Here is a 72089-nt window from a genome sequence, read left to right as displayed (position 1 = left end):
CAGGATGTCTAGATTTCTAACTTGGACAACTAAGAAGATAAGTATGATTGGAATTAATTGAGATGAGAAACAAAGAATGAATGACATGAAAAGAATTAGGAGACAGATATCATGGCACATGACCAGACTAGATCAATGAAATCTAGCATTTGAATTTTGAATGAAGGCATAAAAGAAAAAACTTATAATTAAATAGAATGCATACATGTATTTCCATGATGATTTGTTTTGAAATTATTGATTAATTCTTGCTTGTGAGCTCCCTGGAGATTCTCTGAGACCTGCCTCATGTTTCAGCCTGTTTCTCAGACCTACTATTTGATTCTATGTCAGTCAATAATTTCACAGTAACTTATCTTTTTTCCTTGGTCTGTCAACATCCATTCTTATTGCTTTAAATTAAAGAGCATGATAATAATAATATTGTTAATACTAATAATAGTCTACCTTAGTTCGATAATACAAAGGACATTTTGTGACATCTCATAAGGGGTACTTTCAAATGCATTTTGAATTCGTGAAATTCATGCATTTCCAGATTAGAGAAATAGCAAAAGAAACACATATATTTGGGGCACTTACATTTCAGGAAAGAAATTTCCTACTATTCAATTAAGTTCAACAAGCTCCTGCTGGGTGCCTGTTGTGTTCTTAGGCATCAAACTGTGTGGACACCAGCCTTGTGTTAAGGGTCTGGATTTGAAATACTCCAGAGGCCAATAACAACTTGCATAAAAATTCAGTTTCAAAGGAGGAAAACAGTTCAACAAGGAAGAATATGTGACATGTAAATATGAATAACAGAATGAATAACCAAGTTAAGGGAAGAGAAGTTACAGTTCAGTTCAGTTCAGTTCAGTCGCTCAGTCATGCCCGAACTTTGCAACTCCATGAACCACAGCACGCCAGGCCTCCCTGTCCATTACCAACTCCCGGAGTCCACACAAACCCATGTCCATTGAGTCGGTGATGCCAATCAACCATCTCATCCTCTGTCAGCCCCTTCTCCTCCTGCCCCCAATCCCTCCCAGCATCAGAGTCTTTTCCAGTGAGTCAACTCTTCGCATGAGATGGCCAAAGGATTAGAGTTTCAGGCTCAACATCAGTCCTTCCACTGAACACCCAGGACTGACTTCCTTTAGGATGGACTGGTTGGATCTCCTTGCAGTTCAAGGGACTCTCAAGAGTCTTCTCCAATACCACAGTTCAAAAGCATCAATTCTTCAGCTCTCAGCTTTCTTTATAGTCCAATTCTCACATCCATACATGACCACGGGAAAAACAATAGCCTTGACGAGATGGACCTGTCTTGACAAAGTAATATATCTGCTTTTCAATATGCTGTCCAGGTTGGTCATAACTTTCCATCCAAGAAGTAAGCATCTTTTAATTTCATGGCTGCAATCACCATCTGTAGTGATTTTGGAGCCCAGAAAAATAAAGTCAACCCCTATTTCCACTGTTTCCCCATCTATTTGCCAGGTAGCACAAAGAAATAGAGGAAAACAACAGAATGGGAAAGACTAGAGATCTCTTCAAGAAAATTAGAGATACCAAGGGAACATTTCATGCAAAGATGGGCTCAATAAAGGACAGAAATGGTAGGGACCTAACAGAAGCAGAAGGTATTAAGAAGAAGTGGCAAGAATACACAGAAGAACTGTATGAAAAAGATCTTTACGACCAAGATAATCATGATGGTGTGATCACTCACATAGAGTCAGACATCCTGGAATGTGAAGTCAAGTGGGCCTTAGAAAGAATCACTACGAACAAAGCCAGTGGAGGTAATGGAATTCCAGTTGAGCCGTTTCAAATCCTGAAAGATGATGCTGTGAAAGTGCTGCACTCAATATGCCAGCAAATTTGCAAAACTCAGCAGTGGCCACAGGACTGGAAAAGGTCAGTTTTCATTCCAATCCCAAAGAAAGGCAATGCCAAAGAATGCTCAAACTACCACACAATTGCACTCATCTCACACGCTAGTAAAGTAATGCTCAAAATTCTGCAAGCCAGGCTTCAGCAATACGTGAACTGTGAACTTCCAGATGTTCAAGCTGGTTTTAGAAAAGGCAGAGGAACCAGAGATCAAATTGCCAACATTTGCTAGATCATCAAAAAAGCAAGAGTTCCAGCAAAACATCTATTTCTGCTTTATTGACTATGTCAAAGCCTTCGACTGTGTGGATCACAATAAACTGTGAAAAATTCTGAAAGAGATGGGAATACCAGACCACCTGACCTGCCTCTTGAGAAAGCTATATGCAGGTCAGGAAGCAACAGTTAGAACTGGACATGGAACAGACTGGTTCCAAATAGGAAAAGGAGTACGTCAAGGCTGTATATTGTCACCCTGCTTATTTAACTTATATGCAGAGTACATCATGAGAAATGCTGGGCTAGAAGAATCACAAGCTGGAATCAAGATTGCCAGGAGAAATATCAAGAACCTCAGATATGCAGATGACACCACCCTTGTGGCAGAAAGTGAAGAGGAACTGAAAAGCCTCTTGAGGAAAGTGAAAGAGGAGAGTGAAAAAGTTTGCTTAAAGCTCAACATTCAGAAAACGAAGATCATGGCATCTGGTCCCATCACTTCATGGCAAATAGATGGGGAAACAGTGGAAACTGTGTCAGACTTTATTTTCTGGGGCTCCAAAATCACTGCAGATGGTGATTGCAGCCATGAAATTAAAAGACGCTTACTCCTTGGAAGGAAAGTTATGCCAACCTAGACAGCATATTAAAAAGCAGAGATATTACTTTGCCAACAAAGGTCTGTCTAGTCAAGGGTATGGTTTTTCCAGTAGTCATGTATGGATGTGAGAGTTGGACTGTGAAGAAGGCTGAGCACTGAAGAATTGATGCTTTTGAACTGTGGTGTTGGAGAAGACTTTTGAGAGTCCCTTGGACACCAGTGAGATCCAACCAGTCCATTCTGAAGGAGATCAGCCCTGGTGTTCTTTGGAAGGACTGATGCTAAAGCTGAAACTCCAATACTTTGGCCACCTCATGCAAAGAGTTGACTCATTGGAAAAGACTCTGATGCTGGGAGGGATTGGGGCCAAGAGGAGAAGGGGAGGACAGAGGATGAGATGGCTGGATGGCATCACCGACTTGATGGACGTGAGTTTGGGTGAACTCCGGGAGTTGGTGATGGACAGGGAGACCTGGCATGCTGCATCATGGGGTCGCAAAGAGTCAGACACGACTGAGAGACTGAACTGAACTGAACCGAACTAGAACAGAGACACCAGTATAGCCTAACACATTTTAGTGATATTTAAGAACCAGTCAGTCCTAAAGCAAATCAACCCTGAATATTCACTGGAAGGACTGATGCTGAAGCTGAAGCTTCAATACTTTGACCACCTGATGTGGAGAGCCAACTCTTTGGAAAAGACCCTAAAGCTGGTGAGGGAGTCAGTTCTTAGGTGGGTTGATGAGAAGGTGGCGGTGGCAGTGGTGGTGGAGGAGCAGGAGGAAGGGAAAGAGGTCTGGGGCTCTGAGAAAGAGAAAAAGACAAATTTTTTTATTTCTACATTCCTTCACCTAAGTCACATAAAATTTTTTTTCTTTAAGCGCAGAGTTAATGATTACACAACAAAACAACTCTCCTTGGTGAAGGACAGGTTTTTCCTTAAACTCTGTACCAAAACCCTGTCATCTTAAAATGAAAGTTGTGGGAGTGGGTCTAATAAGACCTTTACAACCTTGAGACAGTCTTGATTTACTGTAATAACCAACTGAAAAAGTATATAGTTCCCTTGCTAAGACCAGTGAGGGGGGCATTCTCCATCCCCCTTCTGATGTCTATGTTCTTTTTCACGGTAATAAAGCTTCTGCCACACAAGAGCTCTGAGTGGTCCCTGATCTCGAAGCTGTCACTGGGAAGATTGAGGGCAAGTGCAGGAGGTTACAGAGGATGAGATGCTTGGATGGCATCACTGACTCAATGGACATGAGTTTGAGCAAACTCAGGGAGATAGTGAAGGACAAGGAAGCTCTGGCACGCTGCAGTTCATGGGGTTGCAAATAGTCAGACACAACTTAGCAACTGAACAACAAGAACATCAAAGCAAAGGGATTATTTAATACCTAGTGTCACCTATGGCACTCCCTGATTGGGATATTTTCTCATTGGTACCATAGTGAAAAGGTATTTTTTGCTGACTCCAAAGATGAAATCATCATCTCTAGAAGGATAAGAAGAAGGGCCTGAAACTAAGAGAAGAATATATTGTTTGGAGTCACTGTGGAGGTGCTTAGAATATACCACAGAGTATATCCTATGATGAGTCATCCAAAGTTCTCCTTCAGAGTTTCTTATTTCTTATCCCCAAAGTTCTTGTGAAGGTTGTCACCTGACAGCTGAAAGCTAACAATTTCCTTGGAAATTTTCTGTGACTAAAGAAATCTGCCTCTCTCATGTCATTGCCACTTTCTGGGGCAGCCTTCATACAATGACTGGTTCATACAGGAACTGAACGTCCAGCCCCCTGTCCACAATACAGGTCAGCTATACAGGTATTCTGGATGCAGACATCTCTGTGGGTTTGAATGCTGCTGCTGCTAAGTTGCTTCAGTCATGTCCAACTCTGTGTGACCCCATAGATGGCAGCTCACCAGGCTCCCCTGTCCCTGGGGTTCTCCAGGCAAGAACACTGGAGTGGGTTGCCATTTCCTTCTCCAATGCATGAAAGTGAAAAGTGAAAGTGAAATCGCTCAGTCATGTCTGACTCTTAGCCACCCCATAGACTGCAGCCAACCAGGCTCCTCCGTCCATGGGATTTTCCAAGCAGAGTACTGGAGTGGGGTGCCATTGCCTTCTCTGTGGGTTTGAATGACGCTTTCAGTGTTCACAGTTCAAATTCTCCCTCTGCCCAATCCTTCTGTCTTCCTTTCCTGTACATACAGTTGATTTCAAGAGTACTCCCTAAATGGACCTCATGCACACCATCTCAGAATCTGCTTCCTAGAGAATCCAACCTGCCAGAGATGGGATGCTTCTCCAAATCGGGATGCTTCCACACTTTTCCAAGGTGGTCATTACTATCTTACTAGATGATCAGTACAAACAATACATTACAGAAAAACCATCACCCACTTATCCTCTGTGCTTACCACGGAACACAACTACTTAGTTTAAGTATTGACTAAGCTGATAATTCATCTCTGTTGTTTTAAGCACTGCATTCCCTAAACAAGGGAAGCAGTGGAGAACAAGGGCTAGTTATACACAGTTTGTGATGCATCAGAAGTGATTACAATTCTGATACAACCAAATGCCCTCCAAATGAACTGGAGGCAGCAAGCTGAGAGTTTTAGAAAGCTGTTGCTCTCAGAGATTCTCTCAGCTGTTTCTTCAGTAAATCTGTCAAAGGTATTAAACTGCCTACAAGTTTGAAACCTTCAAGCAGGTACTGACAGGAACTGGTGAGTTAGAAACACAGTTACCAGGGGAACGCCATCTGCTGCCACTTTCCTCACTGCTAATACTTACACAAGAAAGATGAAGGAATCTGGTTTATGAGCCAAGATCTTGATGGTTTACAGTGCACATTGCACATAATTACAGAGCACCTACAGGGTAACAAAAATCTGTGTTTTTCAACTGCTTGAAGTTCAAGAAGTCTGATGGAAAAAAAAAAAAAACCATATTGTCAAATTGCTCAGGTCCTTCTTCAACTTGATAAAAGGACGCAGTCAATGTGGTCTTAATAGATTACTAAAAAGGTGACTAGAGACCTAATAAGATGGGTGGTAAAAAAGAAAACGAAGACACAGTAGTAAAATTATATATTAGCAAGAAGCCTAGCTCTATATCAAAGAGACAACAATGGCACTTAAATGATACAGTGGTTTATTTTACTCTCACATAACTGTCTGACAAGGCTAGGCTATCAGGGTCTTCCTACTCGCTTTGGTCATTCATGGACTTAGGATTCTTCTTTTTATGCTTTGGCACTTTTCCATCACTTATATACATTCTTAATAGTTATCTCACCTAAGCTTTTGTTTCCTGATTTTAAAATTGAGACAAAGATGCCTCATTAGGATATCATGAAAATTAGCATGAAAATTATCAATGAAAATTAGCAGAAATAGTCTAAACAAAGTCTGTAGCACAGAAAAGACACACGGGTTAATAAATATTCATTTTATTCACACTGAGATAATTATTTAAACCCTATTTCAAATGCAAACTATTTTACAAAACCTTCTCAGACTTAACTTGGCCGTTGTTTTTGGTGACCTTTTGATTTCCTATAATATTTGGCACAGAAACTTAACTGCATGTTATTGTTTGTATGGTTGTATACAGCTGTGATCTGGAAGGCAGAGTGGATGCTTCAGGAGTCTGCGCATCCTAGTCAAATCCATAGTGCAAACATACAAAATATTTACCATAAATAAGTCAAATAGGCGAGCTAAAGATGATTCAGTCTGAATAATTCCTAGATTGGTGAGAAATACATCAAAATGCAAAACTCATCTTTATACAAAAAGCAAAGCATTTATTATTTTCACTTGGAAAATCTATTACAGCCACTTGCAATTAAATGGCTAGAAGGCAAAAAAAAAAAAAAAAAGGCTAACACCAAAGTCTACAAAGGTTTGCAAAACCTTGCTTGTTGGCAGTATACAAATAGCAAAATATTTGCTTCTGAAGTGATGGGGTGAGAAATTTGTTTAATGGCAACACTTATTCCCTTGAGTGCAAATGGGTCTCACCAGGAGGCAACCTGTACTTTTAGAGATTGGACCTCTGTCACCTTAGATGCTCTGCCAACCCCTGTTTGAGAGCCACTCAGGGCAGGAAACCTTTACAAACCAAAAGTGTCATATATTTTTGGTTTTCTTTATTGCACATTTATCACAGTACCTGCAAGAGCCACAAGTGGTGAAACTTGTACATTTCCAAGATCTTTGGTTGTTTCCATGTCTTCTTGGAAGAATTTCTATTACCTTTCTGATCAGCAGGTGAGTTCCCTGGCCTGTAATCATTGCTGTCAGAGCCCCATCAAGTGAGAAAAGTTCCCTTTGCTTATTCACAAGGAAATTCCACCCAATAGCAATGTATTGCTAAAGTTATTTGTTTATAGTGACATTACAGCTTTTCTCAAAGTGTATTGCACTTTGGGTTTTACAAAGACATATTTTCTTTAACTATTTTAAGTAAAAACAAGAAAATATGTTATTTATTAGCATGACTTATTTTGTCATCCTGGTGTTGTTCATATGGATCTTTTGTTATTTTAAGGAATAAAGAATTTTCTTGAGTGTCTTTCTTCCAAGACATTTCATTATGGGCAAATAAATGAAAACTAAGGTGAGCTGGCAAGAAATAGGCAACATTGGTGCGGCTGTTCTTCTTTTTAGTCACAAATATTTCTATTTATTGTCTAAGGTTTAATGTTTTTTAATTAGTTCTAAGGATACAAAAAACAACATAAGAGCTCTTCCTGTTACACAATATATCATTTCTCAGTAATCTTGCTTAATGTTCCCAAATATTTTTATATCACTTCTAATAAGTGCAGGGAAATAAACTTTCCTTTGGTCCTAAAGGAATTGAAATAAATAATCTTTTGAGAATTTAAAATCTGTTTTCAAAGAACAAATGACAAAAATGAGATGATCATTTATCTGGCTTCAGAAAAACAAAATATCACCCAGTGGAATATATCATCCTTTACTAATGATACAATCTCCTAGATAATCTATGGAGATCTAGTATTCTGACATAAAGAAGGAAATGTTAATTTGGATTCTTATTAATGAAACATATTTAATAAAATTAAATCCTATTTATTAGATCAATAGATACTTACTGAGCATAGTCAAGGAAGCCAGAAAAAAAAATCTGTCTAGAAAGACAGACTCCACTCTTAGCAATATTATCAGTCATTTGATTAATGTATTTTTTAAATCTAAAAAACGGGACTACGTTATGGTGCTTGGGACACAATAAAGCACATAAAATGCAGAGCTTCTGTGACTTCTCCATGTGGAATCAGGGCAAATCACCTTTCTGACGTATGGGTGTATTCATCAAACAGCAGTCTTCAATGAGTTTTGAGGTCCAGAGTTTGGAATTTCACAGCTTAGAGGTGACTAACTAACTCACCGTCCACATGATTGAACTCAGTCTCTACCATCTATCCCTGGAGGTTAGGTTTAGCTCAGAATCCCATCCCCACAACCACACAGTTGATGTTTCTGGTGAACAGACTCCTACTGGAAGTTGTCTAGGGGCCCGTCATAAGTCACCACATTAGCAAAAACTCTGCTATTATCCCAGGGGCTCATGAATAATGAAGACAATAATTCACTTAAATTTCAGGGGTTTTAGAATTTTCCTCCCAGAAGCCAAGGAAAAAGGCCAGTCAAATTCTGTATCATACAGACAGTAACAGTGTCTATGTATTTTCCAATGTCCAAAATTTTGTTTTATTTTTCGTCTCATTTTTTTGTTCCTATCCTAGGGAATTTTTGCCTTTAAAAAAGAATCATTTTACTGTATTGTCAGGTGGTTTTGTGGAGAAAATAAAATTAGATTCATGGGTTTATCTTACCATATTAAACTTTCAATAAGACTTCTTTCCTTCCAGATATTTATTATAAATTTTGAATCAAAGAGAAAGCTGAACAACAGAGGAAGTTGAGGTTTTGTCTTGCATTTTATTAAAAAAAAAAAAAAAAGAGGAGTAACAAAAAGCTCTCTTTCTGCTCTTACCACAGGAAATGAATAGAAAGAGAATCTAGACCTTGAATCCAAGAGTGGAGGAAAAGATTTTGAGATGAAGACCATAGTGGAATACACGTGACTCCTCACTGAACCTCTCTGTGGGTATATGTAGACATACCCACAAGTCTCAGAGGCTCCAGCTCTCTATAGCAAGGCTTATATCCCGTAGGAGCAAGATTTAATATAACAGCTTTAGCAAATACAAGAAAAACTGAGAGTATAAACATAAGAAAACTTTTTGAATTTTGCAATAGATTTTGAGTCCATAGGGAAGAAATTTACTTACAGAGTTCACTAGATATGCAAGTTGCCCATTAACTAAGCTAGTGGATGTAAATCTATTAATAAACCCTTCCTAATGAAGCAGGATGCAAAACTCTAGAAGAGGACAGGGAGGAAAACTGAGAGATTTTAAATATTTGGAATGGAAAATTAAGAAAGAAAATAGGGAAGATTGGGGAACTGATTTTTACCAATATGCATTTTAGAATTTCTCCTAATGAAAGGGGATGCCAGAGGTCACCCTCCAAAGGAAGAGCCTAACTGCTGAAGCAGGTTCTGGGATAAATCTGTTTTATTGTTATGTAAATGTTACTCATCCCAATGAGCTTTTACCCAATAGATTATTTTAATGTTTTGAAATAGCTTTTAATTACCTAAGCAACACATGATCTCTTTAAAGAACAATCTTTAAATACGGAAAGAAAATCAACAATACTCATTAACACCTATCAGTTCAGTTCAGTTCAGTCGCTCAGTCCTGTCCGACTCTTTGCAACCCCATGAGTCGCAGCACACCAGGCCTCCCTGTCCATCACCAACTCCCGGAGTTTACCCAAACTCACGTCCATCGAGTCGGTGATGCCATCCAGCCATCTCATCCTCTGTTGGCCCCTTCTCTTCTTGCCCCCAATCCCACCCAGCATCAGAATCTTTTCCAATGAGTCAACTCTTCCTATAGAAGATCTCTATTAATGCACTGCTGCAGATCCACTCCTAGACATGTACTCATACACATTCACATACAAGATCACATACCCATGTACACCCAGCCATACTCAATGACATACATGGTCACATATCACACATGTATATGTTAAAATACATATTCCTGTATACATATTTGTACACATGTACACATGCCTTGTATGAGACCCTCCTGTGTGTGACTACTAACTCTGAGAAAGACTGAAAGTCAATATCAGGGGAAGCTGAAGTTCCAAAATTTCTACCAGTATCTGCCTTCTACATTCAATCTGATTTTTTCCTCACTAGCAGAAAGTCCCTTTGTTCTGGAAGATACATTTATGTGAGCTCTTTTATAATGCAAATATAAAGAAAGGGCTCTTCATTCCCAGTGAAGACTTGAAAGCAATAAAACTATCAGAGTCTGTATTCTTCAGACTGAAACACTGAATTCTGTTTATCAATTTAAATTGAATATATCTTTCAGCTGACTTATATCTTGGAAGATTACACTTCCTTTAGAGACTTTTATTTCCTCAACTTGAATTTCGATGGTTCTCTGCTTCCTGGTGACTCAGCTGGTAAAGAATCTGCCTGCAATGAAGGAGACCTGGCTTCAGTCTCTGGGTCAGGAAGATCCCCTGAAGAAGGAAATAGCAATCCACTCTAGTATTCTTGCCTAGAGAATGCCATGGACATGGGAGCCTGGCAGAGGACAGCCCATGGGGTAGCAAAGAGTTGGACATGACCGAGCAACTAACACTTTCACTTTTTTCTGCTTATTACTAATAGTAATACTTCCCTGGTGGCTCAGCTGGTAAAGAATCTGTCTGCAGTGTGGGAGGCCTGAGTTTGATCTCTGGGTTGGGAAGATCCCCTGGAGAAGCGAATGGCTACCCACTCCAGTACTGTGGCCTGGATAATTCCATTGCCTGTATAGTCGTCCATGGGGTGGCAAAGAGTCAGACATGACCGGGTGACTTTCACACACAATAATAGTAATAGTTATTATTACCTTCTGTTTTTAGGAGTTATATTCTTTGTTCTTAGAGTAGATAGTTATAAAACACGCTAGCTAGAGGATTTAAGGGAAGTGCCATATATAGATCCAACCTATTGTTTTCTCTTTGAATTGAGTTTCTGTGTTGGAATTTATCTACCTTGTGGCTAGCACAGAAGGAGAAAAGTTGAGGCTCATCTACTCAGTGAGGATACCTCTTTCCACTACATAGTTAGTAGAACCAAATCATAGCCAAAGACAAAGCAATTTAGGGAAAACTCCTTTAAAATACCATTTCTTTTAGACTAAAGTCTTCTCCTAGCTTACGTATTCTCCATTCCAATTATCTTGATGACAATTTATAAGGAAGTGAGGAATCAATGTACTGCAGTAAGTACTGTTCAATAGCTTGATATCTTCAATATATATTTCCTCATATACTATCTGATCAATTCTGTCTTTCCAAGAGACAAGTAGCCTTTTCGATACAAGTTTCTAGGATGATAAAGTTAATATAAGCAAAAACAACAACAGTATAATGAGTTGTTACCTGGTTAGAACTATGAAAGCACTAAATATGATGCCAAGCACATGGTAGATATTTGATATGCTGACTGATTATACATTGGCATTCTCTGCCTTCATTCTGGGAAAGAATATAGTGACTGACAAAAGGATGCAGACTCTTAAATATAAAAGTTGTGATAAGGAGTTGACATGTCCTGAATGTAAATCTTAGTTCTTAACTATGATTGATGATGGTTTGCGCCAACCTGAGGAACTGAACTGGATTTGAAATAACTAAACCGATACTTTAGAGACACACATATAGAAAGAGAGAGAGAAGGGGAGAAAGAGAATGAACACTTTTTAAAAAGGTAGTTACTTAATTGCTTGAGGGCTTAAATATATAATAATGATTTTCCATCAGCAAAAGAAAATGTAGTGAAAATATTATATATCTGGTGTTTCTAAATGTTTGTGCTATAAAATAAAAACATTAATTGGAAGTCCCTTGGACTGCAAGGAGATCCAACCAGTCCATCCTAAAGGAAATCAGTCCTGGATGTTCACTGGAAGGATTGATGTTGAAGCTGAAAATCCAATACTTTGGCCACCTGATGCGAAGAGCTGACTCATTTGAAAATACCCTGATGCTGGGAAAGATTGAAGGGAGGAGGAGAAGGGGATGACAGAGGATGAGATGGTTGGATGGCATCACTGACTCTATGGACATGAGTTTGAGCAAGCTCAAGGGTGTTGTCATCTGTATATCGGAGGCTATTGATATTTCTCCTGGAAATCTTAATTCCAACTTGTGCTTCATCCAGCCTGGCAGTTCACATCATATGCTCTGCATATAAGTTAAACAAGCAGGGTGACAGTATACAGCCTTGATGTACTCCTTTCCCTATTTGGAACCAATCTGTTGTTCTATGTCCAGTTCTAACAGTTACTTCTTGACCTGCATACAGATTTCTCAGGAGGCAGGTAAGGTGGTCTTGAAGAATTCCCATCTCTTGAAGAATTTTTCAGTTTGTTGTGATCCACACAGTCAAAGGCTTTGGCATAGTCAATAAAGCAGAAGTAGATGGTTTTCTGGAACTCTCTTGCTTTGTCGATGATCCAGTGGATGTTGGCAATTTGATCTCTGGTTGCTTTGCCTTTTCTAAATCCAGCTTGAACATCTGGAAATTCATGGTTCAGACACTGTTGAAGCCTGGCTTGGAGAATTTTAAGCATTACTTGCTAGCATGTGAGAAGAGTGCAATTGTGCAGTAATTTGAACATTCTTTGGCATTGCCTTTCTTTGGGATTGGAATGAAAACTGATCTTTTCCAGTCCTGTGGCCACTGCTGAGTTTTCCAAATTTGCTGGCATATTGAGTGTATCACTTTCACAGCATCATCTTCCAGGATTTGAAATGCTCAAATGGAATTCTATCACCTCCACTAGCTTTGTTGTAGTGATGCTTCCTATGGCCCACTTGACTTCACGTTCCAGATGTCTGGCTCTAGGTGAGTGATCACATCATTGTGGTTATCTGGGTCATGAAGATCTTTTTTGTATAGTTCTTCTGTGTATTCTTGCCACCTTTGCTTAATATCTTCTGCTTCTGTTAGGTCCATACCATTTCTGTTCTTATTGTACCCATCTTTGCATGAAATGTTCCATTGGTATCACTAATTTTCTTGAAGAGATCTCTAGCCTTTTCCATTCTATTGTTTTCCTCTATTTCTTCACATTGATCACTGAGGAAGTCTTTTTTTCTCTCTGTGCTATTCTTTGGAACTCTGCATTCAAATCGGTGTATCTTTCCTTTTCTCCTTTGCCTTTCACTTATCTTCCATTCTCAGCTATTGGTAAGGCCTCCTCAGACAACAATTTTGCCTTTTTACATTTCTTTTTCTTGTCAATGGTTTTGATGATTTCTCTTGTACAATGTCACAAACCTCTGTCTATAGTTCTTCAGGCACTCTGTCTATGTTTACCTTAATAAGTTGTCAGGTACTCAATTGCATTCATGCATTGACCCTATCATTTAATCTTGATCAAGAAAAGAAAGAAAAGGCTTTGTGAAAGATAAATAAGCATTTACAAAGCAGGGAAAGGAAGGTACAAAAGAAACAAATTAGATGAAGAGGACCCAATCAGTTGTGGGAAAATTAAAAGTTGTATTTTATGTACCTTTGTAATTGTAATGTGAATTTAAAATCTTAGATGGGTGTCATAAAATCAGTGCAACATGTTTTGGATTCCCAATATAAGCAAACCTATAGCCAACATCAAAATCTAGAAAACTGGCATGGAATAAGAAGTAAGCAATGCATGTACGCATTCCATTTTCAGAACTCCCCAATGAGGTCAATAATTTCCACAAAGGGAATGTGTTTCACTATGCCACATCCACTGGAGTTATATTGACGGTCCTGCTGCTGCAGCTAAGTCACCCAAGTTGTGTCTGACTCTGTGTGACCCCATAGACGGCAGCCCTCCAGGCTCCTCCTTACCTGGGATTCTCCAGGCAAGAACACTGGAGTGAGTTGCCATTTCCTTCTCCAATGCATGAAAGTGAAAAGTGAAAGTGAAGTCATTCAGTCGTGTCTGACTCTTTGCAACCCCATGGTCTGTAGCCTACCAGGCTCCCCCATCCATGGGATTTTCCGGGCAAGAATACTGGAGCAGGTTGCCATTTCCTTCTCCAACTGACATCTCTGATGACTCATTACTTCTCTGACTTCTTCAATTCCATTCATACTTCTAGATTCAACAATAAGAAGCTCACAGGTAGTGAGACTTCCCTAGCAGTCTAGATTAGGACTCCACCCTTCCATGGCAGAGGGCACAGGTTTGATCCCTGATTGAGGAACTAAGATTCCACATGCTACACAACACAGCCAAAAAACAATCTCATACGTAGCTTTGTCTTTGGCAGGTTGTTTGCAAAAATGATTGCAATGCTCCCCTACCTATATCTACTTGCTTGGAAGACCCTCTATTGTATTGACACTGGGATTTTCATGTGACTTTGTTTTGCCAATAGGATATTAACAAACATGTCCGAAGTCACAGTTTGAAAAAGATTACCCACAGAGGTTTCTTTGCTTGCTGTATTTAAAACCCTGAGGCTACCATGTGAATGGATCCAAGTTGGCTCTAGAAAGGCAATGTGATGAAGATGTAGGTGCCCTGTCAACAAGCTGCCCTACACCAGACATGTAAGCAAGACTATCCTAAATCACTTTGCTGCCAGTGGACCTACCATGTGACCCCAGATAATCAGTCAAGACAATCTAGACAAGAAAAATTTCTTACCTGACCCACAGAATGATGAGCTATATGAAACAATTATTGTTTTACATTTTGGTATGTTTAGTTACATAGCCAAAGCTGGCTGACACATTATCTTGACATTTGTACTGTGTCATCTATTCTACTTACTATTCCAGGTATTATTGCTTCATAATGAATTACCTTAATAAAAAGCTCAAATCTAAATGTCCAAAACAGAATGTTTGATTCCCTCTTATCTAAAGTTTGCTCTCTTCCCAGTGTTATCCATTTTGGTTAATATATTTTCTCTAATTTTTTGCTACCTCTGGACGTGTCTACAGGATTGAATTAAGCAAAAGCGAATGAAAACATTTCCACTGAAGTATTAACTCCAGGAGAAGACCATTGAGAATTACAACTTTGACTTAGAAACAATTTACAAGAGTTAGATGGGACTAGTGATTCTCAAAACAGCCTTGTGTCTTTCACTGAACGTGGCTTCTGGAACAGTCCTATGCATTCATGCCTGATTTCTGAGAGTACAGCAATAAAACAACTGCAATGAAACAGCTGGGGAAAAACCAAAACAGCTGTTTATCTTCCAACTCTATGGGACATCCCAAGGCTAAAGGCATGCTTAGAGTTAAGAGTCATTTGTTCTATATGTATCAAGAGATGTTGCCTGCAACAGAAGCCATGCGATTGTCAGAAGCAAGATTGGATTGCCTTGGGGCAGACAGCAAGGGAAATTAACATCAGCATGGGTATCTTTTATGAACATTAGTGTTGTGACATTTAATGGGCCTCAATAGTATAACCACCACTTTATGCATTGGTAAAAACAGAAGAACCGGAGATGAGAAAAAAGGCAAATGCCAAGCCTTTGGCTGCCCCATGAGGCATAGTTCTAAAAATTCCAGCACTGTATCAGAAGAGTCTAAAAAGAAACAGACTAGCACAGAGTGGAAGATATATTACTTTGCCACAGTCAAAATGACCCCATTCTTACTCTCACCAAGTATGATACACCAAATGTCAGCTACAACTACCATATTTTCAAAGTTCCAAAAGGTCTCCCTAATGATATTTCCTTCAATTTTTAGTTATGTTGTCTTGACTAAGATCAGACTATTCAAATGTCTTCAAGGGATCACATTTATATGTGCCATTTCCCCTAGGAAACTGATTAATTTCTATTGTATCCTACAAAAGCATTTGCTATTGAGAAAAAATGTGCATAGCTGACTATGTTGGTGTTCCACACAAAGCAGAGAAAATTTAGATTTCTGATAAAAAGCTTCCAATAAATGTCTATCTGTATCATAATTAAAAGTCTTGCTTGAACCTATTCCTTCTAATTGATTTCTGGAATAATACTGAAGCAGTGACTGTTTTTATATATACTTATACATTTTCATTTCAATCTGTGAGAAATATATACGCTTTTACAAGTATTTTGATATATGCTTCTTTGTCACTGTAAGTCTCTCTTCTAAGTCCCACCCATCCATAATTATGGTAAAGCCATGAAGCCAGTCTCAGAAAGTATAATATAATCTAGAAAAGTGTGAAACTTAAAATTTACCCTTAAAAGTCTAGCCAGACTGGAAAGGAAAATAAAATTTCTTTCATGTTCTACCAAATACCTTTATGAAAAAGAAATGTGATAGAAAATGAAGGATTGTAATGAAGTACATATTTCTTTTTTAATATAATTTATTTATTTTAATTGGAGGTTAATTACTTTTCAATATTTCTATCTCTCATCTCCTAACTGAACTCCTAGAGGGTAGATGTATATCACATAGATTAATGAGAAATGTAGGTGCACAAGGGATTTCTAACTACTTATTGTTGAAAAATTTATATCCATCTACCAACTTGGAGCTGAGTTTCTTAAGAATAAATCTGGTAGCACAGACAATTTGGCCAAGGAAGGATTCAAGCATAGTTTATCCAAACAATCTTTGTCACCTAAGTGACAAAGAGAGGGCCCGAGTTTACCACATTCTCTTGTGGTAAGTCAATAAAGATAACTGAGCTGAGGACTGTTGGACTAGTTAGAGTAAGGTAATGGTACATAAGACACTGTGGAGTCTATGATTTACAAACATGCTTGGTAGAAAGTATGGCAGGAAAATCCAAGACGTGAACAAATTAGTGCTAACAAATTAGAACAAATGGAAATACCACCTAGTATTGACTAAAACCAAGAAAACAAGTTATGAATTATATCGATCACAGACTTAACTAGAAGATGCTAGCAGAATAGCTACATATTACGGCCCCAGCTTAAAGAACATTTTTAACCTATGACCTCACAGGAAAGAAATGCAGAAATCCAAACAATGCCATGAGATCAAAGGATACCACACTTCTTCCAACTACAATGAGGTTGCCTGAGCAGTTCTCCTTCTTGGTATATTTAGTGGCCATCTTAGAATGACACAGAGGAAAGTAGGACATATACTCAGAATAAAATCAGAGAGGATTTTTATCCAATAAAACCTGAAAAGGTACCACATGAGAATCTTCAAAATGTTATTCTGGTTAAACACTTCAGAATGAACTGAAATATAGATGTTGCGCATACCCCTACTTCCCCCTAGCTACACAGCAGAAAGGGAAATAATAAAGATAATTAAATTCACATTAACAGAAAATATCCAAAATTAAACAAAGAAAGATGAATACTGGAGAAAGTTAACTTTGAATTATATTATGGAGACAATTAAACCAGAATGATATATATCTATTAATAACTGGAGTCCCTGAAAGATGAGGGGGGAGAAACAGAATATTTTTTGAAGAAATAATGGCTGAAAAATTATAGTTTTGATAAAAACTACTAACTCACTGATGGAAGAAACTCAACAAACCTGAAGTATAAGAAAGTATACCAAAACACTTGAGAAATGGAGTATTTCCTACCATGTCAATAAACAAGGATGTCACAGTCATCAGTGATTCCAGCCTTCCAGGGCAAATAGGAAGGAGAACAACACCTGCAATCTGGTATTGCAGACAATACCTTCTGACTGCAGCCACTCCCTGTGGTGAACATTGAGGGGAAAAAAACGATACTGGCTCCAAATTGCTGAGACGCATATGAAAAAATGGATTTCAGAGAGCCCAAAGTCTTGCATCTTCCCATACACAGAAAAGTGCTACATTCTTTAACTTGAGATATCTGGTTTTCCTTTATTACCAATAATCCTTTGATGATCAGACTGCCTACAGCCATGAAATTAAAAGACACTTGCTCCTTGGAAGAAAAGTAATGACAAATATAAACAGTGTATTAAAAAGCAGAGACATCACTTTGCTGACAAAGGTCTTATAGTCAAAGCTACAGTTTTTCCAGTAGTCAGGTGTGGATGTGAGAGCTGGGCCATAAAGAAGGCCGAGGAGTCTGGCGGGCTACAGTCCATGATGTTACAAAGGGTCGGCCATGACTGAAGAGACTTAGCATACACACCAGCATATTTACATAATTAAATTTGTTTTCCTCCTATTAATCTGCCTTTTTATTAAAGGGGGGAGCTCTTAGGCAAGAACCTAGAAGGGTAGAGAAAAATTATTTTTCCTCCCCTCTACAAGTCCCTCCCAAGAAAGCTAAATTGTTCAACATGAAAGAAAGTACAATCTAATTAGTCTTTAATAAGCTTTAATAAGCAAGAGGACATGAAACTTTGATTTTAGGAAAAGATGGGGCATAATAGCAGATGTTTTAGCCCCTCATATGAAAACTTACTAAAATTACCAGAATGAAATAATAATATAGTGGAAAACACATTGCAACCACAACTAGCAAATGAAAACCCCCACAGGAAATGTGCAGTTTGGGGACCAACTGAGGCAAGTCTTGAAGGTATGGCAAACCATAACAGAAATTGAGGATTTACAATTGGAGCCAAGAGACATACTGTAAATTTTCAACAGAGGATGCTGGTCTTAGCGTAAAAGTAACAGGATGATGTTAATGAGAGTGATGGTAACAAATATGATAATGGTAATTCAGGAAACAGGAAAAAAAAAAAAAAAAAACTATGAGAAAGCTGCAGGTTTCCACTCTTAAGGAAGTAATTTATTTTTTATTATTTTTTAATATAAATTTATTTATTTTAATTGGAGGTTAATTACTTTACAATATTGTATTGGTTTTACCATACATCAACATGAATCCACCACAGGTATACATGTGTTCCCCATCCTGAAACCCCCTCCCTCCTCCCTCCCCTTACCATTCCTCTGGGTCATCCCAGTACACCAGCCCCAAGCATCCTGTATCATGCATCGAACCTGGACTGGCCATTTGTTTCATATATGATATTATACATCTTTCAATGCCATTCTCCCAAATCGTCCCACCCTCTTCCTCTCCCACAGAGTAGGAAGTAATTTAAAATGAAGCTGAAATGTTAAACAAAGTAAAGTAAAATGTGATGTCATTGAAGATTTTCAATTGTATAAAATTCAGAACATTACATGTGTATGTGGAGGAAAAGTTTAAGTTCCTGTGAACAACATAGAAGAAAATTAAGTTCAGTTCAGTTCAGTCGCTCAGTCGTGTCTGACTCTTTGCGACCCCATGAATCGCAGCACACCAGGCCTCCCTGTCCATCACCACCTCCCAGAGTTCACTCAAACTCATGTCCATCAAGTCGGTGATGCCATCCAGCCATCTCATCCTCTGTCGTCCCCTTCTCCTCCTGCCCTCAATCCCACCCAGCATCAGAGTCTTTTCCAATGAGTCAGGTCTTGGCATGAGGTGGCCAAAGTACTGGAGTTTCAGCTTTAGCATCATTCCTTCCAAAGAACACCCAGGGCTGATCTCCTTTAGAATGAACTGGTTGAATCTCCTTGCAGTCCAAGGGACCCTCAGTAGTCTTCTCCAACACCACAGTTCAAAAGCATCAATTCTTTGGCGCTCAGCTTTCTTCACAATCCAGCTGTCACATCCATACATGACCACTGGAAAACCATAGCCTTGAGTAAACAGACATTTGTTGGCAAAGTAATGTCTGCTTTTCAATATACTATCTAGGCTGGTCATAACTTTTCTTCCAAGGAATAAGCGTCTTTTAATTTCATGGCTGCAGTCACCATCTGCAGTGATTTTGGAGCCTCAAAAAATACAGTCTGACACTGTTTCCACTGTTTCCCCACCTATTTCCCATGAAGTGATGGGACCAGATGCCATGATCTTCGTTTTCTGAATGTTGAGCTTTAAGCCAACTTTTTCACTCTCCTCTTTCACTTTCATCAAGAGGCTTTATAGCTCCTCTTCACTTTCTGCCATAAGAGTGGTGTCATCTGTATATCTGAGGTTATTGATATTTCTCCCAGCAATCTTGCTTCCAGCTTGTGCTTCTTCCAGCCCAGCGTTTCTCATGATGTACTCTGCATATAAGTTAAATAAGCAGGGTGACAATACACAGCCTTGATGTACTCCTTTTCCTATTTGGAACCAGTCTGTTGTTCCACGTCCAGTTCTAACTGTTGCTTTCTGACGTGAATATAGGTTTCTTAAGAGGCAGGTCTGGTGGTCTGATATTTATATCTCTTTCAGAATTTTCTACAGTTCATTGTGATCCACACAGTCAAAGACTTTGACATAGTCAATAAAGCAGAAATAGATGTTTTGCTGGAACTCTCTTGCTTTTTCCATGATCCAGTAGATACTGGCAATTTGATCTCTGATTCCTCTGCCTTTTCTAAAACCAACTTGAACATCTGAAAGTTCACGGTTCATGTATTGCTGAAGTCTGGCTTGGAGAATTTTGAGCATTACTTTACTAGCATGTGAGATGAGTGCAATTGTGTGGTAGTTTGAGCATTCTTTGGCATTGCCTTTCTTTGGGATTGGAATGAAAACTGACCTTTTCCAGTCCTGTGGCCACTGCTGAGTTTTGCAAATTTGCTGGCATATTGAGTGCAGCACTTTCACAGCATCATCTTTCAGGATTTGAAATAGCTCAACTGGAATTCCATCACCTCCACTAGCTTTGTTTGTAGTGATGCTTTCTAAAGCCCACTTGACTTCACATTCCAGGATGTCTGGCTCTAGACGAGTGATCACACCATCATTATCTTGGTCGTGAAGATATTTTTGTACAGTTCTTCTGTGTATTCTTGCCACCTCTTCTTAATATCTTCTGCTTCTGTTAGGTCCATACCATTTCTGTCCTTTATTGAGCGCATCTTTGCATGAAAAGTTCCCTTGGTATCTCTAATTTTCTTGAAGAGATCTCTAGTCTTTCCCATTCTGTTGTTTTCTTCTATTTCTTTGCATTGATCACTGAGGAAGGCTTTCTTATCTCTTCTTGCTGTTCTCTGGAACTCTGCATTCAGATGTTTATATCTTTCCTTTTCTCCTTTGCTTTTCACTTCTCTTCTTTTCACAGCTATTTGTAAGGCCTCCCCAGACAGCCATTTTGCTTTTTTTTGCAAAATTTCTTTTCCATGGGGATGGTCTTGATCCCTGTCTCCTGTACAATGTCACGAACCTCAGTCCATAGTTCATCAGGTACTCTATCTATCAGATCTAGTCCCTTAAATCTATTTCTCACTTTCAGTGTATAATCATAAGGGTACTAAGTCTTAAAACATATTCCAGATAAGTTAATAAATGTAGAAGACAGATAATGGAGACATAAAAGGCAGATCTTTATGTCTTTGAAGGCAACATACAAGCAATTGAGCACTAATAAGAGCACTAGATGATCTAGGTTCAAGTTTGGCCTCCACTTGAACAAGCCTTATCATTACTTAAAGGGTAGTAACATTGAGCAATATACTGATCCTCTCCATACCCTACTGTCATTTGAGAAATAAGTATAATAGTCATATCTCTCATATAATAATTGGGAATAATAATAACACAAGTAAAACAATCATAACATCTTGTTAGTTCATGCTTAAAGCATACTAAATATTATGTATTATTAAATGCAATATTTTAAATTCAAATATTTTCATGAAAGAATAATTTGATTATTTAAAGTTACAAATCTAAAGATCAAATAAATTGCTATAAATGGAAACATTAATGAAATGTGATCACTACTTGGATCAATTTATTTCAGATTTTTGAACGTCAAGAAACAAAATCAATTTGAATTTGACACCAAATAATGGATAACGAAGCCTGCACTCCCTATAAAGCACTATCATTTCTCTTCCTGACCATATTACAGAGAATAAACAGGGAAATATTTCACCTCCAGGGCCTTCTACATCCTGCCTTATCTTTTTTGTTTGCTGATACTGTTACTAAATATTAGCAAAATGAGAAGTGATAGAATTGGGGCAAATGGACAAGAATTACATCTGGCCACACACTTGCACACACACACACAGACACACATGCACACAACAGATTAGGCAGGTCCAGTTTTTAAACTGGTGCAATTAATGAACCCCTACTATAGAGTATAATAGAGAGATTAAGCCTATTCCATCAGAGGGTTCATGTGGCAGAACTTCTCTCTCTATGAAACACTGCGAATACTGTATTACCTGCATAAGATTTTAGCTAAAATTTTGTAAATAAAATCTTGCAAAAGGTATTCTTAGTGTTTGTTAAAGGTGTTCTTTCAATAAGTTATTACAGGTGTTTAAGGGGAAATTACAAAAGAGTAATTCACAACATACTCACTCAATACCAATTTTATTTATTCTTAATTTGTCTAATATTCATGTTTAATAACTTAGTGAAATAAAATGTTTAAGACAAAATGCCCAGTTAAAAGTTGGAATTATTTTGAACAATTATTAAGTTTATGGAAAATAACACTCTCTCTTAAAGTCCTATAAATGAAGGGTTGATTTCTAGAAGATGAAAAAGTTACACTGATGAATGATTCAGACAGTCTTTCATTCTTCATTAGGAGTGAATTAATTTCTTGAAGAAATAAACAAACTTCTTCAGTTGTCAAATGTGTAAATTTCATTTCAAACATGCACAGTCCTCGATCTGTTAAAAGACTGATATGTCAATGATGAAATATAAATTGCAGAAACTAATCAGGTTTAGAAACCCTGAGCTCTTGGCTGTGGTTACTGCTGTGATGCTCTGGCATGAGCACATCTCAGCCTGATTATCAGAGATCAGAAGGAAGAGGTGGCATTTGCAGCAAACAGTTCCCACACAAATAGGAGGTGTGATTTGTTATGAATATGGAAAACAGGATGAGAATTTTGAAAGGATAATCCTTAATAGACGACTCATTATCGAATAGAATGTCACAATTTCTCATATTTGAAAAGGCTGATTATGGAATTGCAAAGAAGATAAGTTTTAACCTACAGTCTTTCTCTTAAAAATTTGTGCATTGTATAATGCAGTATGCATCCTTAACTCATACTTATTTCATAGAAAATGCAAGTGCTTTTCTTACTTAGTCCTGCTTTTGTGTTTTCCCCTAGACTGTTTCTTAGATTTTGTCAACTTCTGTGTATAAAAATAGGATGCATATTAATGTTTCATAAATATTTGTTAAATGTCTTTTCAGTAAATGTTGAAAGTCATAAATATTGGAAATAATGGCAATAATAAAAGTGACAAAAATGGCCTGTGCATTTATATTGTACTATATAATTGAAAATTTATTTCTACAACTCTTATATTTATCCATAATTAATCCTTTGGATAATACTATAAGGAAGATATCTCCCAGTTTACATGCAATTGAGGAAACTCAGCACAGTTAGTTTATCATAGCTGGAGAGGGCCACAACCAGAAAGAGTCCCAGGCTTTCTGACACTAGAAACCAGGTTAATAAAATCCTACAATAGCTGCATGATTAGGTTTCAATATATACAAAAAGAGCAGAACAATTTGGTAAAAATATATAGATTCTTCATTGTCTTTCAACCCATGGATGGCCTCTCATGTTTAGTGTCAAATTCTAGGGAAGAAAAAAATCATATATAGGCCACTGTGAAATTCTGCAATAGACCCTTTAAGAGCACATTTTAAAAAAATTATCATTCCTAAATCTGCAAGATCAGAGAAGTTGCTTAATTTATCAAAATACACACAGTAAGCAACGGCAAAGCCAGCATTGGAAGCTAGGTCTATCTGATTACTAAACACTTCTCATCATAACTTATAATATCTCTCATTCCAAGTAGCATGTAGCATATACAAAAAAGTAACTGCTGTCTAGAAATGCTGATATGCCTGCTCTTATTTAGTCACTAAGATATATCCAGCTCTTATGCAACCACATGGATTGTAGCCCACCAGGCTTCTCTGTCCATGGGATTTCCAAGGCAAGAACACTGGAGTGGGTTGCTATTTCCTTCTCCAGGGCATCTTCTCAACCCAGGAATCAAACCCACCTCTCCTGCACTGGCAGGTGGATTCTTTACTGCTAAGTCACCAGGGAAGTTCCATGATTGCTCCCCTTATCCCGTAAGACAGCGTTTAAAAATCAGTAAGTTCAGTCAGTTCAGTCACTCAGTCATGTTTAACTCTTTGTGAACCCATGGACTGCAGCATGCCAGGCCTTCCTATCCCTCACCAACTCCCAGAGTATACTCAAACTCATGTCCATTGAGTCAGTGATGCCATCCAAGTATCTCATCCTCTGTTGTCCCCTTCTCCTCCCACCATCAATCTTTCCGAGTATCAGGGTCTTTTCACATGAGTCAGCTCTTCACATCAGGTGGCCGAAGTATCGGAGTTTCAGCTTCAACATCAGTCCTTCCAAAGAATACTCAGGACTGATTTCCTTTAGGATGGACTGGTTGGATCTCCTTGATATCCAAGGGACTCTCAAGAGTCTTACCTAACACCACAGTTCAAAAGCATCAATTCTTCTGTGCTCAGCTTTCTTTACAGTCTAACACTCATATGCATACATGAACAGTGGAAAAACAATAGCTTTGACTAGATAGACCTTTGTTGGCAAAGTAATGTCTCTGCTTTTTAATATGCTGTCTAGGTTGGTCATAACTTTTCTTCCAAGGACAAGTGTCTTTTAATTTCATGGCTGCACTCACCATCTGCAGTGATTTTGGAGCCCAAAAAGATAAAATCTGTCACTGTTTCCATTGTTTCCCCATCTATTTGCCATCAAGTGATGGGACTGGATGCCATGATCTTAGTTTTGGATGTTGAGTTTTAAGCCAAGTTTTTCACTCTCCTCTTTCACTTTCATCAAGAGGCTCTTTAGTTTTTCTTCACTTTCTGCCATAAGGGTGGTATCATCTGCATATCTGAGGGTATTGATATCTCTCCTGGCAATCTTGATTTCAGCTTGTGCTTCTTCCAGCCCAGCGTTTCTCATGATGTACTCTGCATAGAAGTTAAATAAGCAGGGTTGACAATACACAGCCTTGACGTACTCCTTTCCCGATTTGGAACCAGTCTGTTGTTCCATGTCCAGTTCTAACTGTTGCTTCCTGACCTGCATACAGATTTCTCAAGAGGCAGTTCAGGTGGTCTGGTATTCCCATTTCTTTCAGAAAATTTCCACAATTTATTGTGATCCACACAGCCAAAGGTTTTGTAACATATGTGCTTTAGTAACATAGATAGTAAACCAAACTGCTCAAGAGTTTTCTTAGATTTAGGAGTTTAGATGGAAGGCATTCATATAGAAGGTCCAACTCTGTAAACTTTTTACATCTATTTTTTAAAAAAATAGGTTAGTATTATGCAAGATGTCAATAGTTTTCATCACTGCTAAAAATTTGTCAGTCTTCACACAACTCAAATATAATCACCATATATATAAAATAAGAGACCTAAAGGAATGAAAGCAATAAACAGGGAATCGCAACCCTCCTTGGAAATATATTAGGTCCTTGACTTCTAGACTTAAGAATCATCAATAAGAAAATAAACTTCTGGATTTAGAACATTGGTATTTTACTTCTAACTTCTTTCCATTATAGTCTTAGAGAAACTAATCTCTCTGTGATGCTTCCACACCTGTAAAAGTGGATTACAATTTCAGATATAAAAACCAAATGAAATATTCTTTCAGTGAAATTATAAATAACTAAATATAATAATTCCAGCTTCCAACGACCTCTAAAAGGAAGATTAAAGATTTGGTTAAAAATACAGAGCAGAAACATTAAAATATTCCAAGCTATATATGGCAAGAGGAAATAATCAACTCAGATTCCAGCTTTAAGAATAGAAACAGTTTGAGGATGATTAAGTTGCTACAATACTATCATATAGTCATATCTAGTCCTAGTTTATCAAATGTCAGTCATTTTTTGTATAATCTGTAGAAAGCAAACTCTCCTAAATTAAGTTCTGTTTTCCCCCTGCAAAATTCAACACATGTAAAATAGGGACTGTATGCATTTCAAGTTCCTTTCAATTTTTTACACAAAGATCTTAATTCACTGTTTATTGATTTATGTAAATCCTTAGACTTCTTTATATTCACATCCTATCCAAAGTTAATAGCATTAGCTTTCTTCATATTATATAAACTAAATAGCCAAATGTGTTTAGAGTTCACATGAGATAAGTTATTATAAGATTTTCTTGTGATAAGCTCTTGTAAAGTTTTTTGTTAAATGATAAAGTGTAATCAATGATTAAACGAGTATTTGCTCTCATTTATTATCCTAGGGCTAGAGATAATCAATATGCAAAAGAAAAATAAAATACTGCAACCAACTTTTTACCAGAATAAGCCACTGTGATTACTGTATTTTTTTCCAATTAATTCAACACTTCCAAGAAGGAGAACAATTTTCTTCCTGCTTTACCAGAAAATTGGACCTATTATTTTTTACTATTCCATTAGTGACTGTCAAAACTCTTAGTTTAGTATAGAACATTGTGAATATAAATTCTCTACTAAAGGTCCCAATAGCAGAGTAAATTCCTTTAACAGAACTGTATTTGGAAAGATGGGCAGTACTTCAATAAAGTAAACAAAGCACTGGAAATAGCATCTTCAATTTTTCCCAGAGAAAAGTAGAGTCTACTACTTATCTCTAAAAATATGGGATTCCCCAAGCATATTAGCAGCTAATTTATGAAAATTAGAAATCCCCCTTTATTTAAGGCAATAACATTTAACACAATAGATTGTAAATTCTCTAGAACTTACAGCTAGAATAAGGCTTTAGAATACAGTCTTCTAAGGGTGGAGTGGTACAATTTATTTAAATCACTAGGTTCCAAGTCTAGTCACCAGTAGTACAAAGAAGTGGGTGGAAATGAATTACTATTTGTTAGTTTAGATTCTTTATTAAGTGCAGGGTTAAATGTAACTGAATGAACGGATGTGTGAGTGACTGTGTGCCTAGCCCACCTGCATTGACCAGTTTCAACAGTTTCAAATGCTTACTGTGTTTATGTGAACGAATGTAGAAGACAGTTTGAGGTGTCATTATGTCAGTGCTCTGGGATTCCTGCCCTTTTCCATATCACCTAGTCACCTTCTGAGAGTCACAGCTAACTTTTCTCCTTCTGTATTCTGCAAGGGAGGAAACAAGGTGTCTTCTACCTGTTTTGGAGCTTCCTTCTTTGGTTAAAAAGTACTGTGTCTTTTTGCCCTGTCCACATGCTCCCCAACAAGTGAATAGAAACAGGAGATGAATTCAGTGTACCAGCTTGACTGCCTCCCCGTTGGCCATTAGCTACACTTCATAGACAAGAATGCTAATGACTTCATTTTCAAATATGAAACTACTTTTAATTTGCTAGTTTGTTTGTCTGAAACCACCAAATTCTGTATCTCATGACACTGAATCTGAATATTACGGTGTTATTTTTTAATGCTGAGTGTCATAACCCCCAATCAATGAGTCTTTCAAACATACTCTAGAAAATAATTACTTTCTTCTATAATTGTCAGATTATCAATTGAATTATTAAATTTGAGATCAAAATAATGTGTTGCAGCTTAAATAAGTGGAAGTTTGTTTCCTTCTCACATAGGAGTCCAAGACTGGGAACCTAGGACTGATAGTGTAGAGTAAGCCCTTTTTGCATTTTCGCTTTGCAATCCCTAACATGTGGATTCCATCTCATGGTCTAAAATGATTGCTTCAATTTCTAGCATCATCAGTTCAGTTCAGTTCAGTCACTCAGTCGTGTCTGACTCTTTGCGACCCCATGAACTGCAGCACACCAGGCCTCCCTGTCCATCACCAGTTCCCGGAGTTCACTCAGTCTCACGTCCATCGAGTCGGTGATGCCATCCAGCCATCTCATCCTCTGTCGTCCCCTTATCCTCCTGCCCCCAATCCCTCCCAGCATCAGAGTCTTTTCCAATGAGTCAACTCTTTGCATGAGGTGGCCAAAGTACCGGAGTTTCAGCTTTAGCATCATTCCTTCCAAAGAAATCTCAGGGCTGATCTCCTTCAGAATGGACTGGTTGAATCTCCTTGCAGTCCAAGAGACTCTCAAGAGTCTTCTCCAACACCATAGTTCAAAAGCATCAATCCTTCAGCGCTCAGCCTTCTTCACAGTCCAACTCTCACATCCATACATGACCACAGGAAAAACCATAGCCTTGACTAGATGGACCTTAGTCGGCAAAGTAATGTCTCTGCTTTTGAATATGCTATCTAGGTTGGTCATAACTTTTCTTCCAAGGAGTAAGCGTCTTTTAATTTCATGGCTGCAGTCACTATCTGCAGTGATTTTGGAGCACACACACACAAAAAAAAGTCTGACACTGTTTCCACTGTTTCCTCATCTATTTTAGTTCCTCTTCACTTTCTGCCATAAGGGTGGTGTCATCTGCATATCTGAGGTTATTGATATTTCTCCTGGCAATCTTGATTTCAGCTTGTGTTTCTTTCAGTCCAGCGTTTCTTATGATGTACTCTGCATATAAGTTAAATAAGCAGGGTGACAATACACAGCCTTGATGTACTCCTTTTCCTATTTGGAACCAGTCTGTTGTTCCATGTCCAGTTCTAACTGCTGCTTCCTGACCTGCATACAGATTTCTCAAGAGGCAGGTCAGGTGGTCTGGTAATCCCATCTGTTTCAGAATTTTCCACAGTTTATTGTGATCCACACAGTCAAAGGCTTTGGCATAGTCAATAAAGCAGAAATAGATATTTTTCTGGAATTCTCTTAGTTGCCTTCTAAACAGGGGAGAGAGACCAAGGCATTCATGCCTATTCTCTTCAAGGGCAGGACTTAGAAATGGTACACATTATATATGCTTATATTTTATTGGTTGAAACTTAGCCATAGAGCTACATGTATTATCAAGGATGGGAAATAAAGTCTTCACTTTGGTGACCATGTTCTACTGTAAAGGAAGGAGAATGGAAAGTGAGTACTAATTAGCACTAATCATTTTTTCATATACCTAAAAGCAGAAAAAATGGGCAACTGGGACCCCTACCTTTCACTATGGGCAAGATAGTAAAAGAAATGCTGAATTTTCTAATGTCACAGACCAAGAATACCCACTATCATCTCTACTCTATCCTCTGTCTGAGTTGGAAGTTCTTGGTAGATTTAACAAAATGCTTTTAAATTATGTGGGTATTTAGAGATAATAAAAGCAGCTCGAAATCTTTTATTTCTGATAACTTAAACATTTCTTACTCTTTATATCCATCTTAGCTATGACTTCAGGGCTTCCCAGGTAGCACTAGTGGTAAAGAACCCATCTGCCAACGCAGAAGACATAAGAGACGAGGGTTCAATCCCTGGGTCGGGAAGATCCCCTGGAGGGGAAATGGCAACCCACTCCAGGAGTCTTACCTGGAGAATCCCCATGCACAGAGGAGCCTGGCAGGCTACAGTCCATGGGGATGCAAAGAGTCAGGTATGACTGACGCAGCTTAGCACACATAGCTATGTCTTCTTGACTAAAATACAACCAGATCAAGAGAATCTGCGATAGGACTATGATTAATTCATGAGTTACATAGTCACAGCCATCAGGAGGTGACAAACACTCATAGCAGATCATATTCCATCATAAACACACTCTTTGTACCTCTAAATGGTCTGTTTCTCCTTGGAGATAATGACAGTGGCCTGAATGTGAAACTGGACACTTTTCTCAGTACCTCTTTTACTAAGCCCAATCAAAAATTAGTCCTGAAATTATAATTTGACAGAGCTGCCACACATTTTCAGCCCTAGCATGCAGTTTAGTAACCATAATCCCTTGAAGTAATGCTCAGTTCACACATGAACAAGAGCAAACACAAATGCCTTAAATTTATCACCAAAATTTTACCAAGTAATAGTGTAACAGTTTATGAATGGAGCATCTAGTCTCCCCATCAAAGAGACTCTTAGTAAGGAATACCACAGATTTGCTTTCCTTAAGAGTGTCAACCCCCAGGCTTTCCTAGATTTCATGTCAGCAATAATTTTCAGCTCCTCACACATTTTCCTATTGATTCTTAATTAAAATAAGAAGTCACTCTTTCCCTCTTTCAATATCCACGCCTCTCCTGACTACTTTCTTGTTGGCAGTTTGTCCTAGCATTACTCTGTTACTGATAAGTCAGACTGATGAAGCGTTGACAGAAACAGGCATAATTTTTATCAACATGCTCATAAATGTTTATTTAGTCAGGAACATTTCTTTAATTCACTATCATACATAAAGCATGGGAATGAGGAAGGGCAGAAAGCTGAGAATAATCTGTTGTCATAGTCTATTGGAAATGTATGTGCCACTTGCTTCAGAGGGGTGTGGAAAAAATGACACTTGTTTATGGAAAGGTGTAATACAGCATGTGATTTGAATAGCAACACTATCCAGTTTAGAATCAAAACACTAAATTTGATGTAAGTTCAGAGAGTATCCTAATCTAGAGTCAAACTCTGCACTAAGCATTATCTTCTATTACTACCTCCACTTTGTTGTATCCCATGTCTAGATCTACTACTGGGATCCAGAATAAGGAGAAGACATTGAAAGAACATATGAGCTGGGTTGACAACCTTCTGGATGGCCAATCATGATGCAAGGAAAGGGTACACAAGGAGCAGAGACTATGAAACAGCCCTGTTACCTAGAATAATAATGAAGATTCAAATTTCTATAGAACTATCTATGTGCCAGGAAGTTACAGAGGTTCCAGATAGCCAAGTAAGCTACATATAATGCCTAAGATATTTTTTTTCTATGGAGAAGGCAATGGCATCCCACTTCAGTACTCTTGCCTGGGAAATCCCATGGATGGAGGAGCCTGGTAGGCTGCAGTCCATGGGGTCGCACAGAGTCAGACACGACTGAGCGACTTCACTTTCACCTTTCACTTTCATGCATTGGAGAAGGAAATGGCAACCCACTCCAGTGTTCTTGCCTAGAGAATCCCAGGGATGGGGGAGCCTGGTGGGCTGCCGTCTATGGGGTCACACAGAGTCGGACACGACTGAAGCGACTTAGCAGCAGCAGCAGCAGCAAGGATATCCCTAATATTAACTCTTTGCTATTTCAACATACATGTAAAAGATTCTTATCATATCCTAGTTTTCCAATATCTTGAAATGCCTTCCTCAGATGACCTTGTCTTTCAACTTATCTCAGCCACTCATTCCCTTAAATCATCCCCAAAACCATATGTATTGTATGCCTAAGATCATATGTATGCCTTGTTCTCTTTCAATACCTTCCTATAGTGGTATGTATTTCTGCATGGGCGCTAGAAAACCCCAAAGGAAGGGAAGAGGTAGTACTGATGTGGTAACATAGAACTGGACAGTAAATCAGAAATAGTGGTTAATTTGACTGAAAAAAAAAAAAAAACCTGCTGAATCAGACTGAGTATTCCTGAAGGTGTTGAAATTAAAGTATTCACTGCCAAGTGGAAATGAGAGCTCATGAAGAAAATTAAATTCTGTTAGAAAAATGGAGTTTCAGTTGAGTACACATCTGTTTTGTAGCTGACTATTATTTATTTTTGTTATAAATTATATCATCCAAATTAGCTAATTGGACCAAATAGTCCATATCCCCAACTACCCTCTTCATCAGCTACTGATGATTACATAAGACTTCAGAGATACTCTGCAGCATTCTCTCAAACAGAAAAAATAAAAGCAAGAATGAAAAGAAAAGAAATACTAATGGACAAATGTTGACAGTCTTCTTTTCTCATTAGCCATCAGTATATAAAATAAATCACATCTTAGACTTGACAAAGAAGATCATCAGCTCCCCTACAAACCACACAGGGATTCCTGAAATCTGAGCAGTGTTTGGATCCAAGATGCATTAAGGTCAATTATGCACAAATAACCAAATTTCCCCAAATTTCTTAAATTCATCTTAAATTAAGAATCCATACAGGCACTGAGACTCAGATATAAAGTCATTAAGTAATTGTTCTTTAATATAACTCATAAATCATTGGGTTTTTTTTAGGTTGTGAATAATTTTAAGTTTTTATTTTATATTGGGGTATAGCTGATTAACAAACAATATTGTGATGGTTTCAGGTGAATAACAAAGGGACTCAGCCATACATATACATGTATCCATTCTTCCCTGGCCAAAAGAATCATTTTTCTATGATAGAACATTCCTCTCAGAATGGTCCTGCAGGAGTCTGAGGTTCTTTGGAATTACTATTCTCCTCATTTGTTAATACCCATTTTCCCCTCATGTCTCAATGACCTTAGTACCTTGCTTACTGCCAGTTTTTGTTAACGTCAATTCTGCCTTAATTGTTTGGAATTCCAACCTAAACGGAAGTGATGCTTTCAGTGTCTTTACCTGCTACTTCCTAAACATTCTCTCCTCCAACGATCGTCTACATTACACCTCAGTCACTCATCCCCTTGGTCATACATGTTAGATGTCATTACAACACCCGGTATCCCTCCATAATCCATGTTTCACCCTGAGCACTCTCAGCAAGTACCTTTTTTCTTTTTCCAACTCATTAGCTCTAGTATAATGGTTTACAACTATCCTTAACCCTCCTTTCCTAGATATAGTACATGGTCAAGGATATTGCATATACACTGTTTTCTTCCTCTCCCTGTTAGAATGTAAGTGTTACAAGAGCAAGACTATCTGTCTGTTCTGTAATAGATCTCACCCAAGCAACTAGGAAAAAAATGCCTGGGACATACTAAGCACTGAATAAACTTTTCATAAATGTATGATTAACTGAAAGAAGAAAATATCTTGGTTCTAGAACATGGCTTCCCTTTTAATTTTTTCTTTCCTTTCCTTGGACACTAAGGAATAATTAAAATCAAAGCTGTCTTAATGTTTCTCCCTAGCTAATCAGGACACTTCCTGTAGAAAAATGACAAAAATGTAACTCCAAAAAATGAGTGAAAAAAAGAGTGTACTGGCTTCAGTTAAGTGGGAAGCTCCTGGAGGAGGTGTAGGAAATGGTTTCAAACACAGTTCCATTCAGGGTTTCATATAAAGTTATTAAGTTTCTCAATTTCTTGGCTCTATTTGTTTCTGAAGGTTGACCTAATTCTTTCCTAAGACATATGGGTTTCCTTCATGTCATCAGGGAAGCTGGCTCAGGCAGCTTCAAATTCATATCCTGTCAGCCTTATGTCCCCAAAGCAGGAAACAGTTGTTCCCACTGGCAGTCTCAGAAATGTCTAGTGAAGTGCTCTGGCTGTCCAGAGTAGAGCTACTGTCTACCTTTTTGCTGGGTTGTCCAAGTTCAGGATAGTCTTCATAGCTTTACCAGGACTATGGATTTGGAGAGAGGTGGTCCCTCCAAGGAAGAAATGCTAAATAAACACCACAAAGCATTTACTTTATATCACATTCCCTTCTCTTTCCTCCTTACCCTGTTAACTGGGATGCTTCAGAGGCCAATTTCTATCTGATGGTACAAATCAGCCAAGTAGCCATGTATAGGGAAAGACAATTAGGTAAGACGATTCTAACTGGAGCCCAAAGGGTTTGAACACAGTGAACTTCGTCCAACCAATGTAGTTCAGAGATTTCAGGCTAGCTATTTTTTTTTAAATTTAGTATAATAAATATTCTAAAAGAAGAATGTTAGTTTTAGATGATTAATAAATAAAATAATATTTAAAAATTATTGTAGTCTTACTCATTTATATTATAATTTCAACTGCATATTCATATACTGTTTTTATTCATCCATCAAATAATTCATCTGTCTGACCATCAGATAAAAGGAATTATTCCCTAGATACTATGTGCAATGCAATGCACTATGCCGGTAATGAAAAATAATATATGTTTGATTCAAATTAACATAAATGCTTAATTACATTTGCAAAATTCCACTTATGCAATCAGCTTGCTAAATCCATGATTATATTAGACAGATTTTGTATTTCATTTCAAAATTACCATAAATAACATTTATAGAAAGTTAACTGTGTCAGACACTCTATTAAGTACTTATATGAATTACTTCATTTAATCCTCACAATTTTATGCGGTAGGTGCTATTATTACCTCCATGTTTATATAAGTAAACTGATAAAAACCCAGGAATCTGTGATATAGGTCCCACAGTTCAGAAGAGATGGAATTAGAACTCAAATCCAGTGACCTGATTTCAAAGATGAAATTTTTCAACACTCTGTACTCTATTTTAGCAAAAGAGTAGAATGGCATTTAATGCAGAGTGACCCATAACCCACAAAGAAGAAGCAGTCACAGACAAGAGTGGTGCTTAATTAGATGTGGTGTCCACATCAAAAACCAATCTTAATACAAAAAATTATATTTTCTTTCTTTAATAAAAGTAGTTTAATATGACTTACATAGACAGTTTCTAACTATAAGGGTCCAAGTGGGGCTTGTGAAACTGTCAACTTATTGTTGGTGATACTGTAGTCAGAAGCAATTGTAGTAGTGCAGATTCTTGTTATAAATGTTTTGTATTCAAGGTTCTTAATTACAGCCTACGTAGGAGTACAAAAAAGATAATTCAAGTAGAAGGAGAGGAGGACACGGAAGAGATTGGGTCCTATCATGGAATCAATAGTAAGAAGGCTAGAACAATTGTTTTTTCAGAGCTAGGAGGAGAGACACATGTATACACCATGGAAGAAAGAGTATGACTCGAATAAAAGTTAGTTCTGAGGATATTAGCGTTTTGAACACAGAGCAGATTGGGTCCTATCATGGAACCAATGGTATTAGGACTAGAAGAATTTTTTATTGCCTCACACTTGGTAGAAGTGACCTATAAAATGACTAAGTGTCCAGGGGACATAGTGGTTGTGTCTATGTGTGTGCACACATGCATAAAATAAAAGAATGGGACAGGAAGGAGAGAGCTAACATTACCAGAAAGTAGAGAACACAAATAGTGAAATGTATAAAAGATGCTTGTATCATATATGTTTTTTCTGTCATTCAATTTCTTAGCTTGGTTGCTTAGTTACTGGTCTTAAAATATGTTTTCATTACCCTGACCTGAAAGATAATGTACTCTTTTATCATGTATTCATCTAAAAGTCATGATATTATTTTCATATATTTTCAGAGTATCAAAACATTACAGTTTATATATTTAATATTTTATACCAGAGTTTAACCACAGTTAACATGAACTAATTGTTAGAACTAGAATCACTGGACTAATTGTCACAGTGATGAACCACGGAGAGACTGAAGTCCAAAAGACTAATTCACATTAAATGTGCACACTGCATAACTTTGGATTCAAGGTGTAGGTTTATATTTTTACCACTTTTAATTAGAATGAAGTAACATCAACAAATATTTATCCAGGATTTAAGAGTTAAACAGGAACAGTTAATTTTGTCATCATTTCCCAGGTAATCACGGAGAAGGCAATGGCACCCCACTCCAGTATTCTTGCCTGGAAAATCCCATGGACGGAGGAGCCTGGTGGGCTGCAGTCCATGGGGTCGCACAGAGTCGGACACGACTGAGCGACTTCACTTTCACTTTTCACTTTCATGCAATGGAGAAGGAAATGGCAACCCACTCCAGTGTTCTTGCCTGGAGAATCCCAGGGACGGGGGAACCTGCTGGGCTGCCGTCTAGGGGGTCGCACAGAGTCGGACACGACTGAAGCGACTTAGCAGCAGCAGCAGCAGCCCAGGTAATCAAAGCATATTAGACTTAATGACAAAGACTGAGTACTACTTATAATTTCTAAAAATTAAAATTAAACAAAGATCAATTCTCTTTAACTGAGAAATAAGGATGAAGAGTGAGAAAAATCTCTATGAAGGTTATATAGGGGAGGGATCGGGTATGTGTGTGAGCAAGTCAGGCTCACAATTGTAATTTTAACCCTAGAATGCACACGTTTTCAGAACAATTTCAGTCAATTTCAAAGGCAAATGAACACAGAACACAAGTTATCATTTAAATGCAAAAAAGATTTCATTAGAATTTTTATCTCCCCTTTTGGTTACGTGACAACACGTCTGTGATATGGATTAAAGGAAATGAAAATTCCTCCACAGAAGCCAGCCAAAAAGCCTCTGTGCTTTGGAGTATACTCATTTGGGTTACAATTTCTATTATGTTTCTGTTTTAACATTACATTTGCGTTTCATCTTATTAAGTTCATTTACATTAGTATGAAAGTCAGTGTAATAATAGAATAAATTATTTTGAAATTAATGTTAAAATACTAAAGACTCCAAGGCAGCTTTGATGATTAAAGTTGATTATAACGGCTAAATGTTGACAATATAATACATTCTCCAATTATTTTTCTGAATATTGCAACTCATAATCATTTCTTTAACTTCTGTGGGTTATTCTTTGTGTTCAAAACAGCATCTCTGAATATATGTAACCATAATCTTGGGACAGGCAAAGCAGAAATCTACCAAAATCAATAAATTAAATACTGTGTATAACCAACTCAAAAATAAATGCTTTGTTTTTATTTTTATCAAGATATGTTAAGAGGATAAATGTGTAAATCAGAGAATAGTGTAGCCAAACATATAGAGAGATCTGATTCAAACTACTGCCAAATTTAGAAATTTTTGTGTTATATCCATTTTGGGGGATTGAAGATGAATGGTAAGAGGACACTGTATTAAGCATTGATGTGTTTTTTCCATAGAAGCAATCATTATGCTTTATCAACCATATTTACCTCATGATGGAGCTAAAAGGCATTACTGTTACTGAGTTCTAATGAGGTGGATGAAACTGGAGCCTATTATACAGTGAAGTAAGCAAGAAAGAAAAACATCAATATAGTATACTAACACATATATATGGGATTTAGAAAGATGGTAACAATAACCCTATATGTGAGACAGCAAAAGAGACACAGATGTATAGAACAGTCTTTTGGATTCTGTGGGAGAAGGCAAGGGTGGGATGATTTGAGAGAATAGCATTGAAACATGTATATTATCATATGTGAAACAGACCGCCAGTCCAGGTTCAATGCATGATACAGGGTGCTCAGTGCTGGTGCACTGGGATGACCCAGAGGGATGGGATAGGGAGGGAGGCGGGAGGGGGGCTCAGGATGGGGAACACATGTACACCCGTGGCTGATTCATGTCAATGTATGGCAAAACCACTACAATACTGTAAAAAAGTAGCCTCCAATTAAAATAAATAAAAAAATTTTTTAAGTAACAAAGGCATTACATTTAAAAGTAAAAAATAAAAAGTAACAAAGTAAAAGTAACAAAGGCATTTACATTTAAAAGTAAAAAAGGCATTACATTTCCATTACTGTTCAGGGGAAATTGTATCTGAAAATTCAGCACGCAAGGTGATGGGAAAACAGATGAGGAGAGAGACAAGGAGTGAGACCAATAGAGAGAGACAAGGAAGGTTTCATGTTATCATGCCTGGAAAATTTGTGTGAATTAGACACATGGACAGGTATTCTAGGCAAAAGGTAGACGTAGGTGGTCAGAGCTCTGCCAATCTACCAACTTGTAAGAAAACCATTTCCTGCAACACATAAGGTGACTGTGGGACTGTAACAAGCCATGAAGATGGAGGGATCATCAGGAAAGGCACTCTATGAAGGGCAGGGATATATATTAAAGCCTTTGAATTGGATATTGGACATAATCTCACCCCACTAAAAGATTTAGGCATGAGAGTGACATAAACACACTGCATTTATAAAGATGGCTCTTTCAGTAGTTTGAGAAATCTTATAGATTATTGCCGTCTGGTAGAACTACCTGTGATGATGTACAGAAATGTTCTATGTCTGCACTGTTTAATAGGGTAACCACTAACCATACATGGCTACTGAGCATTTGAAATGTGGCTAATGCTACCAAGAAACTGAATTTTTCAGTTTACATAATTTTAATTAATCTAAACTGAACTTTTAATAGCCACATGGGGCTGGAAAAACCACATGGAGCAGTGCAACTCTAGATGTAGGATTGATTTTATCCAAGGTTATCGAAAGAAAGCAGTTGCAGAAATTTAGGTTTCTTTGCGCACACTTTTACTTTCTCTAAATATAAGAACTTAAAAGGAGAGATGAGTTGTCAAATAATTGCACCCCATTTTACCATTCTCTTTCTTCTCTGAAAAATCCTCCATATTGAAAACTGTTCTCAGAACTCTCAGGACTAGAAGGGTTGATAACAAGAAATGTGTATCTGAATATCATGACCTGGGGTTTGATATTCAGTCCAAATATATATTTAATTAAAAATGTAATTTAACATATTTAGCAATGGCAGTTTAAATCCTTGAAAATTAAACTGATCAATTAATTTAACATGTATTTTTAATTCATTTAAATATGTGCTGAGTACTATTTGCCAAACAGTATGCTGGATGCTGGGGATAAAGTTGTGACTAAGTCTGAATTCCTAGAAATTCACAATCCAGCAGAGTGGGCAGATTATACACAGAGCTAATCATAATACAGTGAATGACATATGGTGATGGAAATTCAATAAAATGATCACCACACCAGAAGCATGGAAGTGCTTAATTCCGCATGAAGAATTAGGGGGGAAATTAAGTCAGGAGTTGACTCTGATATTGAAATGAGAATTTCAAGGTGAACTAGCAGGTGGGGAAAGATAGAGGATATGAAAATGGTAGGTGAGTAGGGGTGATTGGAAGAGTGAAAAAACTGCAGAGAGTTGAAACAGCATGATTTAAGTATGAAAACCAATTACTTGTCTTAAAAATTATACATTAATGTTTATGCCTGGGAAACAGGATGATGAACAAGGTTGAAGCTAAGAAGCTACACACTGTATGAAAGTGACAGACACTGAATGACTTTTCTTTTGAATGATATAACTTAGATTTAAATTTTTAAGGATCTGGTAGCATTGGGAAGTAATAAGTGATGAAGATTAAAATAGGCTGCCTAAACCTGAATATGATTGGACAGATTTTTTTGAAGTATTTTAAAATTTTAATGTGGAGGTCCATAACTAAGGTCACTAAGGGCTTCCAGTCTTGAAAATTATGTCATCTTCTTTTAATATGACACGTTTTGTTTTTCTGGCTCATCAATTCCTTAACACTCTCCTCTCCAAATAATTTAAAACTCCACAACTCTCTACAAACGAGAGATCAACCTGAGACCCAATAGATGAGCAGGTAAGGGATTCAGAGAAAATAGGGGTGACTGCAGCGTTTGTGGCTGAAGACAGTGGAAACTGATACTACTAATGAAATGGGGGAGATGTAGGAACAGTTGAGATTTGGGAGAGTGGTAATGGATGCTTACTCCTTGGAAGGGAAGTTATGACCAACCTAGACAGCATATTCAAAAGCAGAGACATTACTTTGCCAACAAAGCTCCCTCTAGTCAAGGCTATGGTTTTTCCAGTGGTCATGTATGGATGTGAGAGTTGGACTGTGAAGAAAGCTGAGCACTGAAGAATTGAACAGCTTTGGAACTGTGGTGTTGGAGAATACTCTTGAGAGTCCCTTGGACTGCAAGGAGATCCAACCAGTCCATTCTAAAGGAGATCAGTCTTGGGTGTTCTTTGGAAGGAATGATGCTAAAGCTGAAACTCCGGTACTTTGGCCACCTCATGTGAAGAGTTGACTCATTGGAAAAGACTCTGATGCTGGGAGGGATTAGGGGCAGGAGGAAAAGGGGATGACAGAGGATGAGATGGCTGGATGGCATCACCGTTTCGATGGATGTGAGTTAGAGTGAACTCCGGGAGCTGGTGATGGACAGGGAGGCTTGGCGTGCTGCGATTCATGGGGTCGCAAAGAGTCGGACGTGACTGAGCAACTGAACTGAACTGAACTGAACTGAACTGAATGGATTCAGAGCCATTTCTGCTCCTAGCCACTCTTTATCTTTTCACAAAGTGACAGTAAGAATACTCACCCTCTTACCAAGCACCCTGCCACCCTAGTGAGTTTAATCTTTGTGAGATGATTACTATTACTATACATCCATCTGACTGGAAATCACTATCTTTCCTATCTTCAAGTAACTTCAAGCTGCATGGAAGAAACTATCTGGACACACAGTAGTTTATTTGTGTGGAAAATACTTTAGCATATCTGACAGAGAAGACTGTCTTAACGGTTTTCTTTCCAAGTCACTTTGCTCCAGGAAAGGACGTGGAAATCAGTTAATAGCCCATGAGATTTTTTGCAGAAATGGAAAATGCACTAAGGATGGAATTTTTCAAAGAGAAAGAGGCAAATGCATATTGAGCTGGAATCAGATGCTTTGAGTAGTGCTGTTTAACTTTCCTTTACCTAAACACATTTCTAGCAGTTTCCTACTAGCTTACTTCACTCAGCTGAACTTAGAAATGACCAATATTTCACAATCGATAACTGATCTCCAGAGAATTCTGCCAGGTTCCTTTTCCTCTGCCCACATCCATAGTTCACAAGTCATGACTCCCCATGGCTCCTTTGTCCCATTTGAATTTCATAACTAGCTATTGATTATTCTTCTTGGCATTGATGTATAGCCTGATAAGCATACAGTGAATGCTTATTCATGGGCATAAAATACATCCAGTTCTAGTCCCAGGACTGTGCTTACAAAGTCCACTGACTCCCAAACAGAACAGGATGGCAAACTGTGACATAGTACCCGGTAATATAAAACCAATTGCTGGCCTTCAGCTCATTTTTAACTTCTAAAAGTTTATATTTTCTAAAATTGTATTTCTGATGAAATAACATCATAAATTCTACCCTGGATATGAGGCTTGGGCTACAACATACACACACTGTAAATGCATTCAGTGCTCTGGGGCATGTTTGGAAATATTGACCGCATTTAAAAACTAAAGCAAAAGAAAAAGACAGCTCCTAAAGCCCAAAGCCATAATATTGTTAACTTTTGAAGGAAAACAAAGAAAAATAAAGTTATTTAATGCATCCTAAAATTCCATGTAACATTATAGGCTGCTGCTGCTGCTGTTGCTAAGTCGCTTCAGTTGTGTCCAACTCTGTGCGACCCCAGAGACAGCAGCCCACCAGGCTCCCCTGTCCCTGGGATTCTCCAGGCAAGAACACTGGAGGTCTAAAGTGCAGGAGAAAGCCCTAAGGTGTTCACGGAGACTTAAGGGGATACTGACGGGGCATCGCCCCAGTGGTCTCACATAACTATGACCAGATCAGTTGCCCTGGAGGTCTGTGGTTTCTTAAAATTTCCTCTGTGCCATCTCCTCTCCTAGACTCTCCATCTCCTAGCCCAGGATTATTGCTGCTTTTATCAGACAGTACCAGTCTGAAGATGCCATATCACCTGGGAGCTGTTAACCGGACTCAGCTGCCATATCACCTAGGGCCTAAGAGTACAACAGGGTCCAGCACACTGGTGTCACAGAAATGCAGGAGTGATTGTAGATGTGTACTGATGAGAAATGGGGAGTACCTTTCACCCTTTAAGACATCCGCTTTTCTGTGGATGTCTTTGGTCTCAGTATCCCGGGAGTTGTTGTTGTTGTTGACGTTAGTGAAACAGCTCTCTTCACTTAATATTCAGTCTCTCCTCCTTGCAGTGATCTTGTGAGTGAAATGGGGACCTGCCTGAAGAGGACTCCAAGTAGGAGATACCAAGTTCTACCCACCCCCTCTTGTGCAAATCAGAGCTTCTTATGAGATTATGTCCTGGCTTCCCCTGGGATGAGGAATGTGACTTTGACCAGCTATGGTGGACCTATCTGACATATGTCACCAGGCAAAAGAGTTATGACATCCAGCAGTGAACAGCTTAACTTCAAACAAGACCCTAATTACTCAGGAAAAGGAAGTGAAGCTGGGGAATGAATCATCTGACCACACTCAAGGGCAGATTTCAATATAAAATACCACCTTTTCAAAGTGATTGTGAGCTTTAGAAATTATGACTAAAATGTCATTGAGAAGACCTTATGTAATCTTTTTAAGTAGCATATATCTAAAGTAGTGAAAATATGATCAAGGTTACTGGATTTTGCTTGATCAAACTAATTTTAATCCTGGATTCACTGAGATAAGCTTACTATCAAAATTAATCAGATGATTAAAGACGATTCTGAAAACACTCTCCAAGTGGTCATAATACTTTTACTTTCCAATAGTACCTTTCTAACTAGAATAGAATAGTGGGAAAACAGGAGCTGGAGTAGTGCTGAGCTAGTCTTCAAAATTAAATTCTGGTTTTGACATTTACTGACTATATATACATTTTCAAGCTTAGGCCCAAATTGCACTGTTAACAAACAGAGGGTATAATCCTTACCTTGTATGGTTTTTATTAGCAGGAATAATAAAAATACAACATATCTTGCTCTACATTCAAATAAATAGTAGCTGCTCAATAAATAGTTACTGTACTTAAAAATCAATATATAGCATGTCATTCTTGATCTAGATGCCAAATCTTCCTTCGTTTCTCTTTCCTTAATCTTCTGTTTTATGAAGTAGGCTAGTCAGTCAGGGCATGGATAACTACAGGAAATGAGAGAGTAAGAACTAGAATTAGACTCTTGCTGAAGAGAGACATAGAGTTGGTAGAGAAAACAGAAGGGTGGGTACCTTCAGTGTGAACACAATATCCAAAGTGGTCATCATCCATAAAGCATAATACAGGCAAGCCGTTGGCATCAGGGGCCCAGACAAAGTGACCAGTGGGCAGCCATCACTGTTAGCTGGTATTGGAACCCAAGACACAAAGCTGGTTTTCAAGCTCTGGGCAGAGAGAAGATGAAGCACTAGGCAAATCAGAGGCCCAGATCCTTCCCTTGGTAATAAACACACTACCAAGCCAAGAGATTAGACAGAGAGAAAGTCAAAGCTCAGTACTTGAAAACAGATGCACAAATGTGATCTTGATTGAGCTGCAGATGCATGAGGTGGAACCATCTGATTGCTTCCTGTAAGATGTGAGGGAGCAAGTGGGTAGCACCTACTGTCCTGGGGGCTGGGAGGGGGTGACCTCTGGACAAATATAAGGTATCAGACCACGTTGTATGGTCTAGCATATTAGGAAACCCAAGAAAGAACTGCTGAATTGAGTATATGAAACCACAAGCAAATATAGCAAATCTGAAGGAAAAGACAAGAACTGAAGGATAGAATGGGTGACTTTTGCAACCACTAAGTCAGTAAAAGGGGAGCACAGTGAAGTTGAGGAGCAGGACAGAGGAGATGCTTTCAGTCTTAGAGGGATGTCTTCTTTACAGGGCAATGAAACTCCAGCTTAATAAGGGAGAACAGCTGATTAAAGGAACCACATGTGACTAAAGATGAGCTGCTTGATGCTAAGACAGTTCCTAAGGATACTGTAGTTTTAGGCAAAGGAGAAAGGACAGCATAGATATGGAGAGGGGTCTGACATGATCAAAAAGCAGCCGAGCCTGTTGTTATTCCTTAGGTGCCTAATCAACTGTTGCTATGTCTAACTTCCCAGTCCCAAGGCCAGGGCATCAGATAGAGATCTAGACAGGGGGCATGAGATTCCATCCTTCACTAACGTGACACCCAGAGCAGGAACTAAACTGTCTCAGGCATAATTGGTCCATCTAACAAACAAAACAGTTCTACCTACCTCACATGATTGCGTAGATGAGATCAGCATCTCTGAACCACGTGGTAAATGTGGTCACTATGTAATGTTACTATGTGAGTTGTTTTGTAGACGGTAATTTTTCTGAGTGGTTGGGCACTTAGAGCCCCAGGTCCAGATAAAATACAGGAAGATGACATTGGGATATAGAGGGAAACAACAGAATGGGAAAGCCTAGAGATTTCTTCAAGGAAATTAGAGATATCAGGGGAACATTTCATGCAAAGATGGGCTCGATAAAGGACAGAAATGGTATGGACCTAACAGAAGCAGAAGATATTAAGAAGAGGTGGCAAGAATACACGGAAGAACTGTACAAAACAGATCTTCACGACCCAGATAATCATGATGGTGTGATCACTCACCTAGAGCCAGACATCCTGGAATGTGAAGTCAAGTGGGCCTTAGCAGGCATCATTATGAACAAAGCTAGTGGAGGTGATGGAATTCCAGTTGAGCTATTTCAAATCCTGGAAGATGACACTGTGAAAGTGCTGCACTCAACATGCCCACAAAATTGGAAAACTCAGCAGTGGCCACGGGACTGGAAAAGGTCAGTTTTCATTCCAATCCCAAAGAAAGGCAATGCCAAAGAATGCTCAAACTACCACACAATTGCACTCATCTCACACGCTAGCAAAGTAATGCTCAAAATTCTGCAAGCCAGGCTTCAGCAATACATGAACCATGAACTTCCAGATGTTCAAGCTAGTCTTAGAAAATGCAGAGGAACCAGAGATCAAATTGCAAACATCCACTGGATCATCAAAAAAGCAAGAGAGTTCTAGAAAAACATCTATTTCTGCTTTATTGACTATGCCAAAGCCTTTGACTGTGTGGGTCACAATAAACTGTGGAAAATTCTGAGAGAGATGGGAATACCAGACCACCTGACCTGCCTCTTGAGAAACCTATATGCAGTTCAGGAAGCAACAGTTAGAACTGGACATGGAACAACAGACTGGTTCCAAAGAGGAAAAGGAGTACTTCAAGACTCCCTGTTTGAGAAACGCTGGGCTAGAAGAAGCACAAGCTGGAATCAAGATTGCTGGGAGAACTATCAAGAACCTCAGATATGCAGATGACACCACTCTTATGGAAGAAAGGGAAGAGGAACTAAAAAGCCTCTTGATGAAAGTGAAAGAGGAGAGTGAAAAAGTTTGCTTAAAGCTCAACATTCAGAAAACAAATATCATGCAATCTGGTCCCATCACTTCATGGGAAATAGATGGGGAAACAGTGGAAACAGCATCAGACTGTATTTTTGGGGGCTCCAAAATCACTGCAGATGGTGATTGCAGCCATGAAATTAAAAGGCGCTTACTCCTTGAAAGGAAAGTTATGATCAACCTAGATAGCATATTCAAAAGCAGAGATATTACTTTGCCAACAAAGCCCTGTCTAGTCAAGGCTATGATTTTTCCAGTGGTCATGTATGGATGTGAGAGCTGAACTGTGAAGAAAGCTGAGTACCGAAGAATTGATGCTTTTGAACTGTGGTGTTGGAGAAGACTCTTGAGGGTCCCTTGGACTTCAAGGAGATCCAACCAGTCCATTCTAAAGGAGATCAGCCCTGGGTGTTTTTTGGAAGGAATGATGCTAAAGCTCCAGTACTTTGGCCACCTTATGCGAAGAGTTGACTCATTGTAAAAGACTCTGATGCTAGGAGGGATTGGGGGCAGGAGGAGAAGGGGACAACAGAGGATGAGATGGCTGGATGGCATCACCAACTTGATGGACATGAGTTTGAGTGAACTCTGGGAGTTGGTGATGGACAGGGAGGCCTGGCGTGCTGTGATTCATGGGGTCGCAAAGAGTTGGACACAACTGAGTGACTGAACTGAACTGACATTGGGAATGCCTCCATTGTGAGTACCCGGTCCTTTCCTCAGATGAGAAATTGTCCCAAGTCTGGCAGGTGTCACATAAGAGGGCGGATGATCTGGCGGCCTCTAAGGCAAACCTCACTTCTCTGCCAACCACCGTCGTGTAGGCACTCATGTCATCACACCATCTCCAAGTGCAAGGAGCAGAGACCTTCTCTCTGTGTACCTCCCAGCTACCAAAGCCCACAGAAGCGGTGCCAGCTGAAAAGGGAGACAAATCAAGGTGAACTCACAGATGTGAAAAGCAGCAAACTGAAAATATCCATCATGTTTCCCTAGCACTATGAGAAGCACAGTTCATTTGTTACACCTCAGATTACTTTAAACCAGATGCTCTGTAGGAAATGCCATAGAGCAAAACTGCATAGAAGAGTTTAAATGTGACAGCCTGCATCACAAAATAACATAATTCTGGTGCTCCCAAGGACAATGAGTCAGAATCAGTTTACAGAAAAAAAAAAAATCAGAAAAGGAAAGGTTTTTCCTTCATTTGATGTTTTAAGAATGTTTTTAATCCAGAGCATCTCAAACTTGAGTGTGCCTCTAGACTACCTGGGACCTTATCCAAATGTAGATTCAGATTCCACAGGTCTGGGAGGTGCAGGTGGGGGAGACACTGCATTTCAACAAGCTCCCAGGTAAGGCTGATAGTAGGAAGGTACTAGACAATCAAATTAAGGATTTTAAAATAGCTCTTATGACTTATACATACAGATGAGAGAAAACTGATAGGAAAGGAAAGAAGATAACTATCTTATAAAATGAGTCAGTGATATCAAAACATGCTTGAAAAATGCTTGATGTTTGATGTTCTCTTGTGACACTTACTGTCATTTGAAAGTGTTCACAATTCATTTGTGAAGTCAAGGTACATAGACATAGACATATACATAGACATACACACATAGACATAGAAGCATATGAAGTCAGAACCACTGTGTACCCAGGGTGAAGATAATGCCCTGAACTAACTCCAAAGCTTCTGTGTGAATGTCTGTCACAAATAATGGCCCTCAATAAATGGTTATCATTATCAATAATGGTAGTAACATATCAGTAGACTTTGAGTTTCTCAAGGTAAATTCTCATCAATATTTTTAATCTTACTATGAAAGAAAGTGAAAGTGAAGTCACCTAGTTGTGTCTGACTCTTTGCAACACCATGGACTGTAGCCTACCAGGCTCTTCGGTCCATGGGATTTTCCAGGCATGAACACTGGAGTGCCATTTCCTTCTCCAGGGCATCTTCCCAACCCAGGTATCGAACCCGGGTCTACTGCATTGTAGGCAGACGCTTTACTGTCTGAGCTACTAGTTTTCTGATTAAAGTCAATCATTTTCTTCTAATTTTGGAGGAGATATAGAAAAAGATATAAAATGTTTGAATTCATGCTTAATCCAATTATGAAGAGATGTATATTTTTAATACTCCCATTTGTGAAAATCCATGCAGTATTCATGTCAGATGATATTATAAATATAATACAGTATAAATTTGTGTTTTTAAAATTAAATAGTGTATATTTTGTATCTTATAGTCACAAAATATATAGTAAAAATTTCCTATATTATAAAATATGAATTTTTATAATCAATTTTAAATGTTCTTTTCAGTGCAATACTATAATTTGTTAAAGTATTCAGTTATTACTTTTACCAGATGTTTAAGATGTTTTCTAATTTTAATATTAAAATTACATTATAATGACTGTTCTTGTAAACATTATTTGTGCACACTTGTGGTTATATCATGAATTCAGAAAAAAATATTGCTGAACTAAAGGGTATGTGCACTTTTTAAGGTTTTGATACATATTTCCAAATTAGCCTGCAAAATAACTTACCCATATCAACTCCCACAGGCAATAGGGCAGCAAGGGGAAAGCATGGATATGGGGTGATGGGGTGAGTAGGAGAAGAGGGGTTTGAGAGAGGGAGGTCTGTAAAGAATGGCAATGGCTTTGACTTTCACCTTGAGCAAAATGGGCAGCATAGAAGCTTTGTAAGGAGTAATCAAAGTCTTTAACAAATCAAGAACCAAAGTTTGAAGACCATGAAGGAGAGCATTATAGTAATCCCGATGAGAGAAGGCCAGGGCTGCAGGATGGAGATGGTGGATAGACTTTGGATTCTGGATTTAATCAAAGGCAATGACAACAGGATTTGCTGAATATGAAGGGCAAAATGGGTAACGATGAGTTCAGGTTTTTTAGTATGAGAAAATGGGAGATGTGTCATTTCCTGAGTAGGAGAAAAACTGTGGGTGGACCAAATGGGCTGGGAAAGAAACTCAGCCACTCAGTTTGGTCAAGTCTGATTTGAGATGTCTTTGGGATACTAAGTGGGCAGTTAAATTGGTAAGACAGAGCCTCTGTAGTTATTAGTCTAAATTGCTCCTCAATTTCTTTTTGAGTTATGACTATTATTTATCCTAAAGTGCTACTTTTCTATAAAATAACTTTTTTCTTTTTTATTAACATAAATTTATACACAGAATTATCTTCCTTTTATCTTTCATATACTTTGGATGTTCATATAATTGTGTCGGTTTTTTCCTTCTTTTTTCTTGATGAAGCTAGCTCACAATTAGCTGTGTTCTTATTTGTCTTATTAAGTAGGTGTAGATATTTCTATCTAATTTTTATCATTTCTATTTACAGATTACTTAATTTTCTCTCTATATTTACTGATGTCTCTGTTTCTTCATGTTCTCTTATTCTTCTACCAACTATTTACACTGAATGCTTAATATATTTTAATTCTTTTTGCTTACCAGTAAAATTTCTAAGGATGTGATTTGTGTGTTTGTGAGAATACACACATTTTTATGTACATGGTTCATATTTTTGTATTTTGTAGTTTCTTTTTAATATTTTCTTATCTGATTTATCCTTTGACCAAGCACTTAATTAAAATATTGTGTTTTTTTTTAACAGCAAACATTTGTTTTTATTAGAAAATCCCATTTGGTAAGAGCTTCCCTAAGCCACCACAGAGACTGGGTAGCCTCCAAAAGTCCCATAGCTTTCACCTTATCTTCTACCTTCTTTTGATAGGGGATGGTGGGCAATGGGTGTGGTGTCAGGCAGTCTCAGAGGTGCCCCATCCTAGACCCCAGAGAGAGGTCACATCGCTAGCAACATGCCCTATGACACCTTGAGGTGGGGTGGGGGTCACCACAGGGCCCCTAGGCTCAGGCTGTTGCCTTAGGCAATCCTCTTTATATAGCTTCAGGCGGAACCAAAGAGGCTTTCATAGCCTCCCAGGCCTGGTCCTTTGCTTTGGTTGAGAGCAAGGCAAGATCCAGGAGAACCTAGCCAAGAGCTAAGGGAGAAGAGATTGCATTTGAGATACCCTTTGGAGTCTGGAAAGCACCTGGACATCTTAGGAAGGAAGGGCTGTGGAAGACCCTATTCACTTTTTCTTGACTTTAGAAGTGTCATATTTCCTCTTGCTGGAGTTCCACAACTGCAGGAGTATGCCAATGGGAGGGAGAGTCATGACCCCAAAGGTCATCCAGTCCAGGAAATGGAGGGAGAATCCCCTCTCAAACTCTCACTGAGCCAGGGATCTTTCCTGTCCAGTTGTACTGGTAAAGCCCATCACAATGGACCCATCCTCCTGAGCCAAGTAAGTAATAGTTGCTGAGGTGAAGTGAAATAACCAGCCTTGAGAGGGTGCAGGACCACTGTGTGGGAGATGCTGCTAGCAGGTGCAATCTGATCCCATTTGACACTGAGCATCCCAGACACAATGTCAAGGAAATCTTCTAGAGGGAAAAACATCATCAGATAATTCCACATCTAATACATACAGCACTTGAGCCAACATTGGAGACATACTGTAAGGTCAGGTCTCACCCTTCCATGGCACATCGCTGTTCAGCAGTGATTTAGAGGCCAAAAGCTTGGCTCCTTCCCCTGCCTGAGTGACAGTAAATAGATCCAAAACCACGAATGCCAGCAGCCTCATCATGTGCACCCCCAAAGCCTTTTGGGGGTCACCAAAACCAGAATCATATGCTGTTCTTTACAAATGTCTAAATTGTATGATTTTTATGCTATGGTTGGTTATTAATGTCTATTTTCCATTTCTTCCAAGCTACAAAAACTGTGCATTTTGCAATGCTACTTTTATACTTTTTGGGTGTATTCTTGAGAAGAAGACACGTTAACTGATATGAAACTAGACACAATACAGTCCATTATATTGATCTCATTACTTTTACTTTGAAATTAAAGGGAGCTTCCTTTTCTGCTGCAAATGATCATCTTTCTAAATCTACCCTGTGTAACCCTTCTATTGTTGATGATGTCAGAGACCATATCGCTGAGTCCTTTTACAGCTTTGGGATATTTCTTCCTCATTGTATTGCCTCAGAAGCATAACCTAGAAAATATTTTCCTGACAACATCAGCACTTAGCAATACTATACATCTAACACTTAAATCTAACTCCAAAATTATTCTTGAATTTTCTTCTTCCCTGGAAGGTTTGTTCCCTGCCTCTCTCCTGTGCTTGGAATCTCTGCTGGAACTTCAGTTAGATAATGCTCCTTGCTCAGAAGTTAAAAGTTTCTGTCCTCCAACTCTGGATCCTCTAGACCTAGGTCTTCTGCTCAGGCTGGTAGCATAATGAGGATACACACGAGATAAGCAAACTGTTATATTGTAGAGACAGCACTACTCAGATTCTGGTCAGCCACATTCCTGGGTCTGGTCATTTCAACTGGAATAGAGAAATAGGGATTTTGTTAATCCCTCTGGAAGTCACCATTTAGCCCCAAAGCTTTACACATTTTAGGAATGAGATACAAGAACTGAAAAGAGATAATTCCAGGATATCATGGAAGAGGACAAAATGTGGGGAGAAATAAATGGGAAATACCAAGGTGTTTGTCTGAAACAAAAATCAGATTAAACTGGAAATAATAAGGCCTTGTGGCCTCATGGATTTCCCTAGTGGCTCAGATGATAAGGAATCCACGGCAAGGCAACAGATGCAGGAGACATGGGTTTGATCCCTGGGTCAGGAAGATTGACTGGAAAAGGAAATGGCAATCCACTCCAGTAGCCCTGCTTGGAGTATTCCATGCACAGAGGAGCCTGATGGGCTACAGTCCATAGGGTTCCAAAGAGCTGGACACGATTTGAGTGACTAACACATTCATTTTAATGGAATGAAGGTATTTTAATGTTCTATGTCATTCACTATTATTTTTTTTCTACAGTCATTTTTTAAGTGTTATCTACATGCCAGACATGCGAGTCTAAGACTCACATCTTATTTTTTTTCATTAAAAAATAATAAAATTTAAAATTTTGATTCAATAAGATAATTGATCTGTGCATAGTAAGCACCCAAATGGTTGCTGTCATTATAACTATAATGTTTTGGGTTCTGGATATTTGTAGAAGGAGAAACTATTTTCAACCTAAGGTTAAAATCAAAAGGTGGAAGTAAGGGATGAGGGAAGTTTTTTGGAAGAGATGCACTTCTAAAGAAGGGAACACCTTGTTTCTGCTTCATACCTAGTTCATGTGTGTGCTGTATAGAACTATCCCTTCCATCTCTTTCCTGGTGTTTGATCAGACTCTGGCCTAGTGAGTATTAATCAAACTCATTGCTTTGCTGTCTTTTATGTCATTAGTTGGAGTATCTTTTTATTTGACCTAATCTGTTGGTAATTCATTCCTTGAAATGAACAGTGAGTGAATAAGACCCCAATCAACAATAAAGACTATTCCTGCCCTGCATTTTAACTAGATACATTTTAATGAAGGGGAATTAAGAAGATTCAGGTGGCATTTTAAAATGAAATGAAAACCAAATCAAATACAGATGACACCAGGCATAAACGTCTTGCATCATGGTCTTTTATAGGCAGTTAGTAACTAGCTGAAGGAGACCGAAGGCATCACACGGCATATGGCGAGATAAATATGGCTTACTTTTAAAACTGCATTTGTGTCACACAATTAAACATTAAAACTCTGTATTCCTGAAGATTCTGCTGCAAAACTTTAAATTTTTGCAAGTTTCATTGTAACCACTCTGGAGACTTTTGAAGACACGAAATCTATCATTAGAAGCTGACTATCTAAGTCACATGATTCCAGAAAACTATTTTTAAAAAGGTGCGAATAAAACTTGCAATCCAATCCAGGGAGCAGCTCAAGTAATAACCAGTATTCACTCCCAGCTACACCGTCCCCGTGAACAGAAGATATAGATGATTGTGCTTCCCTAGAGCCCAGCAAGGGAAGAAGATCTCTGAGAACCGACTAGTCCCAAGAGGGAATCAAGTGGAGCTGAATTACTGCAAGTCCAAGCCTTGTCTGCAGAGCATAACAGTTTCAGCAAAACTGAGGTTAAGGAGGTGTATTCCAATATCATTTCGCCACTGCAGCCAAACCAAGACTGACTTAATTAGTGCATTGAATATAGCTTCTGATAGATATCAAAACTAAGGCCCATCTGAGAAAATAGGCTTTGGTTTCTAAACCCCATTCTTACTGAATTTGGAAAGAAAAAATAAAATAATATCTTTTTCTTAAAAGTTTGAAGAAATATTTCTAAATTATTTTAATCTAAAAAGCATTTTTAAATATTCATTGGAGGGACTGATGCTGAAGCTGAAACTCCAATATTTTGGCCACCTGATGCGAAGAGCTGACTCATTTGAAAAGACACTGATGCTGGGAAAGATTGAGGGCAGGAGGAGAAGAGAACGACAAGGATGAGATGGTTGGATGGCCTCACCAACTCAATGGACATGGGCTTAGGTGAACTCTGGGAGATGGTGAAGGACAGGGAGGCCTGGCATGCTGCAGTTCATGAGGTTGCAAAGAGTCGGACATGACTGAGCAAATGAACTGAACTGAACCGAAGAAAAAAAAGTCCCACTCATGTTTCTTTGCCTCAATTCAAAAAAACTGAAAATAGCCGGAGATCACAGGGTACCATTTAATCAATGGTGCCAAAGCAGAAGCCTGAAGAAAATCTCTCAAAGAAAGATGCCAACGTGGAGTTCCTGGCTCCACTATCAAATGCCAGCAGTAAGGTTCTCACCGCAGAAGGCTGCTCTGATGATTTAATGAGTTAATATGTAACTAAGGTTCTTATAACAATATCTAGAACATAATAAACAATATATGCATTTGTCATCATTATCACTATTTTGATATTATGGAGATATAATCTAGACAGTCTCGGATGAGTCAAATAATATTTAAAACCTTTCATTTGATGGGCATTTAATATGTTCAAGGTACTTTACGTAAACTGACTTAATTTTCAAAATAATCCTATGAGGTGGATACCTCTGTTATTTCAATTTTATAGTTTGAAAATCTGAGGCTTAAAAAAATCGTCAGTTGCTCAAATTAAGGTTAAGTCAATGGGCTGGAAAGTAACTGCCTCAGCGTTTTAACCAGGCAATCTCCTTGAAGCAGCTGCTCTTTAATAACTAAGTTGAATGTCCAAAACCAACGAAGGCAAGATTTATAGTGGCCAAGATCAACATGTAAATCGAGTGAAATCTAACCTAGATGTGCTACACTTGTGACTGTATAAGCAAAGTCACATACGCCACACCTGATGCAGGGGAGCAAAATTTGTCACCCCAAAATATGCCTCTTTGAGCTAAAGGCAATCAAAACCCAGAAGTTTTAGGAAAAGCTCTTTACCTCCCTCTCAACTGCCTTAATTCACATAGGAGGGGGCCCTGTAGCATAAGCCATCTATACCAGACATTCTTTTTCACCTAACAAATTTATCTGTGTAACAGGGTAACCGTTGTTTGCTAAACATCTTACTCTCCCTTCCAATGAATGGCCTTCCTCCCTTTGTATCCCCACGTCCCTGTAATCCTTTCCTCAGCAGGATGCAATATAAGCTTCATTTACCTGGCTACCCTTTGAGTCTTCCTATCTTTTTGTGGCTTCTGTATGTTTGTAAATCTGTTTCCTCCTGTTAATTTGTCCTATATCAATTTAATTATCAGAATAGCAGAAGAATCTACAAGGGAAGAAGGGAACTTTTTGTCCATGCCTTGAATGACAAATATGCAAATATGACAAATACATGCAAACAGTTCAACAATTGTTTGGAGATAAAAAGCAGTCAACAGCATGAATAGAATCTCAGGAAATCTTCTTGCTTTTAAAGATTTAAGTACTTATGTCTAAAGTCAGAGCCCCTCAGGTGTTCTTCCCCACAGTGTGTGTCTCTGTGTAACCTCATGCTTTGATAATACAAAGAAAAGAGGCAGGGATATGTTGAGTTTTCAGGATAAATTCATATGGATGCCAACTAATGTTCTCCACTTTTAGACTGAGGGATCAGTATACACAAACGTTGAAATTTCTTACTGAGAATGTGCTAATATAATAAACCCCAAATAACCCAAAGTCTGTGAATTAGAGTTTTGCTTTCTTTTTCTTCCTTCATGTCACTTAGCCAGAATGACAAGCTAGTCCTTGTGGCCTCATCAGATCTTCCATATGAACCTGTCGTGTAGAAACTTCAGACTCTCCTCTTTTTTTTCTTGTCTCCCATCTATAAGTCTGCAGTATGGCCTAGCAAGATCTAAAACAGCATACATTTCCTTACACTCCAAAACACTGCCAGTGCTATTGATAACATTAGTAGTAACTCTACTTAGAAAACAAAACTACATGTTTCACTTCTAGATTACAACCATGTACAGCTTATTTAGAAGCATTACTTGCAGACACGGGAGAACTCACCTAGTCTTCTCATCATCACACATATCTTGCATTTGGATCTGTAATATCTTTAAAAATTTTAATCCTTGTGTCTTTTGTTTCCTGTGGATGGAACAGGCTTGATGAATCTCTATTATGTAACTACCATTCATTTTGATAGGTAATTTCTCTCCCGGGTTGCTTTTAGCTCAGTGCCCTGGCAGTCTCTGCCACACTGCCAGAGACTCCATTCTTCAGTACTTCTAAAATACTCATACCATTGTGTAATCTTTAATTCTCTCTCCACAAGCACAAACATGGCACTGTAAGATTTTTAAAATGAATTATGTATGGTAACACGAAGAATTAAAATCTATACAAGAAAAATTGTGTGTGATAATGGGATGGAGAAGTGTTCCAAATCCACAATTAGGATTCCTAATGTACAGTGAGTCTGAATTTGGCAATAAGGAGTTCATGATCTGAGCCACAGTCAGCTCCCGGTCTTGTTTTTGTTGACTGTATAGAGCTTCTCCATCTTTGGCTGCAAAGAATATAATCAATCTGATTTCGGTGTTGCCATCTGGTGATGTCCATGTGTAGAGTCTTCTCTTATGTTGTTGGAAGCGGGTGTTTGCTATGACCAGTGCATTCTCTTGGCAAAACTCTATTAGTCTTTGCCCTGCTTCATTCTGTATTCCAAGGCCAAATTTGCCTGTTACTCCAGGTGTTTCTTGACTTCCTACTTTTGCATTCCAGTCCCCTATAATGAAAAGGACATCTTTTTTGGGTGTTAGTTCTAAAAGGTCTTGTAGGTCTTCATAGAACCATTCAACTTCAGCTTCTTCAGCGTTACTGGTTGGGGCAGAGACTTGGATAACTGTGATATTGAATAGTTTGCCTTGGAGACGAACAGAGATCATTCTGTCGTTTTTGAGATTGCATCCAAGTACTGCATTTCGGACTCTTTTGTTGACCATGATGGCTACTTCATTTCTTCTGAGGGATTTCTGCCCACAGTAGTAGATATAATGGTCTTCTGAGTTAAATTCACCCATTCCAGTCCATTTTAGTTCGCTGATTCCTAGAATGTCGACGTTTGCTCTTGCCATCTCCTGTTTGACCACTTCCAATTTGCCTTGATTCATGGACCTGACATTCCAGGTTCCTATGCATTATTGCTCTTTACAGCATCGGATCTTGCTTCTATCACCAGTCACATCCACAGCTGGGTACTGTTTTTGCTTTGGCTCCATCCCTTCATTTTTTCTGGACTCAAATTCAGACTCAAATTGAAGAAAGTAGGGAAAACTGCTAGACCATTCAGGTATGACCTAAATCAAATCCCTTATGATTATACAGTAGAAGTGAGAAATAGATTTAAGGGCCTAGATCTGATAGATAGAGTGCCTGATGAACTATGGAATGAGGTTCGTGATATTGTACAGGAGAGAGGGATCAAGACCATCCCCATGGAAAAGAAATGCAAAAAAGCAAAATGGCTGTCTGGGGAGGCCTTACAAATAGCTGTGAAAAGAAGAGAGGTGAAAAGCAAAGGAGAAAAGGAAAGATATAAGCATCTGAAAGCAGAGTTCCGAAGAATAGCAAGAAGAGATAAGAAAGCCTTCCTCAGGGATCAGTGCAAAGAAATAGAGGAAAAGAACAGAATAGGAAAGACTAGAGATCTCTTCAAGAAAATTAGAGATACCAAGGGAACATTTCATGCAAAGATGGGCTCGATAAAGGACAGAAATGGTCTGGACCTAACAGAAGCAGAAGATATTAAGAAGAGGTGGTAAGAATACACAGAAGAACTGTACAAAAAAGATCTTCATGACCCAGATAACCATGATGGTGTGATCACTAATCTAGAGCCAGACATCCTGGAATGTGTAGTCAAGTGGGCCTTGGAAGGCATCGCTATGAACAAAGCTATTGGAGGTAATGGAATTCCAGTTGAGCTGTTTCAAATCCTGAAAGATGATGCTGTGAAAGTGCTGCACTCAATATGCCAGCAAATTTGGAAAACAGCAGTGGCCACAGGACTGGAAAAGGTCAGTTTTCACTCCAATTCCAAAGAAAGGCAATGCCAAAGAATGCTCAAACTACCACCCAATTGCACTCATCTCACATGCTAGTAAAGTAATGCTCAAAATTCTCCAAGCCAGGCTTCAGCAATACATGAACCATGAACTTCCTGATGTTCAAGCTGGTTTTTGAAAAGGCAGAAGAACCAGAGATCAAATTGCCAACATCCACTGGATCATCGAAAAAGCAAGAAAGTTCCAGAAAAATATCTATTTCTGGTTTATTGACTATGCCAAAGCCTTTGACTGTGTGTATCACAATAAACTGTGGAAAATTCTGAAAGAGATAAGAATACTAGACCACCTAACCTGCCTCTTGAGAAATCTGTATGCAGGTCAGGAAGCAACAGTTAGAACTGGACATGGAACAACAGACTGGTTCCAAATAGGAAAAGGAGTACGTCAAGCCTGTATATGGTCACCCTGCTTATTTAACTTATATGCAGAGTACATCATGAGAAACGCTGGACTAGAAGAAACACAAACTGGAGTCAAGATTGCCAGGAGAAATATCAATAACCTCAGATATGCAGATGACACCACCCTTATGGCAGAAAGTGAAGAGGAACTCAAAAGCCTCTTGATGAAAGTGAAAGTGGAGAGTGAAAAAGTTGGCTTAAAGCTCAACATTCAGAAAACGAAGATCATGGCATCTGGTCCCATCACTTCATGGCAAATAGATGGGGAAACAGTGGAAACAGTGTCAAACTTTATTTTTTGGGGCTCCAAAATCACTGCAGATGGTGATTGCGGCCATGAAATTAAAAGATGCTTACTCCTTGGAAGAAAAGTTATGACCAACCTAGATAGTATATTCAAAAGCAGAGACATTACTTTGCCAACTAAGGTCCGACTAGTCAAGGCTATGGTTTTTCCAGTAGTCACGTATGGATGTGAGAGTTGGACTGTGAAGAAGGCTGAGCACCGAAGAATTGATGCTTTTAAACTGCGGTATTGGAGAAGACTCTTGAGAGTCCCTTGGACTGCAAGGAGATCCAACCAGTCCATTCTGAAGGAGATCAGCCCTGGGATTTCTTTGGAAGGAATGATGCTGAAGCTGAAACTCCAGTACTTTGGCCACCTCATGTGAAGAGTTGACTCATTGGAAAAGACTCTGATGCTGGGAGGGATTGGGGGCAGGAGAAGAAGGGGACGACAGAGGATGAGATGGCTGGATGGTGTCACTGACTCGATAGATGTGAGTCTGAGTGAACTCCGGGAGTTGGTGATGCACAGGGAGGCCTGGCGTGCTGCGATTCATGGGGTCGCAAAGAGTCGGACAGGACAGAGCGACTGAACTGAACTGAATGTACAGTGAATACACCCAGATCTTAGAGCACAAGTGTGAAAAGAAGAGATTGTCGCAGTGTCAGCCCAGATGCCATTTTGAAGACTGGAACCTTGATCTTATGTTTTCGGGACAGTTCCAAGGTTGATTTTAATTTTGTTTATGCTTAGTAACAGAATTTTTTCTTTAATATTATAGGAATGGTTGTGGGCACAGACATTGCAAAAGTTTAAAGTACTGCACACCCTCAATCTGAGCTCCTGGCACCCAAAGAGTATCCTCTCTGTGAAATCGTAAGACCATCAGAGTTTGGGCAAACTCCACGATAATACTAACTTCCTGACAGAGCCAATGGATAGCCAAATCCCTAGCCCCACAACCCCTAGCTTTTAATACCCATTATCCTAGTTCCTATTTTGAGCATAAACAAAATTAAAATCAACCTTGGAATTGAGTCTAAGTTTTCATTCTCACCAATCTTTAAACACAAAACAGACTCAGGTTTTGCTCCTTACCCAACTACCCTCCTCTAGTTCCTACTCAAACCAAATAAAATAGTGCATGTCATCATATAAAAGAAGTAAGGCCAGAACTAAAATTTTGAGAGTTTCTATGAAACCTGAAAGCTTGTACATTTTTAACTATGAAAAGAGAGTAAATGTGTTACTAAGTTTCTGAAGTCCAACAGCCCTCTTATCCTTCCTTTCCCTTGAGTTTAAAGCCCCAGAGGTAGGATTAAGTCAAGGGACTATCCCAAAGATGCCTTCTAACTCAGCTGATAATTTAGTTTCCTGGATCACATCAACTCACATCTCAAATACAGCATTACTAAATTCTTAAGGGTCTAAATGAACATCTGTGCTTTTCCTTTTTCTATTTTTTCCCCTGTAGATGGCCAGTGGTATTTAAAGATAAGACTTATTGGGGGGCAATGCGAATTTATTACTTACAGTCTCAGACTGGTCCACAATAATAAGAAGCTGCCTTATAAACCTCTGTAATTAAAAGTATGGTCCATGGTTATCTGCCCCAAAATTCAGACAGGAGTTTGGGGAAATGAATATTACTGGGCTCTACTCTATGTTTCTGAATTAAAATCTCAAGAAAAATTTCTGGGCATCTATACATGAAAATGTTCATTAAATGTTAACAGTGGAAATCCTCAAACTACTCTTTTAAGTCATCTCATTCTTTAGATAATATCAAGGCATATTGCATAAACACATGTACATATATAAACTTATAAACATATGCATTTTTCCTTTTGTAGTTTAAGCAAATGAAACAATGCTACACTTTGCTTTTAATTATCACTATAAATCTTTCTGTGCTATATACACTTACTGTGCTCTGCATTAGAATAACCTGATGGTTTTCTCAGTTCAGTTCAGTTCGGTCGCTCAGTCGTGTCTGACTCTGTGCGACCCTATAGACGGCAGCCCACCAGGCTCCACTGCCCCTGGGATTCTCCAGGCAAGAACACTGGAGTGGGTTGCCATTTCCTTCTCCAATGCGTGAAAGTGAAGTCACTCAGTCATGTCCGACCCTCAGCAGCCCCATGGACTGCAGCCTACCAGGCTCCTCCATCCATGGAATTTTCCAGGCAAGAGTACTGGAGTGGGGTGCCATTGCCTTCTCCACAGAAGTCCACTAAGCTACCACAAAGAAATGTATCAGAATAGAACTTTTCTAAGATTGTTGATATGAATGCTTAGGAGATTTGAATTGTTCCTCATGGTAGCTGCTCTTAGTAAGTCAACAATTTGAAATGAAGATATATACTTGACATCGAATACGTTTCATAGTCATGTTTGACAACAGATTTTCACTTTTTGGATGTGTTAAATTCAGATGAGAGTGGATTGAAATATCATACATTGGACACAGGAGTCAAGAACAAGATTGAAAAGTCAACACCAAGAGTGCTAGGCACTGCATGGTAAGAGGAGGATGGGAACTGAGGCCAAATTTGGAACGTGAGTCACAGGAATGTGCTAGCTTTCTTTGTGTTATTCACGAATACAGATGCATGTTGCTGAAGAATTTTTGGCTTGGAAATGGGAACAAAAATTAGTGGCAAAAATATTCACGATACATAAAGTGTTCTTAGAAGCATGATATACTTTTCTGTATGTGGTGATGGATTTCGGGTGTGTTTAAACACATCACCTGGTCAGGCAATCTCAAGACGTGGTGAAATAGTGGAATTCATGAAACTCTTGGAATTTAGAGCTCTGGTTACATTTGCTCAGCACCTGGTTGCCTGCCTCAGCATAAAACCAGCTGGCAGCTGTTTTTTTTGTTTCATTTTGTAAGACTTTGTTATTTATTGTCCAAATGCTCCTCATGAATTTCCAAAGCACAAAATTTCAGACAAGTGAAGATTGAGGGACTTTGTTTGGGTCAGTGAGAAATGTAACCTCTATATAAGTAACTATCCTCTATTTTTCTCTCTCATGTTATTTTCCAATGAGTGTTAGTGAAGTCTTCTCTTGACTACCCCTCCATTTGAAGACATTTCAGTGAATAATTCACATTCACGGTGTCCAAAAAGTCAATGCATCATCCTGCTTTACTGCATAAACCCAACTCACTCATCTTGTGTGACAGACAGCTCAGAGTGGGACAGGGGCATCCCTGTTTTCATGCATGCAAAAGAGATGCTGACCTTTTCTCTGAAAGACATTTCAAGACTATTTTGGTGCCCTGACTAGGATTCGTATTCCTGAGATGATTAAGAACACATTTGGAATTTCAAGTGGAGCAGAGCACTTGAATTGAAAAGATGTCTGACAAATGGTTTTTAGGTGAAGGAAGAAAGTTGGACGTTCTTTCTCGAAAATTTTTTTAAAAAGATATCCACACCTGGCTCAGATTCCAAGAACATCATGCAATAAACATGATGTCTAAGACAATGTTCATTAGGATAGGATTGTGGTGGAATATTCTTAGAGAAGATATCCCTAGTGGCTCAGGCTGTAAAGAATCTGCAATAAAGGAAACCCGGGTTCCAGCCCTGGGTCAGGAAGATTCCCTGGAGAAGGGAATGGCAACCCATCCCAGTATTCTTGCCATGAGAATCCCATGGATTGAGGAGCCTGGTGGGCCACTCAAGAGTTGGACATGACTAAGCAACTCTCTCTCTCTCTCTCTCTCTCTCACACACACACACACGCACGCACATGCACACATTCTTAGAGGAGCTACTATTCAGCTTCCAAGTAGAAGGATGGAGGGAAGGGGAAATCATTTTCCTGGTTTGTGAAAAAGGTCCATACTTGCAGTGTGCCAGGCCTGTACTAACACTTTTTATCAAGTACCTAACAATAATTTGACAGCAGCTTGGGAAAATATGTATTGTCAATTCCTTTAAATAGACTGAAAAAAAAAAAAAAAAGGAAATCTTTCCAAAATCTTCCAATAAATGAATGGGAACAAGATTTCCACCAACTGTGGTGCAGTTTATAAAACTTTCTCACTAAACCTGAGTCTTTATTTTGATACTGTTTACAATCCACATAATTTGTGCTATTAGTAAAAGAACCTAATGTATGAAGATGACCATCAACAGTCAAATGATACCCACAAACTTAAGAATCATACATTAGATAGGTGACCACTGAGTTTTGTTTTTTTTCTGAAATGCACCTTGGAGTCCAAGTTTTAGAACACACACACATACAGAGAATAAACAATATTAATGCTACTGCCTGTCTTGTAAACAAATTAAAAAGCAGAATAAATTATTTGGGTGTATTCATTAAACATGTACTAGATACTGAGATGGGCTTTCCAGGTGTCACAGTGGTAAAGAATCCACCTACCACTGCAGGAGATGCAAGAGACATGGGTTCAATCCCTGGGTCAGGAAGATCCCCTGGAGAAGAAAATGGCAACTTATTCCAGTATTCTTGCCTGGAGAATTTCACGGTCAGAGGAGCCTGGTGGACCAGAGTCCATGGGGTTGCAAAGAGTTGGACACAACTGAACGAGTAAGCACACACAGATACTGAGATAGAGCATTAACAGGGGAAGAGCCCACAGTCCTCTCCCCATGAAGCCTAAAGCATAACTTAAGAAGCTCACATGCATAAATAATCACAATGCAACAATAATATGTTCAAACTGAGTTATGAACAGGGAAGAATAAGAGACAGCTCAAAGTATAATTAATCAGCTGGAGAGGATACTATGACACCAGGGAATTCCTCACAAAAGAAAAAAAAAAGTTTTACTTCTTCTTTTCCAATTTGGATTCCTTTTATTTCTTTTCTGCTCTGATTGCTATGGCCAAAACTTCCAGAACTATGTTGAATAGTAGCGGTGAAAGTGGGCACCCTTGTCTTGTTCCTGACTTTAGGGGAAATGCTTTCAATTTTTCACCATTGAGGATAATGTTTGCTGTGGGTTTGTCATAGATAGCTTTTATTATGTTGAGGTATGTTCCTTCTATTCCTGCTTTCTGGAGAGTTTTTATCATAAATGGATGTTAAATTTTGTCATAGGCCTTCTCTGCATCTATTGATATAATCATATGGCTTTTATTTTTCAATTTGTTAATGTGGGTGAATTACATGGATTGATTTGCGGATATTGAAGAATCCTTGCATCCCTGGGATAAAGCCCACTTGGTCATGGTGTATGATCTTTTTAATGTGTTGTTGGATTCTGATTGCTAGAATTTTGTTGAGGATTTTTGCATCTATGTTCATCAGTGATATTGGCCTGTAGTTTTCTTTTATTGTAGTATCTTTGTCAGGTTTTGGTATTAGGGTGATGGTGGCCTCATAGAATGAGTTTGGAAGTTGCCCTTCCTCTGCAATTTTCTGGAAGAGTTTGAGTAGGATAGGTGTTAGCTCTTCTCGAAATTTTTGGTAGAATTCAGCTGTGAAGCCGTCTGGACCTGGGCTTTTGTTTGCTGGAAGATTTCTGATTACAGTCTCAATTTCCGTGCTTGTGATGGGTCTGTTAAGATTTTCTACTTCTTCCTGGTTCAGTTTTGGAATATTGTACTTTTCTAAGAATTTGTCCATTTCTTCCACGTTGTCCATTTTATTGGCATATGATTGCTGATAGTAGTCTCTTATGATCCTTTGTATTTCTGTGTTGTCTGTTGTGATCTCTCCATTTTCATTTCTAATTTTATTGATTTGATTTTTCTCTCTTTGCTTCTTGATGAGTCTGGCTAATGGTTTGTCAATTTTATTTATCCTATAAAGAACCAGCTTTTGGCTTTGTTGATTTTTGCTATGGTCTCTTTTGTTTCTTTTGCATTTATTTCTGCCCTAATTGTTAAGATTTCTTTCCTTCTACTAACTCTGGGGTTCTCCAATTCTTCCTTTTCTAGTTGCTTTAGGTGTAGAGTTAGGTTATTTATTTGACTTTTTTCTTGTTTCTTTAGGTATGCCTGTAGTGCTATGAACTTTCCTCTTAGCACTGCTTTTATAGTGTCCCACAGGTTTTGGGTTGTTGTGTTTTCATTTTCATTAGTTTCTATGCATATTTTGATTTCTTGCAGATGACATGATCCTCTACATAGAAAACCCTAAAGACTCCACCAGAAAATTACTAGAGCTAATCAATGAATATAGTAAAGTTGCAGGATATAAAATCAACACACAGAAATCCCTTGCATTCCTATACACTAATAATGAGAAAGTAGAAAAAGAAATTAAGGAAACAATTCCATTCACCATTGCAATGAAAAGAATAAAATACTTAGGAATATATCTACCTAAAGAAACTAAAGACCTATATATAGAAAACTATAAAACACTGATGAAAGAAATCAAAGAGGACACTAATAGATGGAGAAATATACCATGTTCATGGATCGGAAGAATCAATATAGTAAAAATGAGTATACTACCCAAAGCAATTTACAAATTCAATGCAATCCCTATCAAGCTACCAGCCATATTTTTCACAGAACTAGAGCAAATAATTTCAAGATTTGTATAGAAATACAAAAAACCTCGAATAGCCAAAGCAATCTTGAGAAATAAGAATGGAACTGGAGGAATCAACTTGCCTGACTTCAGGCTCTACTACAAAGCCACAGTCATCAAGACAGTATGGTACTGGCACAAAGACAGACATATAGATCAAAGGAACAAAATAGAAAGCCCAGAGATAAATCCACACACATATGGACACCTTATCTTTGACAAAGGAGGCAAGAATATACAATGGAGTAAAGACAATCTCTTCAACAAGTGGTGCTGGGAAAACTGGTCAACCACTTGTAAAAGAATGAAACTAGATCACTTTCTAACACCGCACATGAAAATAAACTCAAAATGGATTAAAGATCTAAATGTAAGACCAGAAACTATAAAACTCCTAGAGGAGAACATAGGCAAAACACTCTCCAATATAAATCACAGCAGGATCCTCTATGATCCTCCTCCCAGAATTCTGGAAATAAAAGCAAAAATAAACAAATGGGATCTAATTAAAATTAAAAGCTTCTGCACAACAAAGGAAAATATAAGCAAGGTGAAAAGACATCCTACTGAATGGGAGAAAATAATAGCAAATGAAATAACTGACAAACAACTAATCTCAAAAATATACAAGCAAGTTATGCAACTCAATTCCAGAAAAATAAATGACCCAATCAAAAAATGGGCCAAAGAACTAAATAGACATTTCTCCAAAGAAGACATACGGATGGCTAACAAACACATGAAAAGATGCTCAACATCACTCATTATTAGAGAAATGCAAATCAAAACCACAATGAGGTACCACTTCACACCAGTCAGAATGTCTGCGATCCAAAAATCTGCAAGCAATAAATGCTGGAGAGGGTGTGGAGAAAAGGGAACCCTCTTACACTGTTGGTGGGAATGCAAACTAGTACAGCCACTATGGAAAACTGTGTGGAGATTCCTTAAAAAATTGCAAATAGAACTGCCATATGACCCAGCAATCCCACTGCTGGGCATACACACCGAGGAAACCAGAATTGAAAGAGACACATGTACCCCAATGTTCATTGCAGCACTGTTTATAATAGCCAGGACATGGAAACAGCCTAGATGTCCATCAGCAGATGAATGGATGAGAAAGCTGTGGTACATATACACAATGGAGTATTACTCAGCCATTAAAAAGAATATATTTGAATCACTTCTGATGAGATGGATGAAACTGGAGCCGATGATACAGAGTGAAGTAAGCCAGAAAGAAAAACACCAATACAGTATACTAACACATATATATGGAATTTAGAAAGATGGCAATGATGACCCGGTATGCAAGACAGCAAAAAAGACACAGATGTGTATAGTGGACTTTTGGACTCAGAGGGAGAGGGAGAGGGTGGGATGATTTGGGAGAATGGCATTGAAACATGTATACTATCATGTAAGAATTGAATCACCAGTCTATGTCCGATGCAGGATATAGCATGCTTGGGGCCGGTGCATGAGGATGACCCAAAGGGATGTTGTGGGGAGGGAGGTGGGAGGGGGGTTCATGTTTGGGATCGCATGTACACCCGTGATGGATTCATGTCAATGTATGGTAAAACCAATACAGTATTGTAAAGTAAAATAAAGTAAAAATAAAAATAAAAAAGTGATTTGAATAGTGAAAAAATGATCAGGTGTGATCCCAATGCATGTATCCTGGGGGCAGGGGCATGGAGGAATGTGTTTCGGTGCCTATCTGGAAACCGTGACTGTCACTATTTGAGAATAGTGACAAGTAGGAAGATGAGTATGGTTCAGGTTATGAGGCGCTTTGTATGCCTGCATCAGGACTTGGACTTCAATTTTCCAAGAGGGCACAAACTTGTAGCTTTTTGACTCACAGATGCATTATGTTGGTTCAGAAGGAATGTTTTTAAAGTAACTGGCTACCAAGTACTCTAAGACCTATTGTATTTTCTAGACATACTCCTTTTTTTCATGTTACCTACTGACCTGCCTTGCCCACAAAGGCATTTTTAGTGTGCAACCCATATTATGATGCATGGTGATCCATCAAACATTTTGAATCTAGAGTGATATAAACTCTGGATTATTAAGAATATTTTCATGAAAATATATTAAAACAAGAGAAAACAACTTTAAGTTTCCAAAAGATAAACAGCACGTATCTGAGCTACAATGATAGATTTAAAAACAAAGAATCTGTGCAGAATGAACAACATATAATGATTAACCAAATATTAATACTTGTTATAGTGAGTGAATTATCAGTCGTGTCCAACTCTTTGCGACCATGGACTACCTACTAGGCTTCTCCATCCATGGGATTTTCCAGACAAGGGTACTAGAGTGAGTTGCCATTTCCTTCTCCAGGGGATCTTCCCGACCCAGGAATCAAACCCAGGTCTCCTGCATTGCAGGCAGACGCTTTACCCTCTGAGCCAGCAGGGAAGGCCAATAATTGTTATAGGAAGGGTGAAACTGATAAAAGTTTCAAAATGCAACTTACTATGATCATATATAATTACATGAAGTAGAAACAAAGTGGTAAATAAAAATACTTCATTGTCATTAGTTATTGATAAAGAGTTAACTGGGCACGGTTAGTGCAATTAAACTATCCAATGTATTTGAAACTGTGCCATGGAGGCTGATAGGCAAAACACAGTTAAACCAGAAGTAATGATTAATTACTTTATTGGACCATTAAACATCTGGCTTGTCTTTGCTACTCAATAAACTTAAACAGTTCATTAAAAACCAATGAAACATGACAGAAAAAAATTAGAGGCTTTGTTTTCTTATTTCTTTTCAGCTTACCTATGGATTAGAGGCTCTTATTTCCTTTAGCATTTCCACCTCCAAATATCTAATGGAAAGTCACAAACTTTGCTGAGTAGTGTCAAATTCCACACCCCAAATTAAAACCAGAAACTGCAAACCTGTAACTCTTAAGTAATTGTGAATAAACTAAGTTGCAGAGGTCAGTAGAGAAGGAAAATCCTTTTTGCAATATATGCCAGAAGTCTTTCTGAAATTTATTTACAACTTCAAGGTTAATGCATCTTGGCAACCATTCCTTGCAGGTTACTATTTAACAACCAAATGCAGGTCAGAGTATTGAATGACTGAGAGCCTCGATTCACATTTTAAAATGTAAAACTAACAGTGTAAATAAAATGTTGAAGTTCACAATACTAACCAATGATTATAATATAATATTCATTTATCTTCCAATAGACTTACATAAAGAGATATATATACATAAAGATATATGTTTTAAGTATTATATTGCAGAACCTTTTTCTCAATTTATTTCTCACCTTAATTTCTGAACATATTTCTATATCAGATTCTTAATGAGAAGACAGCATTTTATTCATTTATTTTTGAACCATCTGACTGTTATTGTAAATGTATGTTGCGCTTAGTTTTTTCACTTGCAAATCCACTCCAGTGAAAACTTGCCCAGATATCACCATGCTGCTGCTGCTGCTAAGTCGCTTCAGTTGTGTCCGACTCTGTGCGACCCCGTAGACGGCAGCCCACCAGGCTCCTCCATCCCTGGGATTCTCGAGGCAAGAACACTGGAGTGGGTTGCCATGTCCTTCTCGAATGCATGAAAGTGAAGAGTGAAAGTGAAGTCGCTCAGTCGTGTCTGACTCTTAGCGACCCCATGGACTGCAGCCTATCAGGCTCCTCCACCCATGGGATTTTCCAGGCAAGAATACTGGAGTGGGTCGCCATTGCCTTCTCCGAGATATCACCATAGTCTTATATAATTATGTTCTTTGAATGAATTCTGAGAAGTGAAATTCCTTGGTTATTAATAGGTATCTGAGGCTTTTGTGCCTGTGGCCAACTTGGGAAGCATTATCAGGTTACTTTCATTAGTAAAAATATTAATTAATTATTCACTTAAAACCTTAGCTATAAATACTCTGGGAAGATGAAGTGGTGGCACAGGTCTTGAATATCCCCAAATTCATATATTAAATCAAACAATAAATAGCAAAAATCAAAGACATGGGAACAGCATTTACAATAAAGCTGGGTCACACGATATAACCACAACCCTCAAATTAAAAACACACGAAGACAAACTACCAATCACTGGTGGAGAAAGCAAAAGGGAGATGTGAGGTCGCTCACAGATGCGAGGATAACAAAAACTCAAAATAGCCCATAAATTCTTACTGGATCTTGTGGCTGACCAGTTGGAGAACAGCATCTGAAACTGAGAGATGGTATCCATCCTTCTAATTCATGCTGAGCCCAACAGAGTGGAGATGGGAGAGGCTGGGTGGTCTGTTCACAGACTGTCCCCTGAAACTGATTTCCCGGGGCACCTGCCTTGGAGGGGACTGTAGGAACCCACACTCAGAAAACGCTGTTTAGTTTGGCATTTAAATCCAGCAGCCAGAAATAACACTGAAAAGGAAAGAGAAGGTCCAGGTGAAAATGGGGAAAGCAAGAGTCTGGAAGTTCCAGAAAGCAATCCACTATAATTCTGAAGTCTGTTCCCAGGAAGAGATCCATACCTGTATTGAAGACAACCTACTTCCTTTTTCCTGCACCACTATCTCTTAGTCCATGCCTACAAAATGCTGGCTTAAAGGCAGATGCCCCAGGAAAAACAAACAAACAAACAAAATCGCAGAACCTGTGGGAGCCAGGCATGAGAGGGCGACTGTCAACTGCCCTGAACCTGTTCCAGCTAAACCACGAAGGCAGCACTTGTGCAGATGAGACACGAAGTGTCCAAAAACTGCTCTTGCATCACTACAGTGCTAGGATCTCCACCTAAAGCAGGGACTTGAACTTTGCTAGGCACTTTGTGCCACCTGCAAGGGAGGCGGAAGAACTGCGCATACTCCAGCTATTGATGGACACTGCTATACCTTTCCCCTGGTGGAACTTCCCTGGTGGCTCAAACGGTAAAACGTCTGCCTGCAATGTGTAAGACCTGGATTCGATCCCTAGGTCGGGAAGATCTCCTGGAGAAGAAAATGGCAACCCACTGTAGTATTCTTGCCTGGGAAATCCCCATGGACAGAGGAGCCTGGTCGAGCTACAGTCCACGGGGTCGCAGAGTCGGACACGACTGAGCAACTTCACTTTCACTATCCCTTTCCCAGTGTTTTGACAAGTACCCACCACTTACTGCTTAAAAGTTTTCCACTTCCCTCTTTCAGGCAGAAAATGGTCTTTAAAGAAGGAAGAACTGGGAAAGCCCAATTCCTCAATGAAGGAATAAAGCTTTTGCTCTGATTTGCGGGGGAATTCCTTGGTGGTTCAGACAGTAAAGAATCCGTCTGCAATATGGGAAACCTGGGTTCAATCTCTGGGTTGGGAATATCCCCTGGAGGAGGGCATGGCAACCCACTTCAGTATTCTTGCTTGGAGAATCCCCATGAACAGATGAACCTGGTGGGCTACAGTCCATGGGATCACCAAGAATGGGATAGGACTGACCGACTAAGTACAGTACTACTTAGGAAATTTGGTGGCAATCCAAATGAGAGTAAAGAATTTCCTGACACAGAACAGTTCAGAAGGGAATGAATTCATTAAAATAGAACAAAGAGCAGAGATAATGAAGGTGCTGCACATTTAGTGGGCCAGGGAGAACCAACTCTTTTCGTGAATTAGTAGCCAATGTTTATAGCCTCAAGACAAGGAAAATTTCTGCCGGAGGGGTGGCATTAGGTGATTAGTTAGGGCGCTATAGGAGGAGTACTAGGGTGGGCATTTTGCCTAATTTGGGGTTAGGAAGCTTGCTGGTGATGGGGGGATGAGGGGCTTTTCTATTCAACAGTAAGGGGTCTGCCTGCCAATTCCTGCCAATGTAGGGATGTAGGTTTTGATCCCTGGGTTGAGAAGATCCCCTGGAGAAGGAAATGGCAACCCACTCCAGTACTCTTGCCTGGGAAATCCCATGGACAGAGGAGCTTGGCAGGCTAGAGTCCATGGGGTTGCAAAAAGTCAGACTTGACTGAGTGACTATACAAAAAACAAGGGGGCTTAGTCAATTTCAGAGATAACTTTGGGTCTGGGCTCTGCTTCTGTGGCCTTAGGATAGGACTCCACAGGAAGGACCTAGTTGGGGTCTACCTTACCCAAGAGGGTCAGTAAAATCTTCTGAATGTTACTGAAAAGAACAGAAGAGGGAGCTCTGAGAAATGAGAAAAGCTACTCTGAACTACACCTCTTTCCACAGGTTCTGGCTAATTCATATGATAGAAGATGAACAATAGGAAAGTACTGAGGTCAAATTCCAAGAACGATAACAGCATTTCTATGTTAAATGAAAACACACCAAAAAGTCTTGTGACAGAAAACATCAAAATTCACACCTTAAAACTAAGTTGAAAGATGTTAAGAAAACTTGTAAGACATGACAGAACAACATACATCATAATAATATAAAAACTTCAAGTGAGATGATGAAAGTCTGATAAAAATAATGAATAAATGAAAATTCTTGAATGGAGACTAAATTATGAAAAAAATGGACTAAATAAACACAATAGACAATATCTTAAGAGAAAAAGAAGGTGGAAAATGATGAAGTTTTAATAAGCAAAAAATTTAAAAATTTGAGAGAATGTTAAGAATCACATACTGTATCCATCCTATGAATAATAGGAGTACCTGAAGAATAAAACCAAATCAAAGGAATAAAACAAATACTAAAATTTGCAATTCACAAAAGCTTTCTGGAAATTAAAAGATTTGAAACTATATATTAAAGAGCCCCCCACCCCCACATGTTGAAAATACCAACCTGGGATGAATACCACCAGTTGTATTCTAGTAAAATTTCTGGGCTTTATAGAAAAAGGAAAAAAAATACCATTTCTCAGCTAGCAGACAAAAAACCAAGATATTTATAAGACAAAGAAAATTTATCATCTTACATTTCAAAGCAGCATATGGACAACATGAAGAAAAGAGAAATATTTATATACTAAATGAGAGAAAATCTGAGACAAATGTTTTATATTCAGCAAATGTGACTTTTCAAGTCTAAAAACCACATACAAAACAACTATTATTAATTACATATAAAAGTTGGGTAATATTGTTTCCATGAGCACTTACTGAAGTCTCTATTAGATAATGAGCTTAGGCAAAGTAACTTTAAAAACATTTGTAAGATCTACTGATAATCATTAAACATCGTTATAGAACTAAGAATAAATTGGGATTAGAAAGAGTATAGGTTGTCATGGCTACATGCTCAGGCAATGTAGATATTATACAAGTATGAAAACAGGGGAGAATTGGGAGAGTTTATGCAAACAAATGTTAACTCTTTTTGGTATATTGTTGGTAAATTACAATGTTATTCTGAGACAGATATGTGTGTGTAAGTGGGCATAAAGTACATGTATAATTATGGAATAATCTGTCTTTAACCCATTGTATCCTTCAGAACCAGAATTCTCAAGAGATATGGATACAAGTTACATTAAAAACTCTCTAATCCTGAATTTCAATATCAATATGAATTTATGAGTCCTGTGTGCATGTGTCTGTGTTTTTAGCGTATATAATTTCTTGGTTCTGTCAACAGACAAGAACTAGAAATAATAATTAACAACCCAAAAGTAATGAGTAATCTTAGTGACTGGATTATGATCTTGAAATACCCAAGTACCATTAAAAACAAAAACAAAAACAGGGCATCTTAAAGAAATATCCGACTCCATGTCTGAGGCAGGAAATGTACATTTTCACGTAATGGAGAACAAGAAACCCTCAACTGCTATGGTCATGTCAAGAGCTAGTTAAAAGAGGCTTTGATCACAAATGGGACAATTTGAGCTTCCAAACAGATAATAATTTTGATTTATCAAAACCCACCAAATGTGTTTAAATCAGTAAATTCATGAAAATATAAAACAAAAGCTTGTAAGTCTCCCTAGGAAAATGATTTGAAATAAATCCATTATCTAAAAGGTGAAAATATTATACAGTATCAAACATTTTTCCCACCTTTTCTTTATAATTATACAATTGGATAATCAAATAGTAGTAAACAAGGAAGTACTATTTCATTAAAAAAAAATCTAACAAATCAAAAAGCAGTTATAAAAGTTGAACATCACCATGTGAACTCCTAAAGGATTACTGGCCTGAGACACTGACTAGGCAATGAGTTGCTGAAATATCCAAAAGACATATCCAAAGTTATATCCTTCCTTTAGTCTCACCAACTGAGAATGCCATCACCAATATCTAGACTATAGGAAACCACAGATGAAATTTTCAACTCATAAACTATGAAGAAAGGAAAGGGACAAAGAGAAAGGAGTCTATAGACAAAAAGATTCTTACAAGTTACAAGGATGCATTCTTGGAAGATTAAACTATAAAGAAACATAAAGATAGACTTACAGTGAAAGTCAGGATTGGAAATACTTGTAAGGGACATATCTATGAGATTATAAGAGGTCAAAAATAAAAAGAGTTTCTGGAATGACTGGCAGAGTTCGATGGTTAGGCTTGTATTGTGCTTACAAGGATGCTTGTTTTATGGTATTCCACTAAGTTAGAAATTTATATACTTTTCTGAATATGTTTTTTTTTTTTTTAACGGGAAAAAGATTAAAGCAAAAGAATGGATGGAACATTGTACCCATCATATATGATAATTTTTTCCTCCTACCCCAGGACAATAATAGACAGGTTCTTTTCATTTTTCTTCTTTTTCCTCCTCCCCCTTTTTCCCCTCACTCTCTCTCTCTCTCTCTACTCTGTTT

At 38.4% G+C, this 72089-nt stretch overlaps 1 pseudogene; it reads right to left on the bottom strand.

The window, feature by feature from the left end:
• Nucleotides 1–48713: 48713 nt before the first annotated feature.
• On the bottom strand, nucleotides 48714–49274 carry LOC128047473 (translocon-associated protein subunit beta-like; annotated as a pseudogene).
• Nucleotides 49275–72089: the final 22815 nt, after the last annotated feature.

The sequence above is a fragment of the Budorcas taxicolor genome, chromosome 5 (genome assembly GCF_023091745.1).
Source record: "Budorcas taxicolor isolate Tak-1 chromosome 5, Takin1.1, whole genome shotgun sequence".
Classification (NCBI taxonomy): Eukaryota; Metazoa; Chordata; class Mammalia; order Artiodactyla; family Bovidae; genus Budorcas; species Budorcas taxicolor.
This window is presented reverse-complemented; position numbering and strand designations above follow the sequence as displayed.